At 50.3% G+C, this 63,694-nt stretch overlaps 3 protein-coding genes across 10 annotated transcripts; 2 read left to right on the top strand and 1 right to left on the bottom strand.

Annotated features, from left to right (window-relative positions):
• The first annotated feature begins 19,557 nt into the window (after window positions 1–19,557).
• On the top strand, window positions 19,558–29,775 carry SEC11A (SEC11 homolog A, signal peptidase complex subunit). Its single transcript, XM_061553336.1, has 6 exons — window positions 19,558–19,737; window positions 22,003–22,112; window positions 25,318–25,467; window positions 26,676–26,795; window positions 27,518–27,575; window positions 28,411–29,775. Exons 1-6 carry the CDS (start codon window positions 19,621–19,623, stop codon window positions 28,459–28,461), a joined length of 606 nt encoding a protein of 201 aa, XP_061409320.1. The 5' UTR covers window positions 19,558–19,620; the 3' UTR covers window positions 28,462–29,775.
• Window positions 29,776–29,931: 156 nt separating this feature from the next.
• On the top strand, window positions 29,932–42,388 carry LOC133343635 (SH2 domain-containing adapter protein D-like). Of its 6 annotated transcripts, none has more exons than XM_061553329.1 (8): window positions 29,932–31,623; window positions 32,987–33,221; window positions 34,407–34,530; window positions 34,976–35,386; window positions 36,299–36,385; window positions 38,159–38,309; window positions 41,414–41,533; window positions 41,717–42,388. In XM_061553329.1, exons 1-8 carry the CDS (start codon window positions 31,511–31,513, stop codon window positions 42,210–42,212), a joined length of 1,737 nt encoding a protein of 578 aa, XP_061409313.1. In that variant the 5' UTR covers window positions 29,932–31,510; the 3' UTR covers window positions 42,213–42,388. The 6 variants fall into 6 exon arrangements, with proteins under 6 accessions (XP_061409313.1, XP_061409311.1, XP_061409315.1 ...); XM_061553327.1 differs by having other exon boundaries at window positions 32,944–33,221; window positions 34,947–35,386; XM_061553331.1 differs by having other exon boundaries at window positions 29,932–32,162.
• Window positions 42,379–63,348, bottom strand: FSD1 (fibronectin type III and SPRY domain containing 1). Of its 3 annotated transcripts, XM_061553334.1 has the most exons (14): window positions 63,281–63,330; window positions 58,819–58,914; window positions 57,858–57,989; window positions 56,890–56,991; window positions 56,280–56,302; window positions 54,756–54,877; window positions 52,225–52,443; window positions 51,797–51,895; window positions 50,842–51,043; window positions 49,472–49,507; window positions 47,653–47,711; window positions 46,784–47,035; window positions 46,358–46,446; window positions 42,379–44,757 (listed from the first exon to the last, which is right to left on the bottom strand). In XM_061553334.1, exons 1-14 carry the CDS (start codon window positions 63,293–63,295, stop codon window positions 44,641–44,643), a joined length of 1,563 nt encoding a protein of 520 aa, XP_061409318.1. In that variant the 5' UTR covers window positions 63,296–63,330; the 3' UTR covers window positions 42,379–44,640. The 3 variants fall into 3 exon arrangements, with proteins under 3 accessions (XP_061409318.1, XP_061409317.1, XP_061409319.1); XM_061553333.1 differs by lacking the exon at window positions 49,472–49,507 and having other exon boundaries at window positions 47,653–47,747; window positions 63,281–63,348; XM_061553335.1 differs by lacking the exon at window positions 49,472–49,507.
• Window positions 63,349–63,694: the final 346 nt, after the last annotated feature.

The following is a 63,694-nucleotide window of genomic DNA, read 5'->3' as shown; positions in this document are numbered from 1 at the left end:
ATAATGGTTAGTTTATTTAGAGGGCGTCCATCTTGGTTAGTTTATTTAGAGGGGGTCCATCTTGCTCAGTTCATTTAAGTGGGCGTCTATGTTTGTTAGCTTATTTAGCGGCCAAAGAGAGAAACAGAGACAGAGTGATAATACCGGTCAATCAAAGGGGCAATTCATAATCAACGTTTTTGGGTTTAGATCGCGTTATTTATAAATGTGTCGTAACCCTCCACCACCCGATACGGCCAATCAGTAAAAAAGTGTCACGTTGACAAAAGACAAATAGTTCACTGCTTTAGCCCACCGGTGTGTTGAAGCGTGAAACCAAAACATTTACAATTTGAGTACGACGTTTCGCTGGTAATTGCGATTTAAAGGTTTTTATTAACTTCTCAGCGGGTACAAGGAAAACCAAAGAGAGTACTGAAAACCACTCCTTCCCGGGCGCCCCGGTTGGCCCCTTCGAGCCTCCGTCACATCCGCGGGCTCCACCCACATACAATGCAACAAAAAAAGCTCGCCGCCATAACGCACACCGCCCCGTTCCCCTTATTTACATTCATCACCACCATTCACCCATGCGCTGCTCCATCACATCGCCTTCCCCCGATCGAACACGTACATTCCTCGCCCACACGACTTAGCAGGCTGGCTAAAATGTGCATGGCCATCCTTCACTATCCCTTCCCTATACCCGCCGGTCCCCTCGCTACCCCACCCCGGGTAGGGGCCACTTCCACTTCACACCTGCGGCCTTGTATCCCAGCCTAACCCGGTCTACTTCCATCACCCTTTCTAGCAACCTCCTCGCCCAGTAGCACACCTCCAACGGTGATATAGGGGACCCATCCAACTCTTTTCTGCGAGCTCCCCACAAGGCCTCCTTTGTCGCGCCTATTATGGCCCACGTTCGATCTCTGTCATCTCCCCGCACCTCCCTTAAGACTCCCCACATAATGTCCCGACTTATCACCTGCGACGGGTAAAACCAGGACAACAGCGGACTGCTCAGTCTCCACACCTCCTGTGCGAAGGGACACTTCACCATGACGTGCACCGCGTCCTCATCTGTGTTGCAGCCCCTCGGGCATTTGGGCGAACGTGCCATTCGGCGAGAAAACATGAAGCCCCTCATCTCCAATCTATCCCACACCGCCAACCAGGACAGATCTCTCTGTTCTTTTGTGAGCGCCGTTGATGAAGTGTTCCTCCACACTTGACGGTACATAGTCCTCTTCGCGCCCATCACCCCCTCGCAGGCCTCCCCTTCGTTTACTTTGGCCAATACCTCCTTGGAGTTCCACGGTCCCCCTCTCTGACTCAAATTGTACTCTTTTATGTAGTCACCCACCGCCGCATTCAGCCATCCTTGTGGCCAGGCCAAGGGTGTGCCCGCCGGTAATTGGGTCATCCCAAGCCCCCTCAGGAGCCACATCAGGCGATACCTTAAATAACAAGCAGCCTTCCCCCGGGGCTCTTCGGAAAAGAATAACCTCAAAGTGTTGCACACAAAAATTGAGGACAGCACACGTGCAATATTTGGGGCACCCTTCCCCCCGTTCTCTACGCGTTTACACATCACCACCCTCTTCACTCTATCCATCCCGCCTCCCCAAATGAATTGAAACAACAGCGATTCCAGGATTCTTGCCTCCCTCCTACCTGGCGGGTACACATATGCGAGGTAGTTGAGTGTTGGTAAAACCACCACCCTCACTACCAGAATCCTCCCTTCCATCGTGAGCCGTCTCCCGGCCCACTTGCCTAACTGTCCCTTTACCTGCTTTATCCTCCCGTCCCAGTTTCGTTCTGCCGACCTCTCTCGGCAAAAGGACACTCCCAAGACCTTGACTTCCTCCGTCTTTATCCCCAACTCAGGCGGCCGGCCCTCAAATAGTCTCGGGTCCCCGAAGGCCATCAATTCGCTCTTCCTCGCGTTCACCTTCAAGCCAGAGGCCAGGCTGAAGTGGTTTGTCTCCTTCATGGCCCCCCACACTGATGCCACGTCCCTACAGAGCACGACTACGTCATCCATATATAGCGCCACCTTCCCCTGTTCCTTATTCCCGGGGATGGTCACTCCCTTAATCTCCTCATTGTTTCTCATTGCCTGTGCAAGGGGTTCCATACACATTACAAATAGAACCGCGGACATCGGGCACCCCTGTCTCACCCCTGACTCTACTGGAATTGTCCCCGAGAGCTCCCCATTTATCAGTAGTCTGGTCTTGAGCCCTTGGTAAAGACGCCTCACCCAATCGACCAAGGGTCCCCTCACTCCTATTTTTCCCAACACTGCGAACATATACTCGTGCGAGAGGCGGTCAAAAGCCTTCTCAAGATCCAGGCTAAGAAGCCCTAGGGGTCATCCCCTCTCTCCTTCTACCTCTATTGCCTCCCTTAATAAAATCAGGGAGTCCGAAATCCTTCTTCCTGGCACCGCACACGTCTGGTCGGGTTCGACTACTCCCTCCACCACCTTTCCCAGGCGCGTCGCAGCTATTTTTGCCATAATCTTGTAGTCCGAGTTCAGGAGGGTAACTGGACGCCAGTTTCCCAACTCTCTCCGGTCCCCCTTCTTATACATCAGTGTGATGAGCCCCTCACACATTTCTTCTGGCACCAGTCCGCCCTCCAGCATTTCCCTATACATCTGCAGCATATCCCCTTTCATTAAATCCCAGAATGTAATATAGAATTCTGCTGGAATTCCATCCAGTCCTGGCGTCCTATTCTTATTCTGCCTCCTCACTGCCTCCTCCACTTCCTCCATCTGGATCCTCCCTCCCAGTACCTCTGGGTTCTTAACCTCATGTCTTAGCTCCCCTAGTAGTGCCTCCCTTATTCCCTTATCCGTTCCCTTCCTCCCATACAACTCCCCATAGTACTCCTCCGCTATCTCTATTATACCCTCTGTCGTTGCCTGCCTGCCTCTGACCGGACTCACCAATTCCCTAAGTGTGTTGTCTCCTGCCTTGCATTTCTTAAAGAAGAAACTCGTACATTTCTCTCCCTGTTCCGTTGCCCTGACCCTTGCCCTGTATGCCATTTGTTTGACTCTTTTCTCCAATACCGAGGATAACCTTCCCTTCAATCTCCGTATATCCTCACCCACCGGGAATCCCAGCTCAAGTAACCTGTGCTTCTTCTCGATTCTAGCGTTCCACAGCTGCAGTTCCCTGTTTACACTCCTCCTTCTACTATGTGTCTGGAAGAGGGCCTTTATCCGGCCCTTCACCATGCTCCACCACTCCACCCTCGTGGCAAAGCATTCCTGCAGGGTCGTCCAGTCTTCGTACTTCCTTACAAAGTCTTCCACGACCCTTCTCTCTTCCAACAGGCTTACATTCATTTTCCAGGTTCCCTTCCCCATCTTCAGGCCACCTGGAATACCGAGCTTTGCCTTCACCAAATTGTGATCTGACAAGGGGAAGGGTTCCAGGTCAGCTCCATCCACCTTCACATTGGCAGACACAAAGATGAAATCTATTCGTGATTGCGTTCTACCGCCCTTATCCGACCACGTGTATCCCGGTCTCACCGGGTGTACCTTTCTGAAGGTGTCAGTCATTTTAAAATCCTCTATCAGCTCCTTCAACTTCCTAGAGGAAGGGTCGAGCCTCCTCCTCCCAGCCACCGATAATAGGTCTGCCAGGCACAACGGGCAGTTAAAATCACCCCCCATTATGACTTGCCTTCTCGTCACGAGCAGGGTCGCTACATTATTCCATAGGTCCACTCTTTCTGTGCACGACGTGGGGGCGTACACATTTATTAGTCTCAGGTTTGCCTCTCCATAAGACACGTCCACATAATGGAGGCGGCCCGGGATCACCTCTTGGGACCCGACTATCTGTATACCCCTCCTGCCTAGGAGGGTAACCACCCCCGTGCATCGATTTTCATTACTCCCGGACCAAAAGTAGTAGCCATCCCAGCTCTCCAACAGCTCCTCCCGGCCCAGGGTGTATGGTAGGTGGCATTCCTGGAGGAAGACCACCTCCCACTTGGTAGCCTGTAGCAGTTGTATTATTGCTCCTCTCCTCCCCTTTCCCTTCAAGCTCCTCACATTTACGGACGCCACGGAAAGTTCCATGTTGGGATGTGTCTCAGTCCGAAGCGGCCTTCTCCGCTCGCCCTCCGTAACCGTCTTCATTCGCCAGTTCCCGCAATTTCATTTTGCCCCTTGTTCTCAAGGGTTTCCCCCTGCGCGGGCTCTCCACCCTTTCCTCCATCCCCTCCCTCGAGGCCTCTGTGTCTAGCGAGGAGTCCAAGGATTCCGTGCTGCCTAAACGGGCGCCTCTTTTTGGGGCTCTCCGTATCCTCCTTTTACTTCCGATTGGTCCCTCCCATGTCTCGCTACCGCCTTCCTCCTGCTGTCGTTCCCCTTTTCCTTCATCCTCCTCCACCGCCTCCGCCCAGTCTTCCACGGTCGTCTCGGAGATGCTGCCCATGCCGTCACTCCCCTCCCCCGCCAGCCCCTCTTCCTGCTCGCTCGATGTCGATTCTGCTCTTTTTGCATGCCTCTCCCCTTCTCCCCCTCCATCCGTCGCTGGTGGCTGCTGCTCAGCCACCTCCCCACGTCCTTCCCTCACCAGTTCCTTATCCGGGTCCAGTTTGGTCCCACCCCCTTACTCATCCCTCGCTCCTCCTACCCTATACGCCCTAACCTTGTTGGCGTACGACTCCGGACAATTTTTGTACAGATGTTCTCGGCTACCGCAGGAGGTTACATTGTGCCGGAACACTGCATTCTTCTACCTCGTGGTCCAGTGCCTTGCATCTATAGCAGACTTTTGTCTTGCACACTGCAGCCAGGTGACCGCTGCCCCCACACCTCCTACACAGTTTAGGTTGTCCGGCATACACAACATATCCCCGGTTGCTTCCTATGTTCAGGGCACTCGGGATGTGTCTCAAGGTCCCTCCCTCTGTTTTCAGCCGCACCCTCCATTGTCTTGCCCCTGTCCATATCCCCACTGAGTCCCTCACCTTTTTACAGCCCGACAGTACCGAGCAGTGCTGTCTTAGCCAGACCTCCACGTCGTGGTCATGTAGGGCTTCATTGTATAGGAAAATAGTCACCACCTTCGTGTCCAGCTCTGATAACAGTTGTAGCTTCATTGATATCAATGGATTCTCCTCCGCCTTTTCCTCGAAGCGGGTCATAAATCTTTGTAGCAGGGGGCTTGAGTTGAAGCTTACATCAAACGCCCTCCCTCCCGGCAGAGTTATCAAACAGTACAAGTCTGTCGGCTCTATTTGTAGCAAGCCCATCATTATTGACCGTACAAAGGTCGCTCGGTCGATGGTCACTTCTTCTGCTACCTCGTCCTTCATCATTACTCTGACGCAATTATGTCGTTTGACATGAGGTGGTGTCAGACTCACCCCTGCCCCGCCTCGCCATTTCCCGTCTCATTCCCGGGGCCTCCCAGCTCCCACCGGTCCAGCGTCCACTGTCGCGTTCTCCCTCCGGGCCTCCCCCTGCCCCAGGGTTGCTGGCGTCTCTCTGGCTTCATTCCACACCCTCCGCTCGGGGGCACCCGCATCTCTGCGTCCGGACGCCGTACCTTTTTCTCCTCGGCCTCCCTCACCCACTCCATCAGCTCCCGCCCTCCCATCCAGTTCCTCCATCCTCTCCTTCTGCCGTGCCTCCGCCACGTTCCCCTCCATCCGTCTCCATGCCTCCTCCACGCATCCCCCTGCTGCCAGCGGGTCGGTCTGGTTGCCCCAGTCCCCACCGGCAGCGTAGGTGGTGTCGGTGGCCCTCTGCTTTCGCCGCGTCTTCTTCTTGTCTCCTGCAGTCACCGTCTGGCCGACTCTGTCGTCCCAGGCTCCCTCAGCAGTGCAGGTGGCATTCATTTCTCTTGACGCACTCCCTGCTTCCTTTTCATCTGCTGCGAGCATAAGCTGGGCGGCTCGGTCATCCCGGTCTCCTTCAGCAACTCGGGTGGCCCTCGTGGTCCTTGACTCTCGCCGTTTCCCCTCTTCGTATGTTGCGATTTCCGTCTCCATTCTCCAGCAGTCCCCGCTTCTTGGCAGCGTGGTCATCCCTGGCCACACGGTCAGGGCCCTCGCAGGCCTCGGGGCTGGTGGCTAGGTCTCACTTGAGATCCGGACGGGCTGGAAGGATCACCTCGATGCTCCTGGTGTCTCCCCTGGCAAGCCAGGGCGGTTTCCCCCTCATCGGGCAATTCGCCAGAATGGTGAGGCTCTGCTGTGTCTCCCATTCTTATATAGAGCAGCAGCAGGGTGACGTCATCATTAACTCATTAATTCGTCAGGTGCAAAGATTTGAGGGGGGTTATTGTAATTATATACTAGATTAGTAATCAGGCTATTGTTACGATGCGAGTTGTAGATTAGTAATCATTTGGCATGTGTTTTATTGTAATTATGCTACATTAGTAATCAGTTAGTGTTTGTTTTCCTTATAAGGAATTGTAATGTATCTTATTTAATAATACGCTTCCAGGCCGCACTAAGCCTGTAGCTGTCTGAGCGATTAAAGTTATTTCTGTTTCTCTCAATTTCAATGGATTCTCTAATTAGGCTTTGCCAGTAGTAACTAGTTTTACACAATACTTCAACGTTGTCAAAATCAATTGAGTGTCCCTGTTGGCATGCATGTCCTGCCACTGCCGACAGTTGTGTTTGCGATAGTTTAATATTTCTCTGGTGTTCTTTTAGTCTTACGCTAACGTTACGCCCTGTCTGTCCAATATAGCATTTGCCACATACACAATTAATCCGATATACACCTTCTGTTGATAATTTAGGTAATTCGTCTTTAGAGCACGTTACTAGTTGTTGAATTTTGTGTACTGTACCAAATCTTACTGTAATGTTTTGCTTTTGCAAAACATGGGCTAATTTGTCAGTTACTCCTGAGATAAATGGTATTTTTATTGTTTTGATAATCTGATCGCTTTCAGCAGTGTTGCTTTGCGATCGTGATTTGGCATTTAGTGCTGTTAATTTGAGCGTTATTGTAGCCATTCTGTCTTAGTGCTTCTTTAACATGTTTAATCTCTCTCACTAGACTTTCATCATCTGACACTGTTTTAGACCGATGTATGAGCGTCTTGATAAGAGAGGATTTCTGAGCTGGGTGATGATGTGAATCTGCATTCAGATAGGCATCAGTGTGCGTTTGCTTTCTGTAAACGCTGTGTGTTATTTCACCGTTTAGGCCATGCCCAAGTAAAATATCTAGGAACGGGAGTGTGTTATTCACCTCCATTTCCATGGTGAACTGAATGGCCGGGTTTTGTGCATTGAGATGATTTAGAAAATCGTTAAGTGTATCTTTACCATGTGGCCAGACAACCAAAGTGTCATCCACATATCTAAACCAAAAGGATGGTTTTAATGTGCTCGAGGCAAGTGCTCTGGTTTCAAAGTTTTCCATGTACAAATTTGTTATAGCAGGAGATAAAGGAGATCCCATTGCTGCTCCCTCCCTTTGTTTAAAGAATTCGCCTCTCCATAAGAAGTAAGTGTTATTTAAACAATGGTCAGCGAGTTTCGGAATATCTTTTGGTAAACCTGTATTCTTTACCAGTGTATCAAGTAATTTAAGCGACTCGCTCACTGGAACCTTAGTGAATAGCGAAATCACATCAAAACTCACCAAAATATCATTAGGGTTAAGTTTAATATCTTTGATCATATTCACAAGATGTTCTGAATTTCTTATGAATGATGATGTCCTACCGATGTAGGGCTGTATTTGTTTAGTTACATATTTTGCTAATTTATATGTGGCAGAGCCAATTGTACTGACTATGGGTCGTAAAGGGATGCCGATTTTATGGATCTTTGGTAGCCCATACAGTCTAGGTGGTTTTGAAGCCCTTGGCTTAATTAGGAATTGCTCATTTTTTGGGATTAATGAATTTGCAATGATTGCAGTAGTCTTACGTTCCAAAGTATTAGTTGGATCTCGTTTAATTTTAATGTAGGTACTTTCCTCTAATAAATCTTTAATTGTATTATCATAATCGGCTCGTGTCATCACTACAGTAGTGCGGCCCTTATCAGCTGCTAGGATTTGAATAGCTTTATTTAGACGAAGCTCTCTTAAGGCTTTTGCCTCGTTCGAGCTAATATTTACTTTTGGTACTTTACTATTCTCAATTATTTTGGCAACCTCGTGTCGAGTCATCTCTGCCTCATTATGTGGAAGGAGTCTTACTGCTGATTCTACCTCAGCAATGATCTCATCCACTGGAATTGTGCGTGGGGTAACGGCAACGTTAAGGCCTTTAGAAAGGACAGAAATCATGTCAGTGGTTAAATCAATGTTAGTCAAGTTCATTACGGTTTTGTTTTTAAATTGTTCGTTTTTAATAGGGATTTGTTTATTGTAAAGTCTAGAAAATTTGTTAATTTGGTTAGCATTTGTTAGATTAAATACATTATCAGCCGATTGTTGTGTTATAGTATCGATTATATTCCAATCATGCATGGACACACTATTGCTTATATTTAAGTGTAAATGCTTTAGCGTTTCAGAAATGTTGGATAATTCACTCCTATTGTGTTGTATTCTCTCTATTAATAATAATTCGCTAGCTTTGTGTAGTATTTTGTTAGCTTTAGAAGACTTTATGTGATGTGTTATTTTAACTACGTTTGGTATTACCTTCGAATCTCTGCACCTTTTGAGGAACGCCAATGAAGATATCAATTTCATCCGCTTAATGCGGAGCTTCTCCAATTTTCTGGTTTTAGGAAAATTATCCTCCCCATAGAGGTTAGTCAGTTTAACACGTAGGCTTTCGCGACCAATATTATTCATAATCAACGTTTTTGGGTTTAGATCGCGTTAATTATAAATGTGTCGTAACCCTCCACCACCCGACACGGCCAATCAGTAAAAAAGTGTCACGTTGACAAAAGACAAATAGTTCACTGCTTTAGCCCACCGGTGTGTTGAAGCGTGAAACCAAAACATTTACAATTTGAGTACGACGTTTCGCTGGTAATTGCATCCAGCATCATCGGGCAATTCGCCAGAATGGTGAGGCTCTGCTGTGTCTCCCATTCTTATATAGAGCAGCAGCAGGGTGACGTCATCATTAACTCATTAATTCGTCAGGTGCAAAGATTTGAGGGGGGGTTATTGTAATTATATACTAGATTAGTAATCAGGCTATTGTTACGATGCGAGTTGTAGATTAGTAATCATTTGGCATGTGTTTTATTGTGATTATGCTACATTAGTAATCAGTTAGTGTTTGTTTTCCTTATAAGGAATTGTAATGTATCTTATTTAATAATACGCTTCCAGGCCGCACTAAGCCTGTAGCTGTCTGAGCGATTAAAGTTATTTCTGTTTCTCTCAATTTCAATGGATTCTCTAATTAGTCTTTGCCAGTAGTAACTAGTTTTACACAATACTTCAACGTTGTCAAAATAAATTGAGTGTCCCTGTTGGCATGCATGTTCTGCCACTGCCGACAGTTGTGTTTGCGATAGTTTAATATTTCTCTGGTGTTCTTTTAGTCTTACACTAACGTTACGCCCTGTCTGTCCAATATAGCATTTGCCACATACACAATTAATCCGATATACACCTTCTGTTGATAATTTAGGTAATTCGTCTTTAGTGCACGTTACTAGTTGTTGAATTTTGTGTACTGTACCAAATCTTACTGTAATGTTTTGCTTTTGCAAAACACGGGCTAATTTGTCAGTTACTCCTTTGCACCTGACGAAATAATGAGTTAATGATGACGTCACCCTGCTGCTGCTCTATATAAGAACGGGAGACAGAGCAGAGCCTCACCATTCTGGCGAATTGCCCGATGAGGGGGAAACCACCCTGGCTTGCCAGGGGAGACACCAGGAGCATCGAGGTGATCCTTCCAGCCCGTCCGGATCTCAAGTGAGACCGAGCCACCAGCCCCGAGGCCTGCGAGGGCCCTGACCGTGTGGACAGGGATGACCACGCTGCCAAGAAGCGGGGACTGCTGGAGAATGGAGACGGAAATTGCAACAGACGAAGAGGGGAAACGGCGAGAGTCAAGGACCACGAGAGCCACCCGAGTTGCTGAAGGAGACCGGGATGACCGAGCAGCCCAGCTTATGCTCGCAGCAGATGAAAAGGAAGCAGGGAGTGCGTCAAAAGAAATGAATGCCACCTGCACTGCTGAGGGAGCCTGGGACGACAGAGTCGGCCAGACGGTGACTGCAGGAGATAAGAAGAAGACGCGGCGAAAGCAGAGGGCCACCGACACCACCTACGCTGCCGGAGGGGACTGGGGCAACCAGACCGACCCGCTGGCAGCAGGGGGATGCGTGGAGGAGGCATGGAGACGGATGGAGGGGAACGTGGCGGAGGCACGGCAGAAGGAGAGGATGGAGGAACTGGATGGGAGGGCGGGAGCTGATGGAGTGGGTGAGGGAGGCAGAGGAGAAAAAGGTACGGCGTCCGGACGCAGAGATGCGGGGGCCCCCGAGTGGAGGGTGTGGAATGAAGCCAGAGAGACCCCAGCAACCCTGGGGCAAGGGGAGGCCCGGAGGGAGAACGTGACAGTGGACGCTGGACCGGTGGGAGCTGGGAGGCCCCGGGAACGAGACGGGAAATGGCGAGGCGGGGCAGGGGTGAGTCTGACACCACCTCATGTCAAACGACATAATTGCGTCAGAGTAATGATGAAGGACGAGGTAGCAGAAGAAGTGACCATCGACCGAGCGACCTTTGTACGATCAATAATGATGGGCTTGCTACAAATAGAGCCGACAGACTTGTACTGTTTGATAACTCTGCCGGGAGGGAGGGCGTTTGATGTAAGCTTCAACTCAAGCCCCCTGCTACAAAGATTTATGACCCGCTTCGAGGAAAAGGCGGAGGAGAAGCCATTGATGTCAATGAAGCTACAACTGTTATCAGAGCTGGACACGAAGGTGGTGACTATTTTCCTATACAATGAAGCCCTACATGACCACGACGTGGAGGTCTGGCTAAGACAGCACTGCTCGGTACTGTCGGGCTGTAAAAAGGTGAGGGACTCAGTGGGGATATGGACAGGGGCAAGACAATGGAGGGTGCGGCTGAAAACAGAGGGAGGGACCTTGAGACACATCCCGAGTGCCCTGAACATAGGAGGCAACCGGGGATATGTTGTGTATGCCGGACAACCTAAACTGTGTAGGAGGTGTGGGGGCAGCGGTCACCTGGCTGCAGTGTGCAAGACAAAAGTCTGCTATAGATGCAAGGCACTGGACCACGAGGTAGAAGAATGCAGTGTTCCGGCACAATGTAACCTCTGCGGTAGCCGAGAACACCTGTACAAAAATTGTCCGGAGTCGTACGCCAACAAGGTTAGGGTGTATAGGGTAGGAGGAGCGAGGGATGAGGAAGGGGGTGGGACCAAACTGGACCTGGATAAGGAACTGGTGAGGGAAGGACGTGGGGAGGTGGCTGAGCAGCAACCACCAGCGACGGATGGAGGGGGAGAAGGGGAGAGGCATGCAAAAAGAGCAGAATCGACATCGAGCGAGCAGGAAGAGGGGCTGGCGGGGGAGGGGAGCGACGGCATGGGCAGCATCTCCGAGACGACCGTGGAAGACTGGGCGGAGGCGGTGGAGGAGGATGAAGGAAAAGGGGAACAACAGCAGGAGGAAGGCGGTAGCGAGACATGGGAGGGACCAATCGGAAGGAAAAGGAGGATACGGAGAGCCCCAAAAAGAGGCGCCCCTTTAGGCAGCACGGAATCCTCGGACTCTTCGCTGGACACAGAGGCCTCGAGGGAGGGGATGGAGGAAAGGGTGGAGAGCCCGCGCAGGGGGAAACCCTTGAGAACAAGGGGCAAAATGAAATTGCGGGAACTGGCGAATGAAGATGGTTACGGAGCGCGAGCGGAGAAGGCCTCTTCGGACTGAGACACATTCCAACATGGAACTTTCTGTGGCGTCCGTAAATGTGAGGAGCTTGAAGGGAAAGAGGAGAAGAGGAGCAATAATACAACTGCTACAGGCTACCAAGTGGGAGGTGGTCTTCCTCCAGGAATGCCACCTACCATACACCCTGGGCCGGGAGGAGCTGTTGGAGAGCTGGGATGGCTACTACTTTTGGTCCGGGAGTAATGAAAATCGATGCACGGGGGTGGTTACCCTCCTAGGCAGGAGGGGTATACAGATAGTCGGGTCCCAAGAGGTGATCCCGGGCCGCCTCCATTATGTGGACGTGTCTTATGGAGAGGCAAACCTGAGACTAATAAATGTGTACGCCCCCACGACGTGCACAGAAAGAGTGGACCTATGGAATAATGTAGCGACCCTACTCGTGACGAGACGGCAAGTCATAATGGGGGGTGATTTTAACTGCCCGTTGTGCCTGGCAGACCTATTATCGGTGGCTGGGAGGAGGCTCGATCCTTCCTCTAGGAAGTTGAAGGAGCTGATAGAGGATTTTAAAATGACTGACACCTTCAGAAAGGTACACCCGGTGAGACCGGGATACACGTGGTCGGATAAGGGTGGTAGAAGGCAATCACGAATAGATTTCATCTTTGTGTCTGCCAATGTGAAGGTGGATGGAGCAGACCTGGAACCCTTCCCCTTGTCAGATCACAATTTGGTGAAGGCAAAGCTCGGTATTCCAGGTGGCCTGAAGATGGGGAAGGGAACCTGGAAAATGAATGTGAGCCTGTTGGAAGACAGAAGGGTTGTGGAAGACTTTGTAAGGAAGTACAAAGACTGGACGACCCTGCAGGAATGCTTTGCCACGAGGGTGGAGTGGTGGAGCATGGTGAAGGGACGGATAAAGGCCCTCTTCCAGACGCATAGTAGAAGGAGGAGTGTAAACAGGGAACTGCAGCTGTGGAACGCTAGAATCGAGAAGAAGCACAGGTTACTTGAGCTGGGATTCCCGGTGGGTGAGGATATACGGAGATTGAAGGGAAGGTTATCCTCGGTATTGGAGAAAAGAGTCAAACAAATGGCATACAGGGCAAGGGTCAGGGAAACGGAACAGGGAGAGAAATGTACGAGTTTCTTCTTTAAGAAATGCAAGGCAGGAGACAACACACTTAGGGAATTGGTGAGTCCGGTCAGAGGCAGGCAGGCAACGACAGAGGGTATGATAGAGATAGCGGAGGAGTACTATGGGGAGTTGTATGGGAGGAAGGGAACGGATAAGGGAATAAGGGAGGCACTACTAGGGGAGCTAAGACATGAGGTTAAGAACCCAGAGGTACTGGGAGGGAGGATCCAGATGGAGGAAGTGGAGGAGGCAGTGAGGAGGCAGAATAAGAATAGGACGCCAGGACTGGATGGAATTCCAGCAGAATTCTATATTACATTCTGGGATTTAATGAAAGGGGACATGCTGCAGATGTATAGGGAAATGCTGGAGGGTGGACTGGTGCCAGAAGAAATGTGTGAGGGGCTCATCATACTGATGTATAAGAAGGGGGACCGGAGAGAGTTGGGAAACTGGCGTCCAGTTACGCTCCTGAACTCGGACTACAAGATTATGGCAAAAATAGCTGCGACGCGACTGGGGAAGGTGGTGGAGGGAGTAATCGAACCCGACCAGACGTGTGCGGTGCCAGGAAGAAGGATTTCGGACTCCCTGATTTTATTAAGGGAGGCAATAGAGGTAGAAGGAGAGAGGGGATGCCCCCTAGGGCTTCTTAGCCTGGATCTTGAGAAGGCTTTCGACCGCCTCTCGCACGAGTATATGTTCACAGTGTTGGAAAAAATAGGAGTGAGGGGACCCTTGGTCGATTGGGTGAGGCGTCTTTACCAAGGGCTCAAGACCAGACTACTGATAAATGGGGAGCTCTCGGGGACAATTCCAGTAGAGTCAGGGGTGAGACAGGGGTGCCCGATGTCCGCGGTTCTATTTGTAATGTGTATGGAACCCCTTGCACAGGCAATAAGAAACAATGAGGAGATTAAGGGAGTGACCATCCCCGGGAATAAGGAACAGGGGAAGGTGGCGCTATATATGGATGACGTAGTCGTGCTCTGTAGGGACGTGGCATCAGTGTGGGGGGCCATGAAGGAGACAAACCGCTTCGGCCTGGCCTCCGGCTTGAAGGTGAATGCGAGGAAGAGCGAATTGATGGCCTTCGGGGACCCGAGACTATTTGAGGGTCGGCCGCCTGAGTTGGGGATAAAGACGGAGGAAGTCAAGGTCTTGGGAGTGTCCTTTTGCCGAGAAAGGTCGGCGGAACGAAACTGGGACGGGAGGATAAAGCAGGTAAAGGGACAGTTAGGCAAGTGGGCCGGGAGACGGCTCACGATGGAAGGGAGGATTCTGGTAGTGAGGGTGGTGGTTTTACCAACACTCAACTACCTCGCATATGTGTACCCGCCAGGTAGGAGGGAGGCAAGAATCCTGCAATCGATGTTGTTTAAATTCATTTGGGGAGGCGGGATGGATAGAGTGAAGAGAGTGGTGATGTGTAAACGTATCGAGAACGGGGGGAAGGGTGCCCCAAATATTGCACGTGTGCTGTCCTCAATTTTTGTGTGCAACACTTTGAGGTTATTCTTTTCCGAAGAGCCCCGGGGGAAGGCCGCATGTTATTTAAGGTATCGCCTGATGTGGCTCCTGAGGGGGCTTGGGATGACCCAATTACCGGCGGGCACGCCCTTGGCCTGGCCACAAGGATGGCTGAATGCGGCGGTGGGTGACTACATAAAAGTGTACAATTTGAGTCAGAGAGGGGGACCGTGGAACTCCAAGGAGGTATTGGCCAAAGTAAACGAAGGGGAGGCCTGCGAGGGGGTGATGGGCGCGAAGAGGACTATGTACCGTCAAGTGTGGAGGAACACTTCATCAACGGCGCTCACAAAAGAACAGAGAGATCTGTCCTGGTTGGCGGTGTGGGATAGATTGGAGACGAGGGGCTTCATGTTTTCTCGCCGAATGGCACGTTCGCCCAAATGCCCGAGGGGCTGCAACACAGATGAGGACGCGGTGCACGTCATGGTGAAGTGTCCCTTCGCACAGGAGGTGTGGAGACTGAGCAGTCCGCTGTTGTCCTGGTTTTACCCGTCGCAGGTGATAAGTCGGGACATTATGTGGGGAGTCTTAAGGGAGGTGCGGGGAGATGACAGAGATCGAACGTGGGCCATAATAGGCGCGACAAAGGAGGCCTTGTGGGGAGCTCGCAGAAAAGAGTTGGATGGGTCCCCTATATCACCGTTGGAGGTGTGCTACTGGGCAAGGAGGTTGCTAGAAAGGGTGATGGAAGTAGACCGGGTTAGGCTGGGATACAAGGCCGCAGGTGTGAAGTGGAAGTGGCCCCTATCCGGGGTGGGGTAGCAAGGGGACCGGCGGGTATAGGGAAGGGATAGTGAAGGATGGCCATGCACATTTTAGCCGGCCTGCTAAGTCGTGTGGGCGAGGAATGTACGTGTTCGATCGGGGGAAGGCGATGTGATGGAGCAGCGCATGGGTGAATGGTGGTGATGAATGTAAATAAGGGGAACGGGGCGGTGTGCGTTATGGCGGCGAGCTTTTTTGTTGCATTGTATGTGGGTGGAGCCCGCGGATGTGACGGAGACTCGAAGGGGCCAACCGGGGCGCCTGGGAAGGAGTGGTTTTCAGTACTCTCTTTGGTTTTCCTTGTACCCGCTGAGAAGTTAATAAAAACCTTTAAATCGCAATTACCAGCGAAACGTCGTACTCAAATTGTAAATGTTGTGGTTTCACGCTTCAACACACCGGTGGGCTAAAGCAGTGAACTATTTGTCTTTTGTCAACGTGACACTTTTTTACTGATTGGCCATGTCGGGTGGTGGAGGGTTATGACACATTTATAAATAACGCGATCTAAACCCAAAAACGTTGATTATGAATAATATTGGTCGCGAAAGCCTACGTGTTAAACAAAGGGGCAATGTTAAACATGTAACTCAACACGACTCACATCTCATAACCTTTATCAACTGGTTATATTAATTCCAGAGTGGAAGGCAACCAAACGTTTATGAGGCCTTCTAAAATCAAATCTTTATAACCATGTATGGCCCAGTTGTCGATCTAGTTATTTATTTTTCAATGTGGACATGACTAATCGCACTTATCAGGATAATTGTGGAGTTTAAGTTTTAGATTTCATGACAGGATATTTTTCCGAAGTTTTCCCTCTTCTTTTTTAAAATCAGAAAACGAATACTTACCACCCGACATTTAATTACATGTATGCGAAAGGGATATGTACGTGGACTATTGCGATATCAATACTTGGACTTGGGTAAATGTTGAGGAAAATGAGTGTCGTATTTTCTAAGCAGTGCTACGAATTCATGATGGATAATTAAATACATTCCCAGCACTGCCACCTCCACTGTACAAGACTGTAATGATTACACGTCAATTTGGGACGCGCCGCACAGCATTCGCTCACTCTTGAAGTGAGAAAGATGACTGTGGTGATAAGCCGGCGCAAGCTACACCATCATCTGCATCGTCACTCAGGCTGAGTGGAGTGGTCCTGTGGTGCCACGGCCGCGGAGCAACTCCGTAAGTGCCGCGACTCCCCCCTGGCTCCTACACTGAGCACACACACGCAACGCACACAAGGGCCCCTAGATGGAAAGTCCCATGGTTTCTCGGTGCCGCCAAGACCCACTCCCTGCCGTCCTGCCTCCTCGAGCCACTCGCAGCATCCGTGTGATGCCAGCGAGCAGAGGCGTAGCTAGGGGGGGCAGGGGGGTACATATGTCCCCGGGCGCCAAGGTAAAGGGGCGCCAAAATGAGGCTTACAACGTTACATTATAACTTATTGTGGCGGGCGCGGCAGCCTGAAACTATTGCACAAATCTACACCTCAACCTAAAAGTTTATATATCCTGCCACACACAGCTTACATGTCATGTAATTACATTTTGGTACGCGCGCCTATTAAGAACTTAAATGGAAGAACGTCCCAAACAACAGACAGGTGCAGTCTTTCAGCCTTAGTCACTGGCCTGTTTTTTGGTGGCGGAAACTACGACGGCCTGAAACACGCTGGAGTGCACGATCAGAAGCTGTTAAAGCTATCTATGAAGGACTGGATCAACTAGTAGGGCTGCTAGACAAATTATCAGCGGACTTAACTATGACGCCTGAAACCAGAAGTGATGCAGAACAGTTACAGGCATGCGTATTAAATTTTAACTTCATAGTTTTATTACATTTTCTGGAATGTCATTCTTTGAAAAATTGATCGTGTTCAGAAGCGCTTACAGGATCCTACTATGAATTTAAAGGAAGCAGCAACTGATCTTGAATCTTTGGAGCATGAATTTGTCAAGCTTCGTGATAATTTGAGCCAAGTTGCTGTAGAAAACGCCAAAACAAGATGCACAGCCTGGGGGATCGATGTGGACATAAGAATTAGGCGACGTCGGAAGATGCCAGGAGAACTGGCAAGAGATGCAGAACTTTCAGCAGAAGAAGAAATTGTGCGCGTTATGAAGAACGTATTTTATCGAGTTCAACAGGAGATGTCAACACGGTTTTTACGATTAAAAGACCTGAACACAAAATTTTGATTTCTGCTGGACGTCAACACTCTTCTATCCGACACAGATGTCGATGCAATTCGTCGAAATTGCACAGATTTTGGAAATTTTTATGACACTGACATCAATGGCCACGAACTTTTCACAGAAATTGTAGATTGCAAAATGCTGCTCAGTAACCGGAATGAAGTTCTACCAGAAACTCCTTTGGATCTTCTTGGTTTTATTGTGTTTTATGGAGACGACATATTTCCGAATTTCACTGCAAATTGTATTAACAATAGCAGTTTCAATTGCAAGCTGTCAGCGGTCGTTCAGCAAATTGAAACTTATTTTGTCTTATTTCCGTGCTTCAATGGGACAAGATCGTCTCAGCGATCTTGCTCTTCTTAGCGTTGAAAGAGAAACATTGGAAAAAACAGATTTTGATTCCGTGATTTACCAGTTTGCGACAGTGAAATCAAGAAAAATGTATCTTTTGTAGACTATGTCAACCAGTCTACGACAGTGACTGAGTGAGCCATGTAATATAATTTCTATAATTTTGCTTCTTTAAATACAATGTTTCATTAAATTTTAAATTGTTATTCCTTATTCGATGTAATAGGAAAATGTGATTAAACGGGGGGGGGGGGGGGGGGCACCAATTTTATAGTTTGTCCCCGGGCACAAAATATCCTAGCTACGCCTCTGCCAGCGAGTGCTGCTATGAGGCAGGGATAGGTCAAGTTTTCTCTCGTCCTTCTCCCTCCGACTCTCACCATGTCCGTGCGATGCCGTGAGTACAGCTTCGAGGTACGTGGAAGGACGTTTGAGTGACTGGGCACTTAGGCAGCAGTAGGCTAGGCTCTTCTCGCAAAATATTCCCCCAGGTAATGTGTATTTGCGCCGCAAATAAAAGTTAGCACAGAGCATCGGAGTGGTGTCAGTGATTTGTGTGTGGAATAACTGCGTGTGGAGCGACGCGTTGCGAGAGGAGTGAACGCGGAGCCGCAGCGTGTGCGCGCGTCTTAGGATATAATCGCCCATAGGTGCGCATGCTTTCGCGCTTCCGCGTTAGCATTAGCTGTGGTGTGTGCGCGTGTTAGAAGGAGGGAGCGGAAGGGATAGACGTTGCGCCCCACCTGCCCAGCGAGGGCGGTGGGATGGACGTCGGCCTCCACAGTCCCGGGACGACGCCAGGTGACCCTATCCTGAGCACGCCACCACGCCGAGCACAGTCCAAAACCGTGATGCTTGAGTTTCCCTAACCCTGACCCCTACCCCATATCCTCACTCCTACCCCGTATCCTGACCCATCACCCCACCCCGTATCCTGACCCCTAACCCTACCCCGTATCCTGACCCATCACCCCACCCCGTATCCTGACTCCTCGCCCTACCCCATTGCCTGACCCCTCACCCTACCCCGTATCCTGACCCCTAACCCTACCCCGTATCCTGACCCCTAACCCTACCCCGTATCCTGACCCATCACCCCACCCCGTATCCTGACTCCTCGCCCTACCCCATATCCTGACCTCTAACCCTACCCCGTATCCTGACCCATCACTCCACCCCATATCCTGACCCCGAGCCCTACCCGATATCCTAACCCTACCCCATATCCTGACCCCTAGCCCTACCCCATATCCTGACCCCTAGCCCTACTCCGTATCCTAACCCATCACCCCACCCCCATATCCTGACCCCTAGCCCTACCCCGTATCCTGACCCATCACCCCACCCCATATCCGGACGCTAGCCCTACCCCGTATCCTAACCTTAGCCCTATCCGTATCCTGACTCCTAGCCCTACCCCGTATCCTGACCCCTCACCCTACCCTGTATCGTGACCCATCACCCCACCCCCATATCGTGACCCCTAGCCCTACCCTGTATCGTGACCCCTAACCCTATCCCGTATCCTGACCCCTAACCCTATCCCGTATCCTGACCCCTAACCCTACCCCGTATCCTGACCCCTAATTCTACCCCGTATCTAACCCCTAACCCTACCCCCTACCTCGTATCCTGACCCCTAACCCTACCCCGTATCCTGACCCTTAACCCCGACCCACGCAAGGGGACGCAGCGTGGCTGTTGGTGACTGGATCACATGACGCGTGACGTCACCGCTATTCTCCACACCTCCTCGCAGCCGCGGTCATGGCCGCCTCCTCTGCGGCGTCGTCGCCCTCCTCGGCCCCCCGCGCCCTGGGGTCCCTGCGCGCCCTTTGCGGCCTCCACGTGCTGGACGATGTGCGCAGGATGAACAAGCGGCAGGTGGGGTACACGGGGCAACACGGTGCGCGGAGAGCGCGAGGCGGCCCGGGCCTGGCGCCCAGGCCCTGGTGCCCGGAGCCTCGCTCTGTCCTGCGAGGCGCCGGGGCCCCTCCTCACAGCGTCCCTCGCTCCCTCACCCTGTAGCGCTCTTACTTCAGCTACCCCTCGCAGTTGCCCTCTGAGCTTCCCGTGTAGATCTCTCTCAGCTCCCCTTAGTCGATCTCTGCTCTCAGCTCCCCGTCACAATCGCCTCCTCCACCCAGCTCCCCTCTTTCATCTGTTTAACCTCCCTCTCAGCGCCCTTCCCTCAACTTACCCTCTCAGCTTCCCTCGATCAGTTCCCCTCCCGTGTTGCTGCTCGTCGTATCCCTCGTGCTGCTGCGGTGCGTGTTGACTTCGTGGTCTGTAGGGCCCCCTCTGCGGTGGCGGCTGCTGTGTCCATATGGTTTCCGGCCCCGTAGCAACGTGTGTCGGGAATGTTATGAATAAAACAGACCGCGACGTCTTGTTATTATTTTAGTTTTATTGCTTTTTGCAAAACTGTATCTCATTGGCTAGGTCTAAAGAAAACCCTTGTAACAAAACAAACTTTAAACTGTAACACTTTATTTTACCAGGTCAGGCCCACCAGCTATATAGCTCTTTTTCAGGAGCGACCTGGCCATCACGAATGATAACGAAGTGGCTGATGGAAAATGTATAGCACCCAAATACTCTAAACGCATTTGATTCTAAATGTGGAGGAAAAAAACGGAGGACTCGTAGAAAAATCCACGCGACCACGGGGAGAACATGCAAACTCCAGATATACAGGCATCAGGGTCGGGATCGAACCCACTAACTCCTGTATACCAGGCGAGGTCATTAACATCTCGCCACATTTTCCTCAACTCCGACCGAGCATTCAATCCACGTGGATCGGTAAAATGTGTCCCGCATTTTAAACTGCTATAGTTCCGTGTCAACTGGAGCTTCCCACGTGAAGATTCAGATAGCGTTGATAGTTTTGCGTAGTAGTGAATGCAGATGCGCTCTGACACTTGGCCGGATATTTCGGTCATTAATGATTATTTACCATCAATAAAAAAAAAATACACCAACTTGCAACGCGCGCAATCTCAAAAGTTGTGATGTGACTCGGAGGCGCGGGGCCCAGCTCGCTCAAAGGCAGAACAGCTGGGCTCTGGTGCCTATTTAAGGGGAGAAATAACTCCATGCTGCATTTATTGAAGGGGGATTGAAATCCAGATTAGATAGATCCCGTTTCAAGTTAACATTATTTTGTTTGACCAGGTGAGAACTCGAGAAACCAGGATAGTATCCTTTTTAAGATTGACAAGTCTCCAAAATAACAAAATAAAAAGATTTTTATTAACTAGCCCAGCGGTTTTCAAACTGTGGTGCGTGCGTACCCCTGGGGTACGCGAACACTCGTCAGGGGATATGCGAGAAAAATTGTATAATGGCAGACAATTATATTTGTATTGTTTAAACACAAAGACTATTTTTTTTAGCTCATTCTTTATTCATTAGTTTAAAAGTCGCAACGTTGGCGTGATGTTATATTCCACGCTTGGTATGCAGGAGCTTCGTGGGTTCGATCCCGATCCAGATGCCTGTTGTATATTTGGAGTTTGCATGTTTCTTTCCCAGTGGTCGCGTGGATTTTTCTCCGGGTTTTTCCCCCACATTTATAATAAACATGCGTTTAGAGTATTTGGCAGCTATAAAGCTCCACGTGATAAGCCACTAAGTTGAACTATCCTTTGTGTCCAGATCGCTTTTGAAAATCAGCTAATAGCTCAGTCGGCCTTACCTTGTAAAATAAAACGATTTTTTAATGTTATTTGTTTACCTTTCCTATACACTCCTATAGTTTATTTGTATTGTTGTCACTTTCTGACCTGGATATCTGTGAGAAAGAGCTTCATAGCTCGTCGAATTTCTGGAGGATATATTAAGATTACGATCTCAGAAGGGTGTATGCGGTAGGCAATATTATTTTGAAATGGGTACACAGATTGAAAGGTTTGAAAACCACTGAACTAGAGCAATGAAGCAAATAGCAATCGGTGCAAGAACAACCTACAAATGGTATTCAGAATGTCCATAGCCCTGTGAATACTTGCGTTCAACTAGGCAGGAAGGTCTTTTGTAGAATTCTTGCACTCAAATGTCCGTTCTTTGACAAGAGAAAGTTCGATGAGGTCGCCTAAGCTTGCGACGTGACGTTTCTCACACTGTGCGTGTTGACTGCGTGTGCAGCTTTACTACCAAGTACTCAACTTCGGCATGATCGTGTCGTCGGCGCTGATGATCTGGAAAGGCCTCATGGTGGTGACGAACAGCGAGAGTCCCATCGTCGTGGTGCTGAGGTACTGTCACATCATCGGCACCCGCCTCCATGTCGGCGTAGGATTGTGTTCTCGCATTATAGTGTGGACATACCGTATTTTCCCACATATAGCCCGCAGACGCATATAACCCGCAGACGCATATACCCCACAAAAATAGCGTTTTGTGTAAAAAATAATAATCAGATAGTCCGCACCTCCATATACCCCGCATGCATTCATATCTTTAACGTCGTTACCGCAGCTTAATTCCATCATATTAATACGAAGTTTACATTTGTAATACATTCCACTATTAATTGTTAACGTTAACATCATAACGTGCACAAAGAAAACAAACTAACCGGAAACGAGTGAACTTAAAACAGTAAATAAGTAACAAAAGTAAATATCCAATAAATAAGTAACACATAATAACTGGTAGATAAGCAAGTACAGTTTTAGCACTGGTAGATTACGCACTGCGCAGACAATAGCAGAATTAACTCCGTTGCCTCGCCCCCACCCCCCCACTTGTCTCTCCCCCCAGCTGCCCCACCCCCCCAACCCCCCACCTCAACCACCCACCTCTCCTCAGAGGTCGCAATCGGGTACCTGATACCCGTACCCTACCCGATACCCGGCTACCCGTACCCGGCCGGGTACGGGTCGCCGTTTGCGACCCTGGTGCGGCCGGGTACGGGTAAGGAATCAAAACCCGTTTGCGACCTCTGCCTCTCCCTCATCCCAGCTCTCCCGTTGCCGTCGCAGATCTTGCTCTGCCCCACCCCCACCTCCCTCTCCCCCAGCTGCCCCACCCCCCAACCCTTCACCTCTCCCTCCCCCCAGTTCTTCCGTCGCCGGTAAACAGTGCGTGCACTTCAAACATTGTCGTTTAATTGTACAAACAATTCATTTAAAACGTGATAACATGTGCAATTTAGTGTGAATGGTTTATTCAGCAGTGCTTTAGTCAAAGGTAAGTGTTGCATAGTGGATAGTCCTTCCATGAAAAAATGTAACGAGTTATGACATGTCACACGTGTAAAATATTTTTGGGATAGCCCGCACCTCCATATACCCCGCAGGGTCTTGTTTGTAAAAAGTGGTATAACCCGTGGGATATATGCGGGAAAATACGGTACTCGTCGTGTGTAAGAGTCAACTTAAGATGTGCATTCTCGTAGCCAACACAAAGATCCATTGAAAAACACTATACCATAAGGGCCCACTGCATATCTGACCAACACCACCTGGCCAGTGAATTAGAACATGTACCCCTGGCCCTTAAGATGAATGGATACTCGGACCGTACTATCCGCCAAGCTGTTTCTCCTACCGTGGAGAAACAACCCCTTGTGACTCCGATCAAATCATTACGTTGCCATACATAGCAGGTGTTACCAAAAATATTTCCAAAATTCGAAACAAACACAAGATCCAGGTCCGATTCAGTACAGTACACAAAATCCGTGGTCTGATCCCATCCGTAAAGGATGTCATTCCTGACTTACAGTATCCTAGTGTCTACAAATTGAGTTGCACCTGTGGTGATTGTTATATTGGAGAAACGAAACGACATATTTCTAAACCGCATTCGTGAGCACGAGTCAGATTTGAAACACGGTAGGACAAATTCTTCGGCCGTAGCTGATCACTGTTACAACACTGCGGGTTCTCATGATATTGTGTTCTCCGATACCAAAGTACTCTGCAAGCCTCCTGGTTACTACCAAAGATTTGTCCATGAAGCCATCCAGATATTCAAACAGAGACATAACTTCAACCGAGAGGATGGATTCAAATTGAGCAATCATTGGAAGGATGTCATTAACCAAGTTAAACTTTAGCTGCCTTGCAGTTTACTGCTTTGCAGTTTACTGCTTTGCAGTTTACTGCCTTGCAGTTTATATTCATATCAATATTCCCAGTCTTTTACGTCCAGCTTTACACACTACCATCACTAAGAAATTTGACTCAAAGCCCTGCTTACTCTCATCACTTGGAAATTTGCCGCTCGTTGTTTCGAGTGTGCAAGCTTAGCTCTCTAGCAACTCTAATTTACTCCCCTGCAGAATAACAAAGGATGTCATTAATCGGCTTAACTTAGCTTTCTTATCAACCAGCTCAACTTCTGCCCCCTGCATCATAGAGCTTTAATTTGAACTCCATGCGCACCTCCCAGCCCACACCCCGCCCCCACACTCACCCTCCCTACGATCCGCACCCCAATGTTCTGCCCGCCCAGGCTACCTCACTTCTCTTACACTTACCCTTATCTCAACTATGAATGAATCTGCTAATCCCCCGCCCCCCACTCGACTCCTTGGCTCCTCCCCCCCCTTACCCTATATAATCACGGTTCTCTAAACAGCTCTCTTTATTCACTACAGCAATTTTGCTGTGGCGGTTCCACCTGGAGACGGAGGCTTGTGTTGCTTCCGAAACGTCGTGATTTAATTTAGTTGTTTTCATTTTAATTTATTTTATTTTTTACCTACGTAACTTTACCGAAAAAACCCAAAAAGTATGGATCCTTGCAGTCACGAAAACTTCTAATCTAGAATCCATTGTAGTGTTTGGATTAGGCAATATGGTATTTTTATGCCAATTTCTCGCCATTAACTCTACCTGACATGATCGTCAAGTTTCCAAAGGTATATATGTCAATGTATTCCTCAAATTCTGACCAATAAATTAAGTTGTGAAAAATCTTAAGCCACTGGTGAGGAGTAGCGTTATTTATCAGAACTAGATTAATACATTGGCAGGTATAAATAATATCTTTGTACATGTTACAATCTTGTTGGGTAGTGGAGGGGTTGATAACATGGATTTTTGAAAAAAATCTACTCTCACGTGGCCTAACACAAACATGTATCGTGTTTTATAGTTTGTTATGACATTGAGCACGCGTGCGTGCGTGTGTGTGTATGCAGTGGGGAGCAGTAGTGTGGCGTTTAGTGCGCTGCGCTACCAACCCGGCGATCCGAGTTCAATTGCTGCTCACGGCCAACTTTGGTGACGAATATCTGAACTAGTCCTGGACCTTCTCTAGGTCGACTCAGCCTCAAATGAGTACCTGGTGTGGTGTGTAAACATTGCTGCTGGGGAGACGAAGGTGGCCAGGCGTGTTGCTGGCCACCCACTCCCTGTGTGTGCCGTTTCGACCTTCATAGGTGCTCACTATAACAGCACTTGCCCCAACACTCTATTAAGGCTATACTGGGGATCTTTGTCTTTGCAGTGGCAGCATGGAGCCGGCGTTTCACCGCGGAGACCTGCTCTTTCTCACAAACCACCAAGAGACGCCAATTCGCGTAGGGGAGATCGTGGTGTTCAAGGTGGAGGGACGAGAAATCCCCATCGTCCACCGCGTCATCAAAATCCACGAAAAGTACACACGCCATGCACGGAAAGAATGCTCACAACTCGGGTGGCTACTATCGGTTTCTTTGCGTTACTGGTAACCGCATGGGAAAAAATAACGGGAAAGGCCTGGTTCGCAATTTGCGGCACAGAAATAACTCTCTAGAACAGCGTTTCCCCAACCTGTTGTCCACGGATCCCTGGTGGTGCCCGAGGCTACTACAGCGGGTCCACGGAGGAAACAAAAAATAATACGATCTTCATCAAGGAAATGTAGAATTCCAATGGATTTTTTTTCATGTTTTTAAAACCGACTTCTGTAATTTATTTTACAAGTATGCTTAAGTGGTATTTTTTTTTGTCTGTGGTGCCAGTGTGTGACGTAAACACATGAACGCACGCGCAAGACAACCTAACATCTTTAATGTGACAACTCTTTAAAGCTGGTCTTCACACAAGTACCCAACAGGCTTCTGTCTATGCTTTGGTTCTGAGTACCCAGAACTCTCCGACAAGGCAGCGAAGTGCCTGATGTCTTTTGCCACAACATGTTTGTGGAAGTGAATTTGCCATGCTTGTTGCATTAAAATCAAAGTGTCGAAGTAGGCTGGATGTGGAATCACATTTAAGGCTAAAACTGTCATATCTCCAACCTGACATCCTGTCAGTGGAACAACACCATCCATCTCATTTAGTAAGTTACTCAATATAAATACGTTTTTGAACTGAAGTGCATATTATTTATTTGTTGTTACGTTAGATTTCCATATATAACGGAGTGTAAAACAACTAGTAGCGTGTGGTGGGCACGAAATGTTTGGAGGTTGAAAAGGAGTCTGTCACTCAAAGGTTGGGAGCTGCTGCTCTCGAGCAATCAAAATAACGTGTTAAGATTTTAACTGAGAGTTGAAGGGAGCTGCCACATTGATGTAATGGTTAGTAGACTGGGCTTGCAATCCAGAGGTCACCAGTTAAATTCCATCTCCCGGCGCAGCAGTTTGTGCATTAACATTCCACTGGAATCTGTTACCGATTCTTGACTTTTAGAACCGGTAACGGAATCCAAAAATGGTCACCAGTTTACCAGTTATCAGTTACCTCTACGCACAGTGGAATGGTCGTCATTTACTTGAGTTTGGACCTTTGTGAATATCGTAAGATGTCTGAGGTTGAGTGGTGAGGGCAGAATGTGGAGTAATGTGCTTACCATCGATTCCGTGATGTGTCCTGGTGCAGAGAGAATGGAGAGGTGAAGTTTCTAACGAAAGGAGACAACAACTCTGTGGATGACCGTGGCCTGTACAAGCCAGGCCAAAACTGGCTCGAACGCAAGGATGTGGTGGGCCGGGCACGCGGGTATGAATCTACAATTCCTTTGCGTCAACCCTCTAATGGCTCCCAAGATCAATTGAAAGATATCCATCATTGGTTTGAAAACCCTGCATGAACTTTACTCTGCCTGCCTTTCCCCTGTTATCTCACTCTGCTCCAATAACCAAAGCCTCTGCAAAGAACTGTGCTCAGTGGGAGGTCGCCTCTTAACAGCTGTTGCTTTTGTCAAAATTCTGCTTCCTTGGCCCAGAGCAGATGTTTTACTTGTTGGTAACACCTTAGGTGACATAAATGTAGTGGTTCCAATGTCTTTATGGCGTAAAAGCGAGTTTAAAAAATCCATTTGAATTGAGTGGGGCTATCAAGTAACCATGATTTTTGGACGTACAAACATCTGTGCAACTAAATGTATCTATCGATGGTGGTATCAGTACGTGCCATCTGCTTCACAAAGTACTCTGCAAGCCTCCTGGTTACTATGCACACTGCAGCAATCATTACACCATACTTGGCAGGCTAATTCCCCAGGTCACTTACAAATGACTCATCCTGGTCTCTTGAGTTCCCACCTGGTTAGATAAATAATCTCGTGCACACCCTTGGATATGTACACTGTACAGCAAGCATTTCCAAGGATGAGCAATGTAGCACGAATAATCGTTGATATGTTCTCTAATACTCGAAAGCGTTTGTATCACAGCTGCTTGGTAATGCCAACCATATTTAGGAGGGCTCTCCTTTTGCAGGTTTGTTCCCTACATTGGAATTGTGACAATTCTGATGAACGACTACCCCAAGTTTAAGGTAAGTTACCAGCTTTCACGTGCTTGTGTATTTCATAATGATGAGCATTGTGTTCATGTTAAATTCAACATAATGGCTTTGGCAATCAATATTATGATTGAAAATATATTTTTTTAGTCCGATTGCCACGTGAGTAAAATGTGTGTCGTATACCCTCCACCCAACACAACCAATTAATAAAGATGTCATGTGCTCATGTATTACTGTTTCGGCACTGTACCGGTGTGTTGGAGAGAAATCTTCACACATTTAAAGATGGGGTACGACACTTAACTCATAGTTACAGGCAGCATCATCAGGCAATTGTCAGAATTGTGAAAATGTCCTCCAGCCTTCGGCCTTAAATGAGGGTGTGCGATGCCATCAGTTAGCACCCAAAAGGAAGCAGGATGTGGCAGGAAGTCATACCTAGAGGTTCATTAAGTCACATAAATTGTAATTCAATTACGTGAGAAGGAATACAAATTTGAGTTACATATTTACATGGTGATACTGGTTACTTAGTTTGAATAAATGGTAAGTAAAATAATGCTGTTTTAGTTTCAACAATGTAAACACAGGTTATTAAAATTGTCATGTGTTTACTTAATGATGCGTTTCCAAGTCACCTGTAGTCAGCTTCTATTTCTCTCAATTTCAGTAGATTATCTAATTAGTCTGGGCCAAAATAAATTCATTTTGCATAGGACATCAACGTCATCAAATTAAATCGGATGTCCTTGTTAGCCGGCACATTCGGCGACTGCCGACACTTGTATTTGTGTTCCCGTGGTTTTCTTTTAGCCTTTGAACAATAATTTGTGATAATACTGCCATGTGCATTGTGTCCCACCAGTACGCGCTGCTCGCCTGCTTGGGTCTTTTCGTTCTCATACATCGTGAGTGACGGAGGAGGAGGGAGCTCGGTTCCCCGATACACGGCCACACGGCGGTGCGCTCTGCGTGTCGCCGTACTATCTACACGGAAACACCGAGCAGCGCAGCCGCACGTCACGGGGGTCCCCGCCTCCCCCGCCTCCCTTAGCACCGCCAGTCGAGCCAACTGCACCAGCCTGTCATCAATAAACATCACAGTCGCTTAGCAACACCTAAGCACATCATACACCACACTTAGGGGTTTACACAACAGCTTTTACAGCAGGCTAATAGTATCTTAAAGGTCACATGTAAAGTTTTTCCTCTCTATGGACTTATGCTTCAAGCCAGGATGGTTAATTTGTATGGTTCTCCTAAACACACGTTTGACTGGCTCTAAGCCTCCATAATCAACATCTGTCATTGGGAATCCATCTGCATTTATTTTGCCCATATCACAAACCCGCACTGATCAGTGTGGTGAAGTACAATCGTTTTTCGCCAGCATGGTTAATTTCTAAATAATCTTCATGGCTTGCTGTCGGAGCATACATTAGAATTACATTCAACTTACAATGCTGCAGGAGCCTAGGTGTGAGCTGGACAACTGTCCGCAGCACTCCTCAACATTGTATGGTTCTGAGAGAGACTCGGGTCCGTATTCTTAGTCACGGCTCGGCTCAGGTTTGGCTCTGGATTGGATCAAGTGATCCAGCTCAGAGCCGTGCTTAACATGAGCCAGCTCTGAGCTTGGTCCCAGCCACACCGGGGAATTCCATGAGCCGATCCTGAGCAAAGCCATGGCTGAGCCGCTCGGGCATCTTTGGAAGTAACGGAGTGGCTCAAACCTGAGCTGAGCCGCGACTGTAAATACATCCCTAACAAACCCACTGTTCCAAAATCATTTCCACCTGCGATGTACAAGGTTACACTTTGTTGGTAATCAGTTTAATCTGTTTTCTCACTTCTAAAAGTAAACTCAAGCAAGCAGTTAATTTGTGGTTATTGCTGCAGGCCCCTTGGTACCTCAAAACTCGATACTCCAACTCAACATTCCACCCCCACCGCTCTGCCAATGTTGAAACCTTCTCTTGTGTACCATATTCTCATCCATCCTCTTCACCTTAACCCTCCACCTCCCTCGAGTGTCTTGAGTCTCTCTTGCCACTCCTCTCCCATCATCCACCTGTGTTTTGCCATCCTGCAAGGCGACTTATCGTGGTGCCTCCTGCTGTCATCCGTGCCAATGACGGAGTCCCTGCTCGTGGCTGAGCTTCATATGCAGTGTCAGAATCCGTACCATATTTTGTAAATCTGTCGAATAAAGGTTTGGTTTAAAAATATATATACATCTAAATCACCACCACGAGGAGCCACTACGATGCTGTGTTTCATACGAAGGAAGGTGGCTTGACTGATTTACAAAGCAGACGCGTGGACAGACAGCTGCAGCACGCACGTCTTGCCGTGCCTCGCCACAAGAGCGTGCTGGATAAACTACACGCGGCACGTCTCCATGTGTAACATTGAGACGTGCCAGTGCTGTCGGCGAGCAACCCAGGCAGACAAGGCGGCGGGAGCGTTGTGTGAACCACAGCAGGAGCTTTACATGCTTGCATGTTAATTGTCCCGTGTGAAGTCAAACACGAGCTGGCAAGCTAATTTAATACAGGAGCCTCGAGTTAAGAGTTATAAAATTTGACTAAGAAGTGTTTTGATACTTCGTCTACCACACGGCCATTTCGGAGTGCATAATTTCAACAGAATTGATTCAATGCAAGCACACTGGACTGGCTGACACTATTTGTCTTGCCAGCAGCTGTCTTACCAGCAGTCAGGCTCGCTTAAACCAATTCGTGAGTGGTTGCGCGAAAAAACACTTGCTTATAGGAAAGGACCCGCTTTATTACATGTGTCCGAGTTTGATGCAAGCCTAGAATACACTACAGAATAATCATGAGTGTCTTTGTGGAGAATGAGGAACCGAATAAGCAGACAAGCCTCAATGTCTCCCTACACATTAATTATGTGCATCTGGAAGTTCGTGCGAATGACCGTAACAAATGCTCGTATGTTTACGTGGGTAGATATGTGGTGGATGTTCATTGTGTTCTCCACGAAGACGAGTGGTTGCGCTGAGAAATGTGTGCATGGATGTACTGTATGCGCTCGTGGGACGCATTGGGCTCGTGCTTGTAAATACCACAGGGTCCCCGGCATTGGGGGTTGTGTGAACTGCTTACAGCATCCACTCGCTCATAAATAATGCGGGATTTGGACAGCGGTGAGATAAGCGGGCATTAAAACGAAAACCTTGTGCAAAGTAGCGTGGAGAGGGTCGCGCTTGGCATTACAGAGAGGAAGAGAAATGTGGAGTAGAGACCGCAGGTTAATGACATCTTCCAAACTTAGGAAAAGTGAGTGGGCTTTGGCCGGACGCGTCACGGCTGTAAGGTAGGGTGGACGATGGTGAAGCATAACAGTGGCAGCCAGTGAGAAGGCCGTCCACTGAAGAGATGGAGCGATGAAATGGGTTAAGATGGGTGGATTGTTGCGTCGCAAGGTTGTGAGGTGATGGTAGATTGGGGAGGCCTTCATCCAGCAGTGGATCATGACCGATGAATTTGTGGTAAATTTCCAGCGATTGGTGGAGGTATTGTTATCCTGAACACGGGGGTAAGTGGCTCACTGGGTGGGTGAGTGGTTGGATGGGTGGCTGAGTCAGGTGGGTGAGTGGTTGGATGAGAGGTGGGTGAGTGAGTGGAGACTGCGGGGTCCCCAGGTCCGAGCCTCCCTCTGCACGCAGTCACGTGGGGCGTGGCCGGGTGTAGCGGGGGGATGCGAGAGGGAGCAGGCGCGTGCTGAACCCCATTATCACATCCGCATCCCTCTCCACCCCGCGGATCTCATCAGGGACGGGGTGACGAGGAGTGAACTGAGAGTACAAGCCGCTACCTCCAGTCTTTGATCCCTTTTCGTTTATGATTCGAGCATCTGATCCCCGGGCCACCACCGCACGTCGTTTATTCCCCCCACGTCTCTGATTCCTGGGCGGGCGGACGGACGGGCGGGCGGGCGCGATGTCTCGCTGGATCAGAGAGCACCTGGGAGGCCTGGGCTTCGGCGGGACGCGGAGGCCACCACCCCCGGAGCCCCCACAGCCCGACTACAGCGCCGAGCCGGAGCTGTCCTGGTGAATTAAAGAGACGCAGTGACACACGCGTACACAGTGTCGGGGCAAGTGCTGTTAGCGAGCATCTATGAAGCTACACGAAGGGGATGGTCAGCATCGCGCCCGGCCGCCTTTGTCTCCCTATTTGCGATGTTTATACACCGAACCAGGTTTTCATTTGAGGCTAAGTCGACGTTGGTCGTGCGCGGGAATCGATGTCGGGTCGCAGGATTCATGGCGCATTGTGCTAACCACTGCGCCACCGCTCTCACGCATATTCATCTGTGTACACAGTCACATCTGTCATTGTAATTCAGCTCGTGCAAAGCGGTGGGACGCATCACGTGGGAGAGAGAGAGGAGGTGTTTGTTGACTCTGAAGGGTAGAGCAGAAGCGGAGGACCTGGATGTGTCGGAGAGTGGACAGCACGGGTGTCTGGGGGAAGGCAACTCCAGGCGGTCGGGGCAGCAGAGGAGCAGAAGCGAGCGACCTCCCAGGTTGACTGAGGGCGTCCACAGAAAGCGTTGGTTGCTGGATGGGAGTGAGATGAGAGGGGAGAGGTAGGAGAGTGCGTGGAGGGGAGTAGAATGAAATGAGGGACGTGGAGGGAGATGAAAGGGGAGCGGTATGTAGCCGTGAGACGGTGGAGGGTCTGGTAGACAGTTGACCTGTAGTTGAAATGAGACTGGAAGCCGCTGAGTTCGTAGTCCAGCATGATTGATGAAGTGAGTGATGTGTGGATGCCGTAGATCGATTTGCAGTGGCCAAGGTGAGAGATCGCGAGAGGGATGAGGGTCACCGCAGGAGGTGTGAGATCCCGCATGGCTGCACCGAGTCTGCGAAGGGAATGAGGCTGTAGGATAATTCCTGGCCGTGTGGCATCAGGAAACGCACGGTTCGACTGGAGTCCTCCCTGAGCGCCTTCACCGCTTGTTGCGGAGGTTCGAATCCAATAACCATAATACGACCCGCCTTCTGCTTGGCAGTGTACGTTAAAGAACCCGTGACGTCTTTGCAAGGGTATAGGGTGCCGGCGTCATGGGTCCAATTTTCCTAATTCAAAATTTACCTGCACATTTTAATCAATCGTGATTACACATAGAGCAAATACTTCTCGAGGGCTTCGGAGCTTGGGCCATTGTTGGCAGCGCAGCTGCCGGCTGCTTGCTCCCTTGTCCACGGTGTCCCCCCGCGTTCGAACGCTACGCGCAGCTTTGCAAATTGCGCATCGCTGCAAGAGGCAACATTCATCTGGAGAGCCGTAACCAGGTGACGATAAGTAGGTTGCATCGAGACAGGACAGCAGATAAGTACCGCCTCAATTCTCGTTAACGACGGTAGCGGCCGGCTGGTGATGGCTGCTGCTGCTGCTCTCTCTGTGCAGTGGAGTGGTGCTGGTCGTGCCCGACCTGGAGCGCGCGTACAGGGCCCAGCGCGACCGCGACTTTGCCGACCCCTACACCACGACCGACCAGAGCGACGGCCTCGGGGAGAGTGGGTCCGCTCGGCCCGGCGCGGGAGAGACGTTAGAGGCCGTCAGGCCCTCGCCGCCGCCGCCACCACCACCGAGCCTGACGTCCGCATCACCAAAACATCGGCTCATCCGTGTGGTCGGCAAGGTGAGTGGGGCTCGCTCAGCCTCACCACCGCTGCACCAGTCTAAACAATCATCTGGAATGTGTACGTGAGCAGTTGTCATTCACTCTCAGGAGAAGAGGGAATGATTAACAGAGCGATTTTTTTGCAGTTTTTCCCTTGATTTTTCTGTTTGCGCTTAGTCACTAAAAACATTCTTGTTCATGTTTTTGTTTGTTGCGGTTGCACCCGATTCAAGAGCCGAATGGCTCACAGGGCTTTACCAAATAAACGAAACTGAAAACTGAAACCGATTTAGAGAAACATAGATACAGAGGCGCGGGAAGGCATCCAGAACCAGCGTCTTCTGGAGAAGAGGCTGTGCAACAACGCCAATGCTACATTACCACTGATTAAATATGCAGAGAGCGAACTCGTCCATCACACATCTATCCCTTCACATAAAACATAATATATTGTACACATCCCGTCAGCCGCACGGACTTCCTTTTGGGTGTGCATCTAGCAGCAGCATAGGTTCAACACAAGCAACATCTGGATGGGTTTTGACATTCAGTGCCTTATAAGCAGTCAGGCTAGCTCGAATCAGTGCTGGCAAACTGCCAGATGTTACAAGCAAGGATCTTGCTTTGATAGATATGGGATCTCGTTTAACACAAAGCTCTACAAACCCAACATGTAATATTGACCAGCGTCGTGGTGGAGAAGAGCCGCCCGTGTGGCCCAGCGAGGGCGCGAGAGCCAGGCTCTGCACTGGGCAGCGGGTCACCATGTGCTCACTGCGCCATTCGGCCCACAAGCTTGGTGCCAGTTTCTTCTGGGTACCCGCTACCCCCCCCCCCCCCCCCGATCATAGCCTGCAGCCACAGTTTGGTTCCACGACACAGGTCACCGCCCGTCCGTATTCGAGCAGGGTTTTTAAAAGTAACTTGTCCGAGCCGACTTTCATGGCAGGAAAACCGACTAATTGTTATATTCGCATTTGCAGTAATGCGGTTCTATGCTCTGACCTCTTGAGTAATCATCCTGTTAAGCAAATTAATTTTAAACTTTACCGCACTAAGCACGTGGTCCCAGCCATTGGGAGCTGGCACGGTGGCTGCTCGCGATGCCCGTGCTCCATTGAGCTCCCAAGTCGCAGGCCCGACGATGCAGGACGTGACGGGCCCTTTAGATGTGACCGTGTACAAGGGGACTGGGGTGCACAGGTGGCATCACCAGAGGAGCGCGAGGACCCCGCAGAGGGACCGACCCCCCCAACTCCGCCGTGCCTCCACATAGAGAGCGACAGCGGCTGCAGGAAAGGGCCCATCCTCCCATCCCCCACGGCAGGTATGGCTTTCATCTCTCTCTCTGAGAAGTTATCACCTTTCCCAAGCAGCATGTGGAGGATTGCCCGAATGATTAAGGTACATCTGGGTTGTGTGTGAGACCCATTTATCAGAGCCCTACGCCTCGCCGCTTCATACGTTAATATTTACATTTAAAACATTTCCCGTGTACAGGCCCAAAGTTCCAACAAACAGAAGAACCCTTGCTTCGATTCAATGCATGATTGGAGTGTATTGTGAGAAATCGGACAAAATTACCTCCGTTTATAACCTGGCTTGAAAATGTATTTTGGAGATGCACGCTCCACTGATTGCAGTGTTGTTGTTCCGGCATAGCAGGCAGATTAGGCAGTGATCTATGATCTATGCTGAGGTGAAGGATTGCCAATGCACGAGGTGGCGCTGCGGCCTCACAAGGCGGCGCCACCATGTGTCCTGGTCGTCAGATGTGGAGGCGAAGGAGGAGGCGGGGAGTGTCAGGCCGCTCCCCTTGCACCACCTGTACGACACGCCCTACGAGCCCCCATTTGCCCGGGGACTCCCCCAGCCTGAGTCCCCGTCTGGCAACGAGAGGGTGAAGGCGCCACCAGGGGACCCCGCTCGACTTGCCGAAACAGCGCCGCCGGATCCGGACTGCGACCCACCTGCCTCCTCGAGCCCAACCCAGGCCCTGGCGCTCCTGCCCTCACACCCCTCCACATCGCGCGTGCCCTCCGCCCTCTCTTCCATTCCCTCGGAGCCCCCCTCGCAGCCCCCCGCCCGAGACAGTCGAATGCCCAAGGATGACGATCGGCCTCCGGAGGAGTACGACCAGCCCTGGGAGTGGAAGCGCGACTGCATCTCGCAGGCCTTCGCTGGTAATGCCAGGATTGTCACATTGGCGCGTTCTGGGCAGCGGTGACCGTACCGTGCCGAGGAGTCTGAGCCAGGAGCAAACCGGTCCACAGTTGTCAATGACTGCATCGCTGCTGCTGCTGGCAGTCCGTCACGTCTGCTCACATTTAATTCAGTTCTTCAGGAACTACTGGTGATTTTTATAATGCACAGAGGCTAGTCCGTTGTACACATTTCTCTCTGTTGTTTGAAACTTGGTGAATTTTATCCCAAAAAAACGCTCAAATGAACATTGAGTCGTGGGTGCTCATCTCCTGTTTGCAGCCCTGAGCCAGTGGTGGAAATTCCACAGGACAACCACTGTTGACTTCCCCCATAAAGTGGTACTCATTTATCGATCCCATAGGGATGATGGGATGAGTCAACTTCCAAGCAGGATTGAACTCTCAACCGTCTGGTGGCGAGCCACTGCGCCACCATATTCTTTCCCCAGGTGGCATGCATAATCCTGTCATGTGACCAATGGGCAGTGTCGTAACCGATGGGCAATGTGCGTGGAAGACAAGGCGGCGTGAGGACCGAATGCTGCAGGAATTTTTATAATTTCGCTTGTTTAGCCTGGAACTCTCACCGAGTCTTACAACTATTTTCAGAAGGGTCCTGGCAAGTTTACGGTGTAATCTTTCTAATTTGGCCTTGACGCCAGGAACATACAGTAGCCTACCCTTGCAAATCACATCAAAGGACATTTACCGTCCACTGTGAAGCAGACGGTGTGCGGTAGTGTTGTTACGGTTCGCACGCACACCAGTATTAACCAGGGCAGCCGCCAGAGTTGAACCGTGAACCTCCGCGACAAAGCGGCAAATGCGGTACTGCGTGGGGTAGCGTCGGCCCTTGCGCCAACCCGGCACTGTCTGTGGCGCCCTCCACAGCGGACGTGAGCTGCACAGACGAGCTGCCATGGCCTCCGCCAGTCGGGCAGCTGGACGGGGAAGCGGGGCCCAGCATCGTGCCTGGCGGTGCGTGAGAGCGCGTGCCCCCACAGACACATCGCCCAGCCCACCCCGACAGCCGCTGCACCACAAACACGTGAAGGTTTCACCGAGTCTTGACACTCTTCCCAGGAGGGTCCTGCCAAGTGTTTGTCGCAGCATTGGGGCGGGGGGGCGATGTTGCTTCTCTACACGACCCCAATTTAGTAATTTGCAGGGAGTTTTTCAGCACTGAGATTTTTGGCTGATGCCCGTCCCGGTGTGTGAGGGGGTTTAGCTATAACAGGAAACCAGAGAACCTGGAGGAGACTCGTACAGAATATACGCCACACAGAAAGGCGCCCGAATTGGGAATCAAACTCAGGTCCTTGCTGCAAGGCAGCGCGAGTGGAGTCCACACTTTAGGACTGCAGAGCAAAGGCCTAAAGACCCACAACGTTAAGCGGCCAGCAACAAACAGCACCATTACATCTGTAATCGTCAAGAGTTGAAGCGTTACTTAAATCTAGCGTAGTTATGGCAGTAAGAGCCTGGGGGGAAAGAGACGATGATGGGAGAGGAAATTCCACAGTTGAGCAGGGCGACGAAAGAAGCAGAGAGAGAAGTGTGGTGACCTGTTTACAGCTTGTTTAACCAGATGTGAACCCAGAGACCAGGATGAGACGTGAGGCATGCATCATTTGCCAGATGGAGGGGGGCGATGATCGCTGATGCTGCTGTGTGAGCACAACTGAGAAATTTTTGTATAATTTTGAAATTTACCAAATTGGGACCTTGACTGCAGCACACGATGGTCTCCTCTTGAGAATGATGTCACGGGATCCTGAGCATCCACTCTGAAGCAAGCGGCGCAGAGTATTTTTACGGTTACTACACAACTGCAGTACTAGTCAGGGTGACCACCGGATTCGAACCGTGATGACAATGGGTCACGTCACTTCCTACTCACCCACGAAACCAGCACACCTGCAATGTCTTGGGTGGGTGAGTTGTTGTGACCGATGAGTTGCATTTAAATTCTCTACTTTCCCTGTACCTTCCTGAGAGCAGCCAATCTCGTACCAAAGACTTGCTGCGCAAGAATGGAGCATTCTCCTGGGCACGCATAGCCGCACGCCCGCTTGTCGCAACTGATTGAAACCACTCGTTGACACTCACCATCTGCAGCTGTTACAGCCATAGGTGCATTCCACGTGACCTGGCGGCGTCCATGGCCATCTCTCGGTGAGTGTGCTTGATTGTGGGTGATGTTCATTGTATGAATGCATTCTGCACAAGGTATAGAGTGACAACATACGCGTGCCATTACTTGTGTGCTGTGTAAGTGCACAGTATGTACATGTGATCTTGTGTGTGCATATTTGCTGTGTTTGGAGCGGTAGTGTAGGGGTAAGCGTGCTGCGCGACGAACCCGGCTTCCTGAGTTCGATTCCCGCTCACGGCCAGCAACACCAGTAACGAATATCTGAACCAGTCCTGGGCCTCCCCTAGGTCGACTCAACCTCAAATGAGTACTCGGTGTGATGTGTAAACACTTCCACTGGGAAGGCAAAGGCGGCCGGGCGTGGTGCTGGCCACCCACTCCCTCGTGTGCCGTGCTGGGCTACATAGGTGCTCGCTAACAGCACTTGCCCCAACAGTCTGTTTAGGCTATAGTGGGGATCTTTGTGCCTGGGTCACCTGGCACCCAGCACCCTCACGGGGCCGCTCCATCTCAAGGGACTTGTACATGTGGAATATTTACGTCAAACGACGATGACCTCACCGTAAAATTCCACCAGTCTGGCTCCTCCTGTCCAGGTCCGGAGTCATCCGGCGATGGGCGAGACAGCCTTTGCTCGAGCCTGGGACATGGTGACACAGATGCAGAGCCCGTGGGGACGGCCGCGGAGGAGCCACAGGCGAACAGAGTGGGGACGGACGCGGACGACCACGCCATGGGGCAGCAGCTGTGAGTTGCAGCCACTGGAGCCATGCACTTTTAAATCTAGATTGAACTGCTTTTTGTTTAGTTTGTTGTCAAACCCCTCGCACCTCCGATTAGCGCGGTTGGCTATGTACGGTGCGAAAGAAGTTCAACATTGTACTACATAGATTCAGCACCAGCAGCTGCAGAGCATGCGCCGAGCAAGCGATGGCCAGAGAGAGCACGGAGGCAGAACCCGGCGGCTCGGCGGGGGAGCTCACATCCTGGTTGGGGGTTACCCCAGTCCATCGGCCATCTCTGCGAGGTTGATAAAATGAATTTAACACGTAGGCTTTCGCGACCAATATTATTCAATATAGGTTTTTGGGTCAGATCGCATTATTTATAAATGTGTTGTAACCCTCCACCACCCGACACGACCAAACAGTAAAAAATGTGTCACGTATTTCAAAGGACAAAATAATTCACTTCTTTAGCCCACCGGTGTGCTGTAGAGAGAATCAACAGCATTTAAAAATTTGAGTACGACGTTTCGCTGATAATTACAATCAGCTTCATCGGGCAAGAATGGTGAAGCTCTCCTATTGCTTCCGGTCTTAAATAGAGCAGCATCAGGGTGCCGTCATCATTCAATTCAATCTGGTGCAGTGATTCGAGGCAAAGAGGGGGAGGGTATTGTAATTATATAGATTGGTAATCATTCAATTGTTATTCATTGGTATTTGTTTCCCTTATAAGGAATTGTAATTGTATTTATTTAATAATATGCTTCCAGGCCGCACTAAGCCTGTAGCTGTCAGAGCGATTGAAGTTATTTCTGTTTCTCTCAATTTCAATGGATTCTTTAATTAGTCTTGGCCAGTAATAATTCGTTTTACACAACACTTCAACGTTATCAAAATCAACTGAGTGTCCTTGTTGACAAGCATGCTCTGCCACTGCCGACAGTTGTGTTTGAGATAATTTAATGTTTCTTTGGTGTTCTTTTAATCTTACGCTGTTATATCCCGTCTGTCCAATATAGCATTTGCCACATAAACAATTAATCCGATATACACCTTCTGTTGATAATTTAGGCAATTCGTCTTTAGTGCCAGATACCAGTTTTTGAATTTTGTGCACTGTACCAAATCTTACTTTAATGTTTTGCTTTTGCAAAACCCGGGCTAATTTGTCAGTTACTCCTGAGATTTATGGTATTTTTAAATCCTTTATATTAAGTTCGCTTGCTTGCTTGCGTGCTTGCTTGCTTACGACCGTGCAAATCTTTCGGTCGTGTTTTAACCCACTTCCCGTGATACAATCGCGCTGACATTTTCCACACAGACTCGTTGTGCGTGACAATTAATTTTCGTGAATTTTTTTTTTACACTTTTTAGGACAAAAATATTATATTTAATTACCAATTGCTTAATGGTGCCATGCAATCATCTGACCCATAGGTGGCAGCCATCTCAAGCCAGAGGACGAGAGGACTCTAGCCGCCACACATATAAAGGATTTATAGTGAAAAACTTTGTTTTTATGGGTTATACTTGTTATTGTTTGAACAATCTTATCGTTTTCAGCAGTGTTGCTTTGCGTTTGTGATTTGGCCTTCAGTGCTCTGTTAATTTGAGCATTATTGTAGCCATTCTGTCTTAGTGCTTCTAACATGTTTCATCTCTCTCACTACTCTCACCATCTGACACTGTTTTAGCCCGATGTATGAGTGTTTTGATAAGAGACCATTTCTGAGCTGGGTGATGATGTGAATCTGCATTCAGATTGGCATCAGATTGAATTGAATTGAATGATAACGTCACCCTGATGCTGCTCTATTTAAGACCGGAAGCAACAGGAGAGCTTCACCATTCTTGCCCGATGAAGCAGATTGTAATTATCAGCGAAACGTCGTACTCAAATTTTAAAATGCTGTTGATTCTCTCGTCAGCACACCGGTGAGCTAAAGAAGTGAATTATTTTGTCCTTTGAAAAACGTGACACATTTTTTTACTGTTTGGTCGTGTCGGGTGGTGGAGGGTTACGACATATTTATAAATAACGCGATCTGACCCAAAAACCTATATTTTGATAAAATGAGTTTACGCTGTGCATAAGTCAACAGTGGTTGACCTATGAAAAACCTGCCCTTGACATAGGAAGGTAGAATTTCTACTCCTGACCTAGGGAAGGCCCGGGATAGGTTCAGATAATCGTCACTGGTGTTGGCTGTGAGCGAGAATCGAACGCCAGGTTCGTGGCACAGCGCGCTAACTGCTACACTAGCGCTCCCCACACACACATACACGCTAATACACATACACCCATACATAAAAGTGCTTACACATGGTCTAAGATACAATCAGACACATATCTACACACAGCAAAGGGTTGCCAGCTCTCCAAGTTGACCCGGACTACCACCACAACCAATACCAGCACATCCATCACCACAACCAACAACACCATTACACCCAACACCACCGAAACCAACACCACTTCCATCACCACTGAACACAGAATTGCCGTCTACGTTAGGGTGGCAGGAACTGATTATTTATGCCAAGATCTGGTGCCGGTCTTGTGCTGAAAACTCTTGTCACAGTGGAATGCACAGGCCTGACAATAGTCCCAGGCTGACTGGGGGATGTGTCTGGGTTTGACGAGCGTGGTGGGGGAAGGGGGCGACCCCACCTCTTGCACCTGGACCCTGAGAGATCCAGAGACTCGGGCAGGTGGACATGCGTCCTGCTCACGCTTATTCCAGCGCACAAACCGGCTCCACCCAAGGCAGTAAATTTGTGGTACCGATTTCTTTACACGACCAATAAGAGTGGATTACTAGACAACCCCACTCACGTCAAACGGGTCTCACGCGATGCAGTCATTGGCCACATTAGGGAATTGGAACCTCTAGTTACGCTACCGGAGGTGCAACCGACAAGTGAGATACATCGTCTGGGCTCTTGGACTAAGTGATGAAGTCATGGAGTGTGGGTTGGTGGTCATGGAGGTGATGAGGTGGCGATTGCAGTGATGGTCACTGCAACGGGTAGCGATGACGACGGTGGTGAAGGTGGTGTTGGTGGGTGTTGCGACTGTTCCCCGCACCCTGTCAGCGACTGTTCCCCGCACCCTGTCAGCAGCTGGTTCCATGGAGACATCGGCCGCGTGGAAGCCGAGCAGATCTTGCAGCAGCACCGCACATCCAGCTTCCTGGTGCGGCCCAGTGAGAGCGACCCCCGTGAACTCTCTCTCTCGCTCCGGTGACGAGGCCCTCCCCCTTCCATCGCACGGCACCACCACACGCAACCTTGGCAGCAACCCTGGCACCGTCCGCTTATTTATCTTTAAACTTGTATCGTCGCGTGCGAGGTTCACGATCAGAGTGATGAAACGGTGGCCGCCTCGCGCACCCTCACACTCCACCCACCCCCTGGTGTCCCCAGGAGCACCGCGGGGTTTGTGCACATGTGCGTGTCGTGGGACCAGGGCGGCCATGTGGTGCTCGGAGGAAACTCTCCGCCCTTCGCCTCGGTCCCGGAGGCCGTCCTCTTTTACCGCAGACGGCGTCTGCCAGTGCGGGGCGCCGAGCAGCTCTCCCTGCGGCACCCCGTGCCACCCTCCTCCTCCCTCTCTTGCCATGTCGCTCACCCAGCCTGCGCCTCGTCGCCCTCTGAGCGACGATGGCCTCTCGCTCTCCTAGAGGCCAGAGCGGTGATCCGAGTCTGCAATTCCGTGCCAATCGCTGCCGAGAGCAGAGGCGCCTGCCACACGGCTCGCTCGCCTCCCCTGGGGGACGCAGAGCACCCAGAGCGCAACCGGGAACAGATGCAACATCACCAGAGGCACAGGCACGGCCCTGCCACTAGCACACGTCCTAATCTACGGCCAGCGTCTGTACTCATAGAGTGTGTGGAAGGGAGTGGAGTGAGGGAGAGGTAGGCAGGAGTGAGCGTATTCTTGCCATGATCTGGGATTGAATCTGGAGCCAGTGGAGGGACCGAGTGTCGGGGTGATGTCTCTCAACATGAACCCACACAACCATCAATGTGTTTGTGTTTAACGCCGACTCGGGTGAATAAAGCACAGAGGGAACCATGTGCCGTCCTATGCGGTGATTACAGCTCCACGTTTATTCATGGGGGGCTGCACGGAGCAACAGCAAACACGAGGGAACTGCGTCTCATTCCCTTCCGCCATCAGGGTAGCGTGTCGTGCCCGCAGCAGCCGAGCCCGTGATATGGGCCACAGGACAAGCAGTGACCGCCACGGCGGAGGCGTTCACCACACTCGCACAACCGCAATTCGCAGCTTTATCCCCCCCCCCCCCCTCAGTTACAACGAATCAACATCAAAGCAGATGTAATGAGACGGGCATCTTGGGGTACCCACTGCCGTGCCAGGATGTACCCACGGTGCCTGTAAGTAATCGGGTTGATTTGCTGCCGTATTCTGCGGACGCTGTAAATCGCACGGTCTCGCAATCGCTTCAAACATAGCTGGCAAGATCAACTGCGGCTCCTCTAGGAATGCAGCCAAATGCCACCGGGGGTCACGCCAGCCCCCAACGGGTGCCCCGAGAACCCCCGCATATCGTGGCACCACCCACACTACACAGATCGCTCCCATTGCCCTTCAAATCAGGTTTGTATCATTTCCGGGTTACAACCGGTTAACATTGGTAAAACAGCTGTTAATGCCGGTTTGCCACAGATTGAAATGTCTACAGCAATTGGTTTTAAACTGAGAATTGACAGGAGCTGCCGCAGCGGAGTCACAGCAGCACTGGACTGGTAATCCAGAGGTCACCGGTTTGAGTCCATCTCCCGGAGTGGTCGCTGAAACAGCGCGGTGAGTTTCATTCAGAACAGTCGTTAACGTTTAACTGAAGTCGGTCACCGTTTCTAACTTTGGGAACCGGTAACCGATTCTGAAAAGAGTTTTCGGTTTAGTGGTTGTTGGTTAAATCTCATCTCCTAAAACCACAGCATTACATAGACTCACACGGAACCATAGAATCGCACAGCGACCTATAGAATTGCCCTAACAGTCTCCCACCATCTGTTCCTAGATCTTCCCCCTGGTCACCGAACCCGTGGCGACTACTCCGATGCCAGTCTTAGCCATCGGCTCTAATATTCACTGGGTTATGGACGGACGCATTATGCAAACTTGACATCGCCTTCATCAGAAATTAAGGTGCCCATACAATGGACCAAACAGTAAACCTGCAGCCTTATACACACACAGCGGCACACCGGTGTGACACGGTTACACACACAGCGGCGTAATGCTGTGATGCGGCAAGCTACCAGCGACACAGGTGTCACACATGCATTTACGTTGATTATGTTGAGTTAAGGAGCAAAGATAAGAGGCCTACGGCAAGCCAATCAGATCTGTAAATCACGAGAAAAAGCCAACGTAACAGAATATTAGTGCAGGCTGCCGGGAAACTGCGAGTTTCAGACAACACCACAGACATATGTACATACTGCTCAGCCTCTGTGCATTATGCACAAACCATCAGCAGTTCCTCAAGAACTGCATTGTGGTCCTCTAGTCTTAGGTGACCATCGCAATAGCTTTATCAAATTTATTTTTAGTGCTTCAGGAACGGATGGTTTTACATACGCAGAGAGTGTGTGTGTATTTACATGTTTCTCGGTGTGCTATTTGAAATCCACGCAGGCTAAGATGAAGCCATCGCTTCAGGATTAACAGTGACATTGCCAGGCATTGCCCACAGCATCGTGCCCCGGGCATCGGAGGTAGGCCGGAGGTTTAAGTCATTGAAGGCTGGCAGACATACAAATCGTCCGTCAGACTCGGGTATGAAGGGCACGACGCCTCCTAGAACCGGAGCGAAGAAGGGCATGGCCGCAGGGTTGACGCGTCTGCGAGTCTGGACGGAGGCGGCGGTCATCGGCCGGCCGGACAGCTCCGTGGGCACAGTCGGCACATGCAGGTGACGCTTTCTCGTATTTTCCGACGTTGCAAGTCCGCGGCTGTCACAAGCTCGAGTCGCTACGGTTGTTGTGGCGCAGGGGTTGCGTGACCAACGTCATTCGGTTGCTCTGGATTCGGTTACGAGTCAAGCGGTCGTCTTGTTCAATCGACGTGTTTAATAAGAGAGTGCTCGTTTAAAGTTAGTGGACCATGCGGTTCGCAAGAGACTAAGTTGGTGAGCGAGTGAGTAGAGCGAGTGAGTAGAGTGTGTGACTACTTCGGTACGAATCGATTGTGTGTGTGTGAAGCGCACAATTCGGTAGCATTGCGGGGCCATGCCATCGCTGGACGAGTAGTACCACATCGAGCCAGCCTGGAGCACTGCCAGCCGGCCGTGCGGGCAGTGAGGCCCGTGCTGTGGTCAGGTGGTGAGGCTGGAGGTAGAACTGCCACTGCCGTTGTCTTGGTTTTTCTGCAGCGACTGGACGTGGGAGGGCACCTGCAGCCCAGTGCGGACTGACAGCGAGCCGCACCAAACCTGCACGCGCATCAGGCACAAATGACTCGGTCCAATAATTAAACTCGTGAGCGCATCCGGTACTGGCGCCATCGCTCTTACAGCACAAGGCAATCATCGTGAAGGAAGGTGCCACTACGTTTCAAACGCAGTATGTGTGGGGGGGGGGGGTGATGCTGCCTTGCATAAATGCCCATCGAATCATTTGTGGCCAAGTTTTCAAACGTGGACCACGACGCCGGCACACATTGGCCAACTCTTTTCGAATGACGTCACAGGATCCTTAACGTCCACTGTGAAGAAAATGGCGCGGATTTCACGGCAGTATTAATCAGGTCATCCTGCTGAATTCGAACTGTGAACCTTTGCAACAAGCGGTGAACGTGCTACAGCTGGGACGTATCGCAGACCCCTCATTCTGGACGTTCTAGCTGTACCGTGACCGCTTCCGCGAACGCAGAAACCAAAAGATGCCGATCACCCAGAACGGCATTGAACCGTGGTCACTGCCAGTCTCAGGTTCACAGAACAACTCTTCTGGGTGGCCTCAGAAGAGGTTACCCCATGCTCATGTATGCAGATGCCTGCACATAACAAGCAGGTAATTCGCCCCCCTTCATAAATCTGTCACTCCACATATAAATATAAGTATTTTTTTTACACAACCCATCAGCCACATGGCCTTCTGGGAGCGCACAATTTTGGCAACATTGGTTCAACGGCAGAAATCTCTGGACCTGTTTCAACATTCAGTCTCTTATCTGCGGAGTCAAGCTTGCTTGGGTAGGTGAGTGGGCGAGTAAGGCGGTGAATGGCTGAGTTAGCAGTAGTGTAACGGTTTGCGCGCTGCACTACGAACCTGCCGACCCGAGTTCAATTCCTGCTCGTGGCCAACAGTGACAATTATCTGAACCAGTCCTGGGCCTTCCCGAGGTCGACTCAGCTTCAAATGAGTACCTGGTCAGATGTGTAAACATTGCCACTAGGGAGACAAAGGCGACCGGGCATGGTGCTGACCACCCACCCCCTCATGGGCCGTACCGGCCTTCATAGGTGCTCACTAACAATACTTGTCATAACGGTCTTCGTGTTGTGACCTGCAGTATGGTGGTGGTTGAACAGTGTGGATGAGCTGACACAGCGTCTGGTTGACCGAGTCCTCAACATGGGAGGAGGAATCAACAAGGGAAGTTCACGGGTACAGCGACCATGGTAGTAGTGACACAAGAGTGATAGGTACGTGACTGACTGCCCGCCGACGAGCGAGGGGAGGGAGTCATTAAGTACAGTGGTAATGTTCATAGTGGTAATAGCGATAGTTTTATGGACAGACTGACCCCCACCATATGAATGTGGAAATTCCACCCCTGGCTCACTGCTGTAATCAGGTGATGAGTGCCACTCTTGACACTTTGAACAATGGCCCAAAGTAAACGAAGCTTTTAACAGGGAAGAGGAGCCCAGCTTCCTCGATGCCTCCTCAGCCAGGTGAGCAATGCAGCCACTCCATGACAGCTCGGATGATGAGCTGCTGCTGCTGCTGCTGCAACCCTCGGCTGCCTACGTGGAGGATGATTGGTGGAGGATAATTGGCGCAGGCGGTGGCAGCCGTCGTACTCACGGAGAAGGCCGGCAGCACGGGCTGAGAGAAGCGAACACGGAATGTGTGCAGCAGCTGCTTAGACTCGGCGTTATAAAAAGACACGAGCCCTGCACACGCACATGAGCGCAGACGCACACAAATGTGGGTGAGGCTGCGAGTGGAGGTCGCAGGGTGTGCAGCAGTAAGGACTGATGAGTTAGACGTGACAACAAAACTTTAACATTTATGGGCCTAAAAAACTGAGATGGGGGAAACACTGTAAACGGGACACGAAATCACAGGGTTTTCCTTTAATTAGGCGCTGCTTTTTTCCACACCTCTTCGGTACCGTCACCCGCAGCGGAAAACCGCTCTCTTCACAGACTCTGCTGCTTGTGTGGGATTGGGATTTGTTCTCGGGAGAACTATGAGCCGCTGCCGCCAGCGCGAGCGTAAGCAAGGTACCGTTGTCGTAGTCGCAGTAGATCCCGATGTGCGTTGGGGCCGGGCCCTCCAGGCTGCGGGCTTTGTTGTTGTGTTTGGCGGCCACGCTCAGCTGCAGCCACGTGTTCACGTACAAGGCCCAGGATGCGGCCGTGCGACCCAGCTGCTCGAAGCGGCCCAGGCCTCGGTTGGCCACACCGGCCCCGTAGGCCTTGCTCTCCCGTGACACTACCACCTCCCAATAGTGCTGGCCGCAGTCGATGGCCGAATCCCCTGGACACAAAACATTTGCAAACAAATGGGCGACGGTGTGGCACGGTGGCAACACTCGTGCCTCGCAGGAAGAAAGGGCTGGGTTCAATTCCCAACTTGGGTGCCTTTCTGTACCGAATTTGTTTGTTCCCCCCTCATTCTGCATGTGTTTCCCCCGGGTCCTCAAGTTTCCTCCCACAGCTAAAAAGTTAGTAAAACACAATATAACTGATATTGCATTAACATCCCAATTCTAGTAACTGACCCACTAATCACTAAATTTAACAATCCTAACCCTCACAAAAAATGTTTAACTAAGCAGAAAGAGATTCCCCCTTTACACATGTACCTCCACAAAAACAATGTTACTTGCACATCTCATCAGCCATACATCCTTCATTCTGGGTATGCATTTTATCAACAGCAGCGTTCGTTCATAACACAAGCAAACTCTGGACCGGTTTCTACATTCAGTATCTCATCAGCAGTCAGGCTTGGTTGAATCAATGCTGGCAAACTGCCAGATGTTCCAGACATGGGGCCTCTGTAAGAAATGGATCCTAAGAGTTTGAGCAAATCGATTCTGCACAAGATGAGATGATGCTCGGTGACGTGGTGAAGAGTTCTCCGCTCCGTACCCAATACAGTGTACGACTCTCCTGAGAAGCGGTCGCGGCTCGCGCGGCTGGGTGAGGGTCTGCACGACGGGCGTTTGGGTGACGCAGTGATGCCCCTGCAGCGAGCACGCACAAAACACACACACACCCATATTTGCACGTATCCATACACACGTGCCAGCTCATGCCATTCAAGCTCCATGCAATTCTCGTGCTTTTGTAGGAAAGCCATGGCAAGGTGATTTCACGTTTGTTTTGTTCATCGGGGTGAGAACGCAAGAGAGCAGGACGAGTCTCATTTGCAAGAGTGACCTGGGTCACTACGATGACAAAAGCAATATCGTAAAAACTAAGTATAACAATGAAACAAATATAAATCAGAGCCATTTTTTATTTTATTTATATACCGTCAAGTAACCAGCAACAAGCAGCAGTAGCAAAGTTGCAACAGAGAAGCGTGAACATGTTCCTTGAATTGAGCAAGATTCTTATGGGAACTTGGGGGAAAAAGACAATGGGGGGGGGGGGGGGGGGGATTCCACAGTTGAGCAGTGCAAAATCCATGGTGGTGTTAACAGTAACATTGCATTCGTCTATCAGCGGCACCGTGCCTGATAATCAACGCCTCGAGACAACTAAACCCCACCTCCTGTTCCTTACAGGAACTCGCACACACCCCATCTCGGCCCTTTCAAGCCCCATTCACTTCTCACACTCGTGAACTGCAGTAAACCACGGCCAGGTGGAATGTCACTTAAGCATGGGAAACACGACAGCACTTACCAGGAGGTGTGGGAGGCAGCAGGAAGCACAACGGGTAGATAGCAACATGGGGGTGGGGGGCACACACGCACATCAGGGTGAGCGGATCGCGCATCTGGCAGCACATGCACACACGGCAGAGCAAAGCGCACACACATGAGCTGTGACATGGGGAGGCCAGGCAGGGTGCTGGTCATTCACCCCCTTGTGCACCATGCGGAGCTTCATAGGTATTCCATAACAGTACTTGCCCCAATAGTATTTTAAGGCTATCTTTGTCTTTTGTGCGCATAGGGGATGGTGGTGCAACGGTTAGTGCACTGCGCTATGAACCCAGGAACTCGAGATCGATTCCCGCCCAACGCCAACATCAGTATGGTGCAAACATCACTGCTGGTGAGGCAAAGGCAGCCGGGCGTGGTGTTGCGTACCCAGCCCCTCATGTGGTGTAACGGCCTTCATAGGTGCTCGCTTACAGCACTTGCCCCAACAGTCTATTAAGGCTATATGGGGAATCTTTGTCTTTGATGAGACTGAGACGTGTCTCTATTGCATACGCTGGTGGTGTTACCCACACTATCCCCTTGTGTGCTGCGTTGGCCTTCTTTAGGTGCTGACTAGCCACTCTTGCCCTAACAGTCTGTCATGGTTACATGGTGATCTAAAGACTCATCCCCACACAGATGGAACAAGAATAAGCATAGTTTGTATTGAGCATCATTCTATGTAGCTGCATCTCACAGCACAGCACAGCACAATATAATTAAGATTTGTTTTCAGCCAATTAATGAGTGCTAATACGTGTGGAAGGAAACTGGAGCACCCAGAGAAAACTAACACGGGTGAAGGGGCAACACATCTCACACAGATGGGACAGATATAGATTAGTCCCTGATTGCTATACTGTCCTCTTCTGGCGAGTCAGGGTACAACTCCTCGACACCAATGGAAGAGGAGGGGGGGTTTCACGACATGCGTGCGATCCATCAACAAAAACATGGGCTCAGCGTGGCACGCTGTGGGGTGAGCGGTGAGACGGGGGGCTCGGGGAGACAAAAGCGTGCAGGGGGTGCGCAACCTCAACGGAGGCTTGATGGGGAGCAATGCTTGATGGCTGAATCAGAACATACGCACGCACACATGCACTCGCATCATGTTAAGCACACGCAAACACATGCATGAGTTTGCAGTTAAAACATGAAAAGCATTGGAAATGGATGGCTGGAACAATGTCATGATGCTAAAAAGGTTGGGCCACAATGATTTATAATCAGTGGTCTGCTGCTGCTCTCACGAGCACCGAGACGTTGGTGCTTGAGCCGCTCGCTTTCCTGCTGCGCCTCATGGCCAACGTCTCGCAGGCGTTCATGTGTTTCATGATCGCACCTTTATCAGCATCTTAATTTGTCCTGGAGAAATCCGATGAGCTATGAAGCTCTTTTTCAGAGATGTGCCCAGGAGAGCCTCACCGAGTCTTTGTAACTGTTCTTCAGGAGGGTCGTGCCAGGTTTTCGCAGTTGGGGATGATTGCTGTGTAGATTCCAATTGAGAAGATTTGCGGTGTAATTTTTCAAATTTGGGAAATTTACACCTTGGAGCCAGCAGACAATGCGCTACTCTTGTGAATGGCATAGCTGTAAACCCATACAGTTTACCTGTATTCTTGTACAGGGAAATTGAGTGTTCATGTCCATATGGCGTACAGCTGTTTTGATACAGGCAAAAAACTATTTTTTTCGTCTGTTTGTGTTTCTCCCTTGTGATGGAATTTGTAAAATGAACGTTGAGATTTATAAGGGCACGGGGTGACCAATAAGGTCTGACTTGGTCTGTAATAAGGTAGGCACTGATAAGGGGTTGACAGGTTTGGAATGGTGTCACGGGATCTTCGATATCCGCTGTGAAGCAGGCAGCATGTGGTATCCTTATGGTTAATACACCACAGTATTAATCAGGGCTCCCGCTGGATTCAAACCATGAACCTCTGAAACAGCGGCAAAAGCGCTGCCGCTGAGCCGCGTCACGGTAAATTAATCGTTTCCTGAGAGGGTTCTGTAAAGAATGAGCATTGCTATAAATTGACATTTCTCAATATATAGGGGAATCTGACAACAGCATTTGCAATAGAGACATGTCTCAGTCTCATCAAAGTCAATTCTGAGGCTGAGTCGATCTACGGGAGGCACATAACCAGTTCAGATAATCATCACTGGTGTTGGCCGTAAGCAGGAACCGAACTCAGGTCACCGGGTTCCAAGCGCAGCGTGCTAACCACTGCGCCACCGCTCCCAACATTGGGAGAGACGCAGAAGAGGATGGGGAAAGAGACCCCCGTGTCACCATGGCGACACGGGGGTCTCTCGTGTCGCCACGGTGATGCCAGATTCTCTACCATGATGGCGGGATCTCGCCAAGCAAAGGAGGCCATGTGTGCGGGGCGTGGGTCACCTAATCGGAGAGCCAGCAGGGGAGGCAGACGCAGACCCTGGACGGCCCTTCCCCTCCTTGGCCTTTATCTTGAGGTCATGACTCTTGACCTCGTGAGCCTTGGCATCGAGGGCCTTGCCGCCCGTCGAGTCCCACTCAACACTCTGGTTGTCCACGCGCAAGTTCGAGTGCGAGCTCGCAGCATCCAATGAAAAGTTAAGCGCTGCAAACATGCGCATACACCCACCATGAATGGCAACATCACCAACATAGCAACATCACCAATATGAACATCCACATCACCAAGATGAACAAGTCAACGTGACCAGCGCCGCTGATGCCACCATTGCACCTCCTCGCTAAAAATGCCTTATGCCCTCCGCCAGACATATCCCGAAGCTGCTGCAGTTGACACACAGCAACCTGAGAGATCTGTCCTGACAGCCTCCAACCATTGGCTCTTAGACTCCCACAAAGACCTACAGACTCGTAGAGACACATAGACTCACACAGAGACCCATAGACTTACACAGAGACCCATAGAGTCAGAGACCCATAGACTCATACAGAGACCCATATATATGCCACCATCTCTCACCTTCTGCTCTTTAGCTTTCTCTTTTCCTTGATCACCGGACTTTTGAAGACAACTGCGATGTTGAACTGGTCTCGGCAATCAACCCTCCTCACTCCTGCCTAATCATACTTAGGACAATCATCTTACCTCAAAGTTGCTTTGCCTATCCTCCAATCTGCCCAATCATAACGACATAACTCAGCTTCCACGTTCTCTTCAGGACTTCTTCGTGGCTTCTCCTGTCCTGCCACGGAATATGCACCCACGCTAAACCGCCGCGTGGAGCGCGCTAGCGCCCCATTGTAACCTCCTCGCATAAAACACGGGCCGATGTGGCCTTGTGCGGAGGGGACTGCCACCACAACCGCGAGCATTCACAGACAACCCCGGCACCCTAACCTGGCGTGGGCAGCGACAGCGGCTCGCAGAAGTCCCCGCACACAGCCTTGTTGCAGGCCCGCACGCGCACGGTTAGGTAGCTTTGCTCAAACACCAGCCCTGGCGCACGTACGAGTAGGAGGAATAGGAAAAGAGAGATAGAGAGAGAGACGGGGAGGAGAGAGAGGGCGGAGGGAGAGAGAGGGGGGTAAAGGGAGAGAGAAGAGGAGAAGAGGGAGAGTAGGAGGAGGGAACGCCTGTGTAAGAGGCTGCTGCGAGTCTCTCCATAGGGCAACCAGTGGGTGAGCGTTCATGGGTTAACAGTGAGTGTGTAGACGAGTGTGCATTTGTACCAGTGATCGTGTGTATGTGGGTACCAGTGATGGTGTGTATCTGTGACAGTATGTGAGTACCAGTGATGGTGTGTATGTATGAGAGTATGTGGGTACCAGTGATCGTGTACTCCAGTTCCGTGAGGTCCTCCACCGTGGTCCAGGCCGGGGGGTTTGGCCCCCGGGGCGGGGGGGGCCCTGCCCGCTCCGCAGCGACAAACTGCAGCACAAAGCGCTCAACCTGGCCTGAGTCCTGCTGGGGCGGCTGCCACCTCAGCCTCACCGAGTTGTCCAACACAACACAGCCGGGGACGTCAAACTCTGGCATGCCCGGTACTGAAACGCGCACATACACGTACACACACACACGCACGCATCGTTTAGCACGGGCAAGCTGCATGCAAAATTCACTGAATCAACTTTTTCCATGAATTGTGGGACCGGCATCCTCACCACATATGAGACTTACACACGCAGGCTTTCTTACTTGGTATTATTTGTGGTTCAACTCTTTTAGGAATTTCGTAGGAGGGGCCAATGTTTCTGTGTATGGTCCCAAGTGAGTGATTTGCAGGTAATATTTTTGCATTGGGATGTTTCACTATTACCAGTTACATTGCATATTTTTTTTGGCAACGAGAAGAAACCAGAGAACCCAGAGGAAACTCATAGAACAGGGGAAGAACATACAAACTCCTCACATAAAGTTTCCGGAGGTGGGAATCAAACCCAGATCTTTCCTGCTAAGGCATGGGTGGTAACACTGCACCACCCTGCTACCAAGGAAGTCTAACTTCATAAACTGTTCAGTTTCATTGCTGTATCCAGAACTATGCACCGGAGACAGCTACAGTGCATTACTCAGTCCAGTAACGGACACAGGAGCAGATTCTGGTTACGCCTCCCCGATTCCAGCGGCTACAGCATGACCCCCAGCGTTCAAAACGTTCATCACAGCATGCATCTTCCATATGCGTCACACAAAGATTCCCTGTATAGCCTGCAACAGACTGATTGGGAAAGTGCTGTTAGCAAGCACCTATGAAGGCCGACACGGCACATCACGCCCGGCCGCCTTTGTATCCCCAGTGCCGATGTTTACACACTGCACTCGGTACTCATTTGAGGCTGAGTCAACCTAGGGGAGGCTTAGGACCAGTTCAGTTAATCATCACTGGTGTTGGCCGTAAGCGGGAATCGAACTCGGATCGCCGGGTTCATAAGCAGTGCACTAACTGCTACACTACCACTCCCCACAATAAAGATAAGGATCCCCCATATAGCCTTAACAGACTGTAGGGGCAAGTGCTTTTAGCAAGCACCTATGAAGGCCGCAACGGTACACGAGGGGGTGGGTGGCCAGCACCACGCCCGACCGCCTTTGTCTCCCCAGTGGCGATGTTTACACATCGCACTGGGTACTCATTTGAGGCTCAGTCGACCTAGGGGAGGCCCGGGACTCCCCACAATACACACTTAAACGCACACACATCAACACACACCTAAACCCACACATGTCACATGCGCATACATCAAAAACAATATTCATTTTACATGAACTGGCAGTGACATCACCACAATGCTTGCACCAAGACTAAATTCAATTTCAGTCTGTCACTTGAAGTGAGGAAGACTTGTTGCTGGCAGGAGGTCATGGGACAGACACAGTTGGTTTTAGTTGACTGAGATGACTGGTATATGTGTAGTGGTGGTATTGACGTGCGCCGACAGTGATGGATCACGGGGCGCGGGGTTGGGCACGCGATGTGGGTGTGGTATGGACGCGCGCGCCGGTGGTAAGGCGCGCTGACACAAGCTGGGAAAAGAGGATCGTAGCGAGTGCGCAGTGATTGGTCAGATAAGTGGGTGCTCTCAGCGACGTCCGCAGGAGGGGTATAAAGGGAGACGCGCGAGAGCACTCGGGGTCAGTGTTAACCAGTTGAAGACCGAAGACGGGGTGGAGGAGGTAGTGGCCCGAGACCCCTAGTCCCGCCGTCCTTGTGAGGACCGGGGCCCTGTGCGGCTCGGAGCCGAGACTGGGGGACCGTAGTCCGACGCCCGTGTGGGTCGGGACGGTGGTACCCAGAGCCGAGACGGGCACCCCGGCTGGGTGTGTCCCGGAAGGCTACGGGGCGTAAGAGCCCGTGTCAGTATAGCTGAGTGGGTGTTAGTCACCCGAGTAGCTAAGGAGGGTGTTGGTCACCCGTGTAGCTGAGTGGGTGTTGGTCACCCGTGTAGCTGAGTGGGTGTTAGTCACCCGTGTAGCTGAGTGGGTGTTAGTCACCCGTGTAGCTAAGTGGGTGTTAGTCACCCGAGTAGCTAAGTGGGGTGTTAGTCACCCGTGTAACGAAGTAGGGTGTTAGTCATCCGTGTAACTACAAGTTGGTGAAAATAAAGAGTGTGCTACCCGTGAAGTCGTCTCCTGCCGAGTTACTACCCTACATATGCACCATCTGTGCTTCCCAGTGCGCCACCTCGATGCTTTTGTCTGCCAGGCAGCCCGCTCATTGTTGCAAGCATCGGTCCTCCAAACTATCACCCATGCAGACGCAAGCACTCATGCACACAGATGCATGCACACAGATGTATGCAAATAGACGCACGTTCACACAGCAGCACCCTCATCATTCCCACCACCCAGTGCCCACCAGGCAGAAACGTGAGACCCTTGAGACGATCCCTCTCTGGGGAGAAGTCCACCATCAGGTGATTCATGCTGTCCGAGACTTTAGCCTTGAGGGACAGACGGAAGGCGGGCGCCATCGTCACCCTGGCAGCAAGGACACACGCAGCAGCACTTCACTTCAACTTGACAATGATGTTGGTGAGGACTTTGTTTTTGATAAAGCCGACCTCATTTACTCAGATCACTGACATCGCACCTCATCTCAAACATTGAAAGGGGCATCTCCAGTAGCAGTTGCCCCTGTGGGCGCAAGGTGACTCAGAATCCAGCCTGCAAAGAGGCATCAGTCTACCAGTCGGGGGTGATGATTGCTTCCTGTGTGTGATGCTAATTGTGTAATTTGTGGTGTAATGTTTCGAATTTTCCAAATCTTCACTGCGACACTTGCATACAATGAATGGCCAACTCATGCGGATGTCGTCAGGAAATGTTTAATGTTCAGTGTGAAGCAGGCGGCATGTGGTATTACTACGACTGTTACACTGGCAGTATTAACCAGGGTGACCACTGGGCTCCTGCAATTAGTGGTGAACGCATGACCGCTGGGCCACGTCACCTCCCCGAGATGCAAAACATTGCCCACAGATCACGCAAGTCAAATATACTCAATTGGTATTACATGCTGCAGAAATGATCGCCCCCCTACCGCCAGACCAATGCCCACTTGCAGGCAAGTGTTCAGTCACCTTGTACCACACAGGGACAGTTGGCACTGGGGGTTGCCTTATTATTTGGGATGAGTCTTGCGAGACCTATAAGCAATGGCATATAGACTATTAAAGACTACATGCTACATTAAAGCAAAGTTTAATTGGAACCAGATGTAATTTAGCATTTACACCGAGTCAGCATTTCTGCCATTGTCAAGCCTGGTGGTGCTAAACGGTCACGCTGCTTGCGCTCCGAGTGCACACTTGGGCAGTGGTTCCCACCCTGCAGTCTGCGCAAGTGTCACAGATGCTCCAATTTACTGCCACAGAACACGGGAACATAAACTGGGCATTGCACAGCTATTCAGATTCTATCCATGACCAATCAACATAGCCACTGGCTCTTGACTGAATATGCCGATTGCTGATGATTACTGAGGGTAGTTTTCAGTTGTCATTTTTTTGGAGGGGTTAGGTCACAATGATCTAATCAAAATTGTGTAGTTAAGGACCATCCACCTAACAGCCAAACAAATTAAATTATAGTGTGTGCAAGCATTTAATGTGCAAACTGTGATCATTTCAGCTCCCTCACCCGTGAGTTGAAGATCAACTCTCATAACCAAATTCAGCAATTAGATATGAGGTTTTAATAAAAAACTAAAGCTATTGGTGCAGCGGTCCACGATCACTGTCAGAGAGCCAACTGCGGTCGGTGGATCCAGGAATGTTCGACAACCCGCCGCGCGAGAGGCAACCGCGTGTGAATGGAAAGCGTGGCCTCATACGGAGCGGATGAGCCCGGGTTAGTGCAGCAATCAATGTGGGTACGGTACCTATCCTTGATCTGCTTGGCAGCCTTGTGCGGCGCAGGAAGAGAGAGAGAGGAGAGGATGTTAGCCACATGCAAACCGGCCCAGGGCACGCAGGCAGGGCCCCGCAGGGCCCTGTGGGGCCCTGCGGGGCAAGCAGCACGGTTAGTGGATGCCAGCGCACTGGCCACCATTACCACACGCGACGGTGCTCCCCATCGCACAGCTGTGGCCGACAAGAACCATTTTCGTAAGCACCAAATCCACAGGTGACAACAGGAGCCAAACTCACCACGAGGCCGAGCAAAAGAGTTAGGAAGTTACGGCAGAAATCGGTCACATGCCACACATGGGGGGTGGGCACACAGCACTTGTCATGATAGTGTCATGATACACAGTGTCATGATACCCACAGCGAGATGATACACAGTGTCACGGAATGCGCAGTGTCACCGTGCGCGCAGTGTCATGGTACACACAGCATGCATTGCGTTACCTCACATTCACGTTGGACTGGCGTAGTAACTCTGCACGTTGGCATTGCACGCACAACATTAATCCCTGCTGATACCAGCAGCCTGCCACTGTAGCAGACCCACGGCTGCACCCGCGCTCGCGCCACCTGCAGCCGTACCTGACAGAACTTGTCATCGTCAGCAACGTTCAGGGTCTCACTAGCAAAGTCCATGAGCTCTGCAGACCCCTCCAGGGCCTTGACACATGCTGCTAGTTGACCCTGCACAAGTGCGCGCACAAACACACACACACACGCACGTGTACACGCTCCTGAACAAACGTCCCCTCTCACACTGGAACTTGCTGCGTGCATCTCTTGCGTGCCCGTGTGCCACTTGCTCTGCCCTCCTCCTCGTCCCAGTTACCACACAATCAACAAGCAGACGAGGCGCCTGCTTCTGTCCCTTGTCGGTCTCCCTGCACAAAAGATACTCTTCAATTTTCTACACATCCCCTCAACCACACGGCCTCCTTCTGATAATGCATAATCCCAGCAGCATTGGTTCAACACAAGCAAACTCTGGACTGGTTTTGTTATTCAGTGTCTTATCAGCAGTCAGGCTTGCTCAAACCAAAGCTGGTAAACTGCCAGTTATTTATAGGCAAATATCTTCTCTGTTAAATATGGATCATATTCTTTGGGTCTTTCGGTAAAGCCACATAGATAGAAAAAAATTATAAAAATAACAACAATATCACGACGTTTCGATCGCAACACAAGCAATCGTCATCAGGTGAAAAAAATATAGCGGGAGAGCTGCTAAGGCAGGATGTTTATAAAGGTTTAAGATGGGTGTAGCCCTAGGGTACATGGGCGGGGCTAGAGATGAGATTTGCATGTAAATGTGAAATCGGAGAGAGCTCGGCAAGAACCACCGCCACATCGAGGAAAACGAGAACGGTAGCTGTGTTAGCGAATGTACCTCAAAGATAAGGATCCTAGTTCAACGCAAAACTTTTAAATGGAATACTTAAATTCTCCAGAATGATGCCAATTATATTATTATTCTGCAACACACTCTCATCTCACCTCGTCTCACCTTCTCCTCCCCTGTGCCACACACGCTCGTTGACACGTGCACTCACCTGCAGCTCGTGCGTCTTGTACAGCTGCTCCTGCTTGATCTTGGCCGCCATGTTGGCCTTGACCTCGGCGAGCAGCGTGAACAGTGACTCAAACTCCTCCTCCAGCTCCGTGAGAACGCGGCCAGAGTTCTCCTGTGGCGGGTGAGCACGGGGGGGACACGCGGCACGGGGGGGTGAGGGACACACGGCTCCGTGAGAATGGGGCCAGAGTTCTCCTGTGGGGGGTGAGCACGGGGGGGACACGCGGCACGGGGGGGTGAGGGACACACGGCTCCGTGAGAATGGGGCCAGAGTTCTCCTGTGGGGGGTGAGCACGGGGGGGACACACGGCACGGGGGGGACACGCGGCACGGGGGGGACACGCGGCACGGGGGGGGGGGGCATGCTGCACGGGGGGTGGCCACCATGTTACAGAATCTATTGACAACGATGCACAAACGTACATGATTAATAGACGAAAAACATGTCCTGTAATAAGTTGTCTCGGACAAATTACTGGAAGTGCAGTGAAAGGGAGGAGAGTGGCGACTCGGTTAGGCCTCCCCATACACGCGGCCATGTGTGCATGGACAGTATATGGTTTACTTATTTTTCAAACACAGACTGAGAATGGGCCCAAAACGTCCAGTGATCAGCAACAAACAGCAGTCAAAGTTGTAATAAATAAGGGTCGGAACGTTTCTTGAATTGAGCAAGGTTATTAGTGACTTGAATACCTTTCCTATACTTTGCACTTTCGGCTTTTGTAATGTTTGTTATTGTAACCCGAGTGACCCGCCCCTACTGGACCATCTGTGACAAAGAGCTTTGTAGCTCATCAGATTTCTCCAGGATAAATAAAGATTATGATTCTCATAACAGCTTGGGAATCGGGATAACAGGAGGGACTTGTGTCTCTGTGTCATCGTCGACAAGTTTGTTCGTGTCTCAGCCTCTCCACACGTACACACTGTACACTGACCTCCAGACCACGCAGAGCTAACTTGATAGACTCCATGAAGTTCTGGATCTCCTCGTTCTTGGTAGCCAGAGTTGTAATAATCCTATGCAACGCATCCTGCAGACCCAGGGGCAGCACAGCACGAGTTTGAACGGGTGAGGGAGGGACGGGGCGGAGGTTCGAGGGAGGAAACCTGGGCCCCTTGACTGCATCGCTTCCTCAGGTGTCGTTAAAGCGACTTGTACGGTAGAGCCAAACTCACTACTTACACACAGCATGCATTGCATTACACCAGTCACCAGTGCTGCCCAACGCGTTGCCTGAAGAAGAGTTGCACCAGAAATGTGTGCAAAGCGTGGAGAGACGTCTGCTTGTAATTGAATTAAAAGACAGAGGAGCACGTAGATTATTGAATGTATGCGGGTTAATGACATCATCCAAGCTATGTGTATTAAGACAGGGTAAGTTGGTTTGGCCAGGACACGTTGATAAAAGGGACAGAGGCTGATGGTCAAGAATAATAATGTGTATTCTTAGGTTTTTTTCGGTTAAGTCACGTAAGTAAAACATCAAAATAAAAATAAAATAAAAATCACGACGTTTCGGAGGCAACACAAGTCTCCGTCATCAGGTGGGACAGTCACAGCCGAATTAGCTGCATCAAGTGAAGCAATGATTCAAGATGTAATCCCTTATAAGCAAGTTGAAGGGAGGTGGAGAGGGGGGGGTTGGAGAGCTTATCAGACTGTGGTAGCCAATGAATGGAAACGTATCGGGAGGGAGGAGGAGCGGTGATCAAAGACTGCAACGCAGTGCTCAACACAATGAATGGAAACGTATCGGGAGGGAGGAGGAGCGGCGATCAAAGACTGCACGCAGTGCTCAACACAATGAATGGAAACGTGTCGGGACGGAGGGTGAGCGGCGATCAAAGACTGCACGCAGCGCTCAACACAATGAATGGAGACGTGTCGGGACGGAGGGTGAACGGTGATCAAAGACATCACGCAGTGCTCAACACAATGAATGGAAACGTGTCGGGACGGAGGGTGAGCGGTGATCAAAGACTGCACGTGGGGATGTTAACACTCGGTGAAGTAAATTAAAATAGTGCTTGTCAGATAAGATGGTGCAAAAAAGTGTAATTAAGTCTTTTTTTTTTGCGTGGTTAATAACATCTTTCCAATGATTACTGAGTTTGTACCCATCATCACGGTTGAAATTATGTCTGTGTTTGTATATTTGTATGGCTTCGTGTACAAACCTTTGATGGTAGCCAGGAGGTTTGCAGAGAACCTTGGTCTCGGAAAAGACAATTTCATGAGAGCCCGCCGAGTTGTAGCAATGATCGGCAACGGCCGAAGAATCAGTTCTGCCGTGTTTCAGATCTGACTTGTGCTCGCGGACACGATCAGTCACATGACGTTTTGTTTCTCCAATGTAGCAATCACCACAAATGCAACTCAATTTGTAGACTCCAGGATACTGTAAGTCAGGAACGACATCCTTCACAGATGGAATCAGATCACGGATTTTATGCACTGTACTGAATCGGACTTGGATCTTATGTTTGTTTAGAATTTTTGAGATCTTTTTGGTCACGCCTGCTATGTATGGTAACGTGATAGTTTTGGTCGGAGTTTCATGTGGCTGTTTCTTCTGTGTGGTGGTGGCAGCCACATGAAACTCCGACCAAAACTATCACGTTACCATACATAGCAGGCGTGACCAAAAAGATCTCCAAAATTCTAAACAAACATAAGATCCAAGTCCGATTCAGTACAGTGCATAAAATCTGTGATCTGATTCCATCTGTGAAGGATGTCGTTCCTGACTTACAGTATCCTGGAGTCTACAAATTGAGTTGCATTTGTGGTGATTGCTACATTGGAGAAACAAAACGTCATGTGGCTGATCGTGTCCGCGAGCACAAGTCAGATCTGAAACACGGCAGAACTGATTCTTCGGCCGTTGCCGATCATTGCTACAACTCGGCGGGCTCTCATGAAATTGTCTTTTCCGAGACCAAGGTTCTCTGCAAACCTCCTGGCTACCATCAAAGGTTTGTACACGAAGCCATACAAATATACAAACACAGACATAATTTCAACCGTGATGATGGGTACAAACTCAGTAATCATTGGAAAGATGTTATTAACCACGAAAAAAAAAAAAGACTTAATTACACTTTTTTGCACCATCTTATCTGACAGGCACTATTTTTATTTACTTCACCGAGTGTTAACATCCCCACGTGCAGTCTTTGATCACCGCTCACCCTCCGTCCCGACACGTTTCCATTCATTGTGTTGAGCACTACGTGATGTCTTTGATCACCGCTCACCCTCCGTCCCGACACGTCTCCATTCATTGTGTTGAGTGCTGCGTGCAGTCTTTGATCGCCGCTCACCCTCCGTCCCGACACGTTTCCATTCATTGTGTTGAGCACTGCGTGCAGTCTTTGATCGCCGCTCCTCCTCCCTCCCGATACGTTTCCATTCATTGGCTACCACAGTCTGATAAGCTCTCCATCCCCCTCTCCACCTCCCTTCAACTTGCTTATAAGGGATTACATCTTGAATCATTGCTTCACTTGATGCAGCTAATTCGGCTGTGACGGTCCCACCTGATGACGGAGACTTGTGTTGCCTCCGAAACGTCGTGATTTTTATTTTTATTTTATTTTTATTTTGATGTTTTACTTACGTGACTTAACCGAAAAAACCTAAGAATATGAATCTTTGCAGTCACGAAAGCTTCAAATCTAGAAATAATAATGTGGTAGCTGCCAAGGAATAAACCGCGTCTGGGAGGACGTGCACTGCCGAATATATGGAGCAATAAAAACGTAAATGTGCAGTTGCTGTACGTATGTTGAACTTCTTTCGCACCGTAGGTAGCCAACTGTGTGAATCGGAGGTGCTGGATCGATTGTTGCATCGCAGGATCGTAGGAGGCTGCGGGGGTTGGGGAGGGCTTCATTCGGCAGTGGATTGACCATGACTGATGAGGAATTTGAAAAACATCTGCAGTTTTAAAGTACAAATATTGTATCTGGCGTCTCATAACCTGTGTCAATAATTTCCCTGCTGCTCTCACGTTTACTCTTATTTTCTCGGAGCAATCTGCGCAGAACATGACGCGTTATGAATCTCGGATTGTTAAATCATCCGTCGGGGTGCGAGGAGGAAGTGATTTCTGTGCATTAAAAAAACGCCGTGCACAAGCCCCTCGAGTTGGAGCATCTCGAGTACAAGGTGTGCCCCAAGGGTGTCCGGTGAAGCAGCAGCCACAGCAAACACGACACGCGCAGAACAAGTCAGGATGTGAGCATGGCAGCAGCTGCGGGGTGGGTGGCGTGCACAATGGAAGATAGGGAAGCAACTGGGACGTAAAGAAGAGAACAGGTCAGGTGAGGATTGTAGATGTGGAGAGAAGTATTGGGGGGGGGGGGGGGGGGGGGAGCGGGTGATTGCCTAGACCAGCAATGGAATGGTCTTCACGAGTCCAGTGACTAAGGCCAGATTGTGCCATATTATTAGGGCGGCGGTTCTATAGCTCTCTGTGCAAGTCTGAAGGTATTTGTGCGAGTCTATGGTTCTCTGTGTGTGAGTCTATGAGCAGATGGTGGGAGGCTGCCAGGGCAGATCTCGGAGGTCGCCGTGCAGCAGGGTGGACGGCGTTTGCGATGCGTTGGTCGCAGCTAGCTGCTTTGGTCGCGATGAGTTCATGATCCACTTAAACATTGAGACACCGTGCGAGTGCGGATTGCGGAAGAGGAGGCCATGCAGCCCTGCGGCTCGACACGAGCGCCGTGGGGGGTCGCACCGAGCCCGGCCCCGGTTCGTGTCAATAGACGACGACACAGCACGGGACGGACGCGTGGGACCCGAGACAGCATCGCCGAGTCTCACGACTCTTTGTTCAGGAGGGTCCTGCCAAGTTTGTCGCAGTACAGTACTGTCTCGTAGGGGGCGATGTCGCTGCAGCTGCTGTTGTTGTTGCTGCTGCTGCTGCACCAGTTGAACCCATTTGCAAAGTGGGGATGGGGACTGGGCCAATGCCGCTGACACTGCGCATCTTAACACCATAATTGTGGCCTCGTGTGTGGGGATTGGAACAAGACAATGAGCGAGGAGACAGCGGCCTCCTTCCGACTGCACGAATCTCTAAACGAGAGCGAGACCCGAGCCAGTGGCTGCTTGAATGACAATAACTCACGATCACAGCGGGCGGGGAGGGAGAGCGCAGCCGATATGAAAGACAGGCGAGGTGCGAAGTGTGAGTCGGATATGAGAGAAACGTGAGAGTGAAGATATGAGAGAGATAGAGGGCGAGATGAGCGGCGGATGAGACGGGATGTGAGCGGGCAATGCGGGGGGTGATTGGAGACGTGAGAGGGAGACAGAGGAGGTGGAGGTTGATGGAGACGAGGTGGGTGGAGATGAGAGACAGAGAGGGGACGAGGTGTGAGGAGCCGCACCTTCTGGGCCTCCATGTTCGCCTCCTCCTGCAGCGTCTGGGATGTGCGTGACGTAATCTCGCACTGTCACGGTGACGTCAGCGCGGCATCGAGTGACATTGCGTCATCGCTTTGAGATAAAAACTATAAGCATGTTTTCCTTTTACCGGGTAAGGTCCACTATTTTTCAGTCGAGTGATAGCTCAACGAAGTTGCTTATCATGTGGAAATGTATAGCGGCCAAATACTCTAAACGCGTGATGTTAATTTTAAATGTGGAGGGGAAAAACCGGAGGACCCGAAGAAAAAACTCCATGCGACCACGTGGAGAGAGAGGCACGCCGGCTCCAAATAGACAGCAGCAGGCGTCAGGGTCGGAATCGAACCCACGACCCCATGCATATCAGGCGAGGTGGTTAACATCGACAAGCCACT

The sequence above is a fragment of the Lethenteron reissneri genome, chromosome 18 (assembly GCF_015708825.2).
Source record: "Lethenteron reissneri isolate LAM-NWPU_2019-01 chromosome 18, ASM1570882v1, whole genome shotgun sequence".
NCBI classification, from domain to species: Eukaryota; Metazoa; Chordata; class Hyperoartia; order Petromyzontiformes; family Petromyzontidae; genus Lethenteron; species Lethenteron reissneri.
Note: the sequence above shows the minus strand (reverse complement) of the source record. Positions and strands in the feature narration are given on the sequence as shown.

Excerpts from the sequence above, each read along its gene's own strand:
- SEC11A (XM_061553336.1), top strand. The coding sequence starts at position 19,621 with ATGGCCGCCTCCTCTGCGGCGTCGTCGCCCTCCTCGGCCCCCCGCGCC. Across the intron at positions 25,468-26,675 it reads GTCATCAAAATCCACGAAAA|AGAGAATGGAGAGGTGAAGT; the intron begins GTACACACGCCA and ends GTCCTGGTGCAG. Across the intron at positions 26,796-27,517 it reads GTGGTGGGCCGGGCACGCGG|GTTTGTTCCCTACATTGGAA; the intron begins GTATGAATCTAC and ends CTCCTTTTGCAG.
- FSD1 (XM_061553333.1), bottom strand. Across the intron at positions 56,992-57,857 it reads ACAAGACGCACGAGCTGCAG|GGTCAACTAGCAGCATGTGT; the intron begins GTGAGTGCACGT and ends GCACTTGTGCAG. Across the intron at positions 47,748-50,841 it reads CCTGCTGGCTCTCCGATTAG|GGGCATCACTGCGTCACCCA; the intron begins GTGACCCACGCC and ends TGCTCGCTGCAG.
- LOC133343635 (XM_061553326.1), top strand. The coding sequence starts at position 33,837 with ATGGGATCTCGTTTAACACAAAGCTCTACAAACCCAACATGTAATATT. Across the intron at positions 35,387-36,298 it reads CATCTCGCAGGCCTTCGCTG|CGGACGTGAGCTGCACAGAC; the intron begins GTAATGCCAGGA and ends CGCCCTCCACAG. Across the intron at positions 38,310-41,413 it reads CACGCCATGGGGCAGCAGCT|CTGGTTCCATGGAGACATCG; the intron begins GTGAGTTGCAGC and ends CCCTGTCAGCAG.